Below are 72,089 nucleotides of genomic sequence, written 5' to 3' on the forward strand. Positions count from 1 at the left end.
ACTACCTTATAGCGTCATTATACAACCTCCAGTTCTATTTAATGCTACAAAGGTTGTGCTATATCAGTGGCCACACGCAGTCTTTGACTGTCTTTTTTTTTTAATTGTTCCTTCACATTCACATCACTTGGAGTGAAGGCCATTCGAATACATTCATCAAGTCCTCCACCGTCGCGCCTTCGGCAAAGAAATCGGCCGACAGCAGTTTTTGTCAACTTCCTCACCCTCTTTCAATGTTTCTGCATTATACGGCTTTTTTGGTTGAATTTGTAATAGTGCACGTGGCTCTGGCTTTTTGATAGGCCATTCAAAACTGTCTATCTTGGCTTTGCATTCCTCTGGGTAATCAAAGAACAATTCAAGGTAGAAAAATCTTTCCCAGTTGTTGAACTGATGGGTACGATCAGGATGTGCGGCAGGTAGTCAAGACTCATTTGAAGCTGAAAAAGTTTTGCTTACACCAGGGCCTGACCATAAGCGTCTAGGCTGCTTACCAAGACTGTTTCGATGTCATTGGTAACCTTCCATTCCACAATAACATACCTTACTTCTTCTCCTGATTTAATTTAGGATCTTGGTACCAGCGAATTACGTCAGCCTGTCCTTCCCAGAGATCAACTTTTGGCTTGACTGCGTCTCCCTTTTAGGGGTAAAGGTAGTCAAATAGTTGGAATTCACCATCTAAACAGTATATATTGAACTCGTTGAAAATTACTTCCAACAGCCGAAGTTCAGGCCGCTCTGTTGGCGCCTGGATCCCCATTGCCCCTTGTTCAAAGAACAGCTTTCCCTCCTTCCTCTCTTCCAATTCTACGGAGTTCTTGGTGCCACTCATGGCCCAGAGTTTTGCCACTTCCACGTTTACCTGGCTTACTCAACTCGGGTGATTGTTCCGGTATTTTCACCTTGCCATCCTTACGAAACTCGTCCTTTATGCTGTTGTTCATCTAGGAGAAAACAACTTTACTTCAGCTACGAAAATGTTCCACTGGTTTGTCAGCGCAAGCTGTTATGTGTCTACCCTCTTTAAATAAAGTCGATTATTATTATTATTTTATTATTATTCCAGCTGCGTATTGTTTATTACAATATGGTCTGCAAGATCTACTCTCCAGAGGACAGGACAAGAAAATTTTGCTTCCGTACAACCCACGACTTGGGAAAGGTTTCATAATCGACGTTGGTAGGGTATTATTTGTTGATTCAAGTCAGATAGTTACTTATAGCACAGCCTATAGAGCAAGTCTTGTTGTGAATTGTTAGAACTTTTTGTTGTCAAATGAAGTCATTTGTTTTTTTTTTTTTGGCTGTAGGAAAAGTGTCAACATTCAGCATGCAAATTTCAAATAAGCATGCAACAGACCCAATTCATCCTGGGGAGAGGCAGTGAACCACATCGACCGAGGATAGCGCCACTCTTTATTGAATAATACTACAATACCTATCAACATTCTATTCCTATAAGTTAACTTTATTTACAACGGTCGCAACTAGAAGCTTACACTTTCCTTACGGAGCCTCAAACTATATATAACCTAATAAAAGCTTCACCGACAGTACATAAAAACGGCTCAATGCCGTAAATAATCAGGCCAACCGAAACTTTAAACAAATCCTAATCCGACCTTTACTTTAACTGGTCCATTGAGAGTGTGCAATCTTTAATCAATCGTACTGCTGATTTAGCTTTGGATGCGAACTCATCCCATGGATCGAAAATGTTTGTGTCTCAAAGTTTGGAACCATGGCTCGCGAAGTGAAACAGAACCCCCATTGCCAAGGAATGTCGTCTCCAGTTTGCACATCTTTCTTATACATTTCTCGATGAACTCCGCTGTTGCAATTTTTGTGCTGCCATAATTGATTGAAATAGGGAAAATCATTACGGTTTGCGGATTTTCCTTTTTTTTTCCCTCAGTTTTCCCATTTTTCCGATTTGATATCCTATCCGGTTTTCGATTTTTCCTATTTTTTTTTTTTTCAATCTGAGAGGTTGATCTAAGGTCGATATCAGCCTGATATTAGACTACGAGCAATCTCTCCTTTTCGGCGAGGTCCGTCCCGCGAGTCAAAAAAGAAAAAAAAATCAGCGAAAAAACATTTCTGTTAGCGCGCATGTGTTTTACAATCCTAACCCCGTTCTTGTGAGTCATCATATCGTCTGCAGCTGCAGTTTGACAAGTTCGTATGGTAATGAAATCACGAAGGAATCCAATTTAGTTGAATGGTGAAGCGCACATGTTTTCTACCCTCGAGAAGAAGCGGATATTTTGCTAGTATTTGTTATCTAACAGATTCATAATATCTTCTACATTGATTTCAAAGGCTTTTCCGTTCTTGATTTTTTCCTTGCATTGTACAATTTCGTCAAAGGGTGGTGACGACTTCGATGTTGCCATTTCGAAATTCCCTTGGTACGGAATAGCCCACTTGCGAGTTTTTGTATGAGAATGAACTGGTGCCGAAGTAAAGCACTAAAATGGGGTGCCGTGCTTAAAAAGCTTCAGGTCGTGGTGGGAAAGGGTGCAAGCAATAAAATAACAAGTAGCCTACGTGCCTTCCTTTTCTCCTCGAGGGAAGGTGCGGCTACACGTAGGATAAATAACAAGACCCCTAATGGTGATCCGTGGGATGCGATGGGTACTAAGCCTGGCATTCAGAGGAATTGTGCAGTTACAGTAAACTATAATGACAAGTCCAGGGTTATAACGAAGTATGTGGATTACATACTGATCCGACTTTTCCTCCATATTTTGTGATACATGATCCAAAATTTCGGATAATTTTGATCCTTACTCCCATATCTGCTGCTTATACAAGTTCACTACTTGCTCTTACACCGTGGCCTTAAGTTTCAGGATCTGTTTACTTGATTGATTTTGTGTTTACTTCATTTGTGTGATGACTTCATAAAGCTTTTTCTGTGTCATTGTTTGGGGATAGTGTTAGCTTCGTCTTAGTCTCGGCTTTCTCCTTGGTTCTCCTTTCATTTACTTCAAGAATATCTCAGTCTTATAGTTTAGTTTGTTTATAACTCAGTCGAAGGAGGATTATTCAAGTTGATAAAACGATCGCTCGCAGGTTATCTCGAAGAACTTCAAACGACTTCTTATAATCCCTCTCCATCCTCCTCCATTCCCATAAAAGATTCTCGGATATTTTCAGGGAAAAGTTATGATCGTCACCATCAACAAATAGCGCAACCATAAGAGGGAGTTAAGGTTGGAGCAGGGGCTCTTTGAGCTCTGAAAATAGCTCCCACTCCAAATTATGACATTTCTTCAGCCATTTTCGTACAGTGGAACCTCGATTTAACGAAGTGACAAGGGACTGGGGATATTGGTTCGTTATGTCGAGGGTTCGCTACATCGAGGTTCTGTGGCGTACAATTTACTGTAACTTTAACCAGGCTGAAACTGAAGTATCGTTCGTTATACCGAGGTTCCACTGCAGTGCAGTGATCGATAACATGCCAGATTATCAACTGTTGATTACAGCCACAGGTGACTGCACTTCGTAAATACAGTTATCCTGTTCGTTGTTCATTCGTGGCGACCATTCCCAATTAACAAGACTTGACAAGACTAGACTCGGTACACGCCCGAATTTTAAACCTAGGATTTTCAATCCTTCAAGTTTACAACTTTTTGTTCTTTAATTCGGACACAAAATCACCCAATAATTGTTCACATGAGACATAAACGAAGGACTAATTTTAAGGAAATTCATATTTTAGTCATTATCGAATGCTATTCCGAAGCTATAGTTCTTATTACAATAATTTACCGTGATGTGGTTGACGGGTGAAAACTATGTACAACAGAGAATATTACAATAGGCTGATTGTGATGATGTGTACTTCCTGCCTATGCTACCGATGATGGTTGCACTCTGCCAAAAGGGGATTAACTATACTCCTGAAATTCAACATCCCTCTGCACCTAAGTTCTCGAACCCTTTGACTAAGCCCAACTTGTGTACCGTAGAGTTTGAATTGGGAACATGGATTAAAAGCCTAACATTCTGTACTCTTGGTGTAAAAGCTGTATCCCGCTTGAATGTTTGCCTTTTCCTGTGGATAACTAAGACGTCTCGGCATCCTCAAGTTATCGATAAACACCGGCTTGGAATTAACCCAACAAGAATAACTTTGTAAAAAGAAAATAGGAAGATATATTCAAAGGCACTTGCTCTAAGAGAGAAGAAATTCTATTTTTCTTTTTTCCTCGGTATATTTGTTTCTGTTTGCCGATAACATGTTGATAGATGTGACATGCTTGGCCGTGTAAAATAGTTAAAAGTACATAAATATTAGAAACCAACACTTTGGTTAGGCTGAACAGATTTTTCACGAAAATAAAGCGAGAGCAATAGCTAACAGATGCTATCATTGCTTTGTGTGAGGGGGGAAGGGTGTTGTAAGACTGCCTCAAAGTTACCTAATTATTAGATTAGGAGTTTCCTAGCCAGAGTGTTACAGCCCTTCTACACGAGCCTGTTTGTTTTTTGTTTCTATCTGAGAGGTTGATTTAAGGTCGATATCGGTCTGAAATTAGACTAGGAGCAGTCTCTCCTTTTCGGCGAGGTCCATCGCGTGAGTCACAAAAAAAAAAATCAACGAAAAAAGTTTTGTGTTAGCGCGTCATGAGGAACCCTTGAAGTGACACCGATGTACTGCAGGAGCTCCATTTCCACGGCGCGATAACATTAACTTTTTTTTACTGATATTCTTTACTGATATTTTCCTTTTCACAATAAACTGGGGCGGATCCAGGGGTGGTTCGGGTGGTTCGGTTGAACACCCTAAATTATCCCTCAAACTGCTGGAAATCATGTTTCCGAAGGCCTAATTTTCAAAATCTCCCGGGAGAGCATGCCCTCGGGCAATTCTCCGAACCCCCTTTGACTAAATCCTGGATCCAACCCAGATACAAATTATGGAAGTTGGATTGCAGAAGCTTTTGAAAGAGAAAGTAAACGCAATGTGAGTGCCAACCGAGATAGATTAGCTTTTTTAAAAAAATCTTTCTGTTCTAAATCCACGTATATAGTGTGTATAGAGGCTATTAAAAAAATTTGTCCGACTTCCTACATCTTTCATTTAATGGTCTTAATGGCCTCGAGATTTAATTTCATTTCATTTCAATGTATTTATCTATGTATGTATTTACGAATATTTATACAGGGGTAGCCCAGTTTAACAGATAGCTAGTTTAAATGGGGCCCTGTGAACACCCACCCATCCCACCCCAGGCGAGGACATCCACCACACTAATCTCGTGCGTGGGAAGTTAACGTCTCCTACCTCTAACCCTGCAGAAGACGGGGTCAACGGTTTATTCGTCGTTATCTGAGAAGACTAGAATATCTATCCATTTCTTGATATTATAGAAAGGTAGCAAATTCTCCTCAGTTTCAAAGTTATAACTTGATCCTAAGTTGTTATTCGCGTTATTACAAATTTTTGTTGTCAAATGAAGTCGTTCGTCTTTTTAGGCTGTGGGAATACTTGTCAACATGCAGTTAGTCTCCCTCGCAGCCGTTTTTAGTCTCGTCACGCAACGCTTCTCCCCACATTGGTGCAAAGACAACAAAGGGAAAGGAATGTTGTTCGAATGTGAGCAGCCGTTTGTGGGGAGAAGCGTTGCGTGACGAGACTAAAAACGGCTGCGAGGAAGACTAACATGCAGTATGCAAATTTCAAATACGCATGCAAGAGACTCAATTTATCCAGGGGAGAGGCAGTGAACCACATCGACAGAGGGTAACGCCACTGTTTATTGAATAATACTAAAATACCTATTTATATTTTATTCCTACAACTTAACCTACAACTTAACCCACAACTTAACCTAACAACAATCTCACCTAGAAGCTTATATATAACCTAATAATACCTTTGACGACAGTACTGACATAAATGTCGTCTCCTGTTTGCTTTTTTGTCCATGTCCTTTTACTTATTTACATATATGTCACATCTATCAATATATTACTAACGAGCAGAAGCAAATAAACCATGGAAAAAAGGCAGATAAAATTTCTTCCTTTTTTGCTGACAGGTGCCTTGAATATATGTTCCTGTATTTTTCTTTGCTCTTTATTCTTGTTAACTTAATTCCAAGCAGCTGTCTATCAATAGATTGGAGATGTCGAAAAGTGAATTATTAAAACTATTCTGTCAACTATAGCACACATGAGTAAATTGTATGTCTGCTATCAGGATTACTTTTCACCATTAATTATCTGCAGGAAAGTCAACCATTCTTGCGGGGAACAGCTTTAACGTCAAGTGTACTTTAGACTTTTCAAAACGAAACCTTCGGCAGTGTACATAAAATGTGGAACACTTTTGAACGCAAAGAAAGAAGACGGTAAAGAGTATTGCCAGCAGTTTTCGCTGACTGAATATTTCCAGGTAACGTAAAATTGTTAATAGCTGGCATGTCTTGCATTTCTTTAATACTGAATTCTAAATATTGCACACCAACAAGATGTGTGCGCAAAAGTTGTAGCTTTGTTTTTTCTTGAAATGTAAGAAAATGATTTTATTCAAATTTTCTACCGACGTAGTTTTATTGTGGAAAGGGTAAGACATCTTACCAACAATTAAAGAGTCGCACGATATACCTACCATGCTCTCGTTTTAGTGGAGACCTTCAATGAAACTCTCGCATATGAGCACATCACTTTGCTCTCTTAACTTTGCCATCGCAGTTCAGTGAAATGTGAAGTTTAAAATCAATTTGAGAAGCATTCGGAGGCGAAAGCTGGGATATGGCAATTGAAAGAGAAAGTTAACAGGGGGCTCGCATCGTAACAGACGACGTAACGTAACTGTTTAGAGACTTCTGTTGTTTCTTGAAACTTCCCTCTATATCATAATACGAGAGGCGACAACAGGGGACGTTTCTTTGAAATACATTTCAATTGTTATTCCTTAGTCTGTCCACGACTGTGTTCTTTTTTTGTAGGTCAACGAAGCAAGGTATCCCGAGGGTAGCGTGTAATGGCCTCCAAGAAAACAAAAGTCGTGAACTGATCAGATGCGAGCTTCAGATAAATTCGTACCCATGAGAGTCGCACAAAACTATGAAACATATTTCTAAACCCAGCGACGTGCAATATACATCGCTTTGAATTCTATAATTCTGTTATATCTCATTGACCATAAAGAATAGTAAGCCAATCCAGAGTGAATTTTCGCGTTCTCACTGGCGCTAAAGGGCATCCGCTGCAAGCGAAAGTTAACAACTCCTCAACCACTACCAGCGGCGCTTGCACTGCCATCTTTTTCGTCTTCTTTGGATACTTTATTGACACGTTTCGTCACAGACCATCTCTGTAGTTTTAAAAAACGTCTCACAAAATCGAAATTGGAAAACAATTAAAATAAGAAAATAATTTACACTTAGTAAGCAAAATTAAATTAAAGCCTAGATTTATCATTATTGGAGCCGAGAGGAAATACCGATATAGAAACAGTGAGGTTCTTGAGCTAGCCCATGTAACTTATCATTTCTATTACTCTTGTCATAATCATTACTATTATCTTCACTATTCTTATCATAAATATTATTATTTTCTACAATGCAATTATTGGTTGAGTGTCAATAAGTCACTTTAGTATAATTTCAGAGCTGAGCAAAGAGTTTCCAGCGATCTGATTGGTCGAGCGGTTCCTTATATGACGCTATATGAATCGCTCCACGCGATTTATATAAAATGTTAAAATGAAATGTTAATAAATGTTACTAAAATGTTATGATTTTAGAAATTTCTCTGTTGTTCAGCTCTGAAGTTATACTAAAACAATTATTCGCTTCTGGTTCGGTGAATATTGTCGAATAATCCAATCGACTTCGTCTCGGAGATTATTGGACGATATTCACCTCACCTTCGGCGAATAATTGTTAAATATTCTTGAATCATCTTTTTCATGTGGAAAAGCGTACTCATAAATATGTGATAGGAGGCAGCAGCCGTCATATACAGTCTTCACTGCTTATTTTTATTTCGCAAAAAGGTTTTCCGACTCGACCCAAGCCTCTCTCGCTTTTTCTCTCCTCTGTTACCATCGCACCGCTCACTATTTCGCTCCGTCTTACTATATGACAACTGGAACAGGCTAGAATCGTCGAAGTGCCCGAGATACCAATGTAACGTTCATCCTTAATTGTTTACTGATTGACATATTTCTCTCTAATAAACGTCAAACGGTAAAGGCCCTGAATTTTTAACTGTCAACCGTCAAAATCGAAACTAAATTAACTATCACCCGTCAAAGCTATTCCCCATGAAGACCCTTATGCAAAGGTAACGGAGCAGTATCAGTTCTAGCCAACAGAGTACAAAAGGGGACTATAGAAAATTGACTGCCAATTTCGTGGGGGATCTTAGGAATAATACAGAACCTAAGGGGATCAAATAAGTTCTCTCGTGACACCACTAAAATCCTCCAAACCTACCCCACCGCTCCGATCCACCCGGCGATAAATAATCATCGGTTCTTAAAGTAAATAGCATTAATTTCTTCATTCTGTAGTTGTATGCGATGATGTAAAGGCCAAAAGGATAGATCAAAACAACGGCTGCAAACAATTCATAGTATTCACATAATTGGTGCATACTTGATTTTAAGGTGTAGGAAATACGCCTTATTTTGTACCATTAATTTTTCGTGAAAATTTAATTTGTGGAAAATTAATTTGTAACATTCTCGGCTTTGTTTCAGGTTTAAACCACAGTAAAAAGACGGTTAAAATTTTTTTATCACTCGGTGGCAATAAGTAGCATGATGGTGACAGATAATTCATCTATTGCAGGTACGTTTTTATTTGCTATTATCTTGAAGATATTTGTTTTGGCCATTTTAGGTGAATAAAGGTTCGTAATGTAACCATAGCAGCCTCTGCAAGAGACAAAGTCAACAGAAGCGAAGTGATTTTTTGCGATACGTGGGGAAAGGCGTCAGGTGCAAATCGCATGGTGTTAGTAGGCCATTCAAGCAGATAAGCAAGCGCAAGTTATATGAAGCGCCTTACTCGACCAAAGTTATTTATCAAAAATGCCTCTCTCTCCTCACGTTATTGGGAAACTCGACAACATCAGACACGAGGGATTTTCTGTACAGCCGTGACAAAAGTTATCCAGGCTTGGCTATGCTAAGTTAGGTTCTCAAAAAATTATTGTAAGAAAGTTATAGAAATCGAAGCTGATTTACTCCACATTTTTTTCTTAGATGTGGCAAACTCGAATTCATCGGTTGTTAACCGTTACTTTCCTGTCAGGAGTACCGTATGGCTAACTTTAGCATATGTGGTTATATTCGTCCTCAGCTTCTTTGGTAACATCTGTATCATTTACATTGTGGTTTCTCGTAAAAGGATGAGGACTAACTTCAATTTCTTAGTCCTAAATATGGCGGTTGGAGATCTCCTGCTTTCTCTTTACCTCATGCCGTTTGAGTTGAGTAACAGTTGGCCAATTTTCAAATGTTACCTCCTCGTTTAGTTTCGTTACGAAAATCGCGCTCAATCACTCCCAGGAATTTAACACATCATGTATTCCCACGCTATGAGCTCCGGTTGTTATTAAAAAACCTATTTTATGTACTTCCCTGTCCTCCTAGGTAAAATTCTTGTATACTGGCTTGTCCTGGATCCCAGGGGCAGTAGGAAAAGTCACGTGTAAGTTTGTTAACTTCTTGGGGAGCCAGTCCATTGCTACGAGTATCATAACACTTGTCTTTATTACAGTGGATCGTTACTTCGCCGTTTTGCATCCACTTCGAGACATTTGTTTCATTCGAAACACAAAACTAGTCACCTCTGTGATATGGATCTCGTCTTCCTTGTGTTTTTTGCCGTATCTCTTGCTCCTGGATGTTGTAAAGAGTGCTGATGGTTTTCACTGGGAATGTAGATTGGTTTGGAATTTCTTTTCCCTAGACGGAAGTGTCCAGCTTTCCATCGCCAAAGCCTATTACATGATCATGTTCTTGAAACTATATTTGGTTCCTCTTATTGTCATCGCATGGGTTCATTTTCTCATTGGTCGACATCTTTGGTCACACCAGATCCCAGGGGAGCCAACAGCTCATCAGAGACATCAGAATGAACTGTCAAAGCGCAAGGTACTGCGCATGATCATTATCGTGTCGGTGACGTTTGCACTGTGTTGGTTGCCAGCTCACATTCTACATCTATTGATATACTATTTTACTCACACTTTGAAAGCTTTGCTCGAGGTTGAACGCCTTACTTCCGGTTTATTTTTCATATCACAGGCCAATAGTGCCATAAATCCTTGTCTGTTTATTGGTTTAAACCAAAGATTCAACAATGAATTCAGGGGAATTCTCAGATGTCTTTTCTGCCGAAATCGCTTTCCCCTGAGAAGAAGCTTTGGGACAGAACCACCAATTTTTCTAACTCGCATACCAAAGACTGTACGTCAGTGTAGTGCAACTGTCATCCCTCTTCACGCGCAACAGCGTGCACGGTCTCAGAGCTGTACGCTTTGAAATTTTTCTTTAGTTAGACAAGACGATAAAATCCGATCGTATTCAATCTTTTCTGGCTATTGGTTAGACAAGACGATTAAAACCTACCAAAACCATTAAAGCTTGATATTTTAGAAATTTTATCATTGCCAATCTGTTCTCAGTAGTGTTAGTATTATTCAACAAATGAAAAAATGGTTCATACATGATAAGCCAATTCAGGGGAAAAGCTTTGCATGGAAATAATCATGGTATATACGAAAGGCTATACTTACTTTGTAGGACGTTAGAGGATCACGCTAAACTAGTGTGTTTTGCGTGTCGTTGTTCTTATCATCATCCGGACACTCATTAATGTTTCTTAGAAACCACATATAGCATGTCAATATTTTCATGGCAAAAATTAAAACAAAGTATTGTTAACCAGAGCACAATTAAACCGCCAGTTTGAAAGAGGTATATGAAAGACGTTATCTATCTGTTGCATATAGCCAATAAAGAATTTTTAAGACGGTTAAACAGCTACCACGATACAATCAATTCACGGCTGAGATATCAGACTCAGAAACTATTTGTTCTTAGACAAATAAATTGACCAATTAATGTTTCTAAAAAAAACCTATGAAGTCCTTGAAGACCCATATATTATTTGGTCTCGGTACTAATTGTATCACTTTGAATTTGTATAATGTAGCTCAGGCAGACAAAAGTATAGTTTAGGTACCATTATTGATAAATTTTTCAGAGAAAAATGTGAGCTCTTTTGTATTGTTGTCTTAGAGTAATTTTGCTCAGGAAATGTAAGTACTGTAGCTAATTGTTTAAAAATATCTGTGCCGTTGGAGATACAAGTGCTGTCAAATTGAAACAGTTAGTGGTTTAGCTCTTCTAGCGTTTGTGAACAAATAGTAGAGCAACTATGCAATACTGTACTCCCCAAGTAAGCAAAGTTTCAGCAAAGTTTCCCCATGTTATCTACATTGTATAATATGACAAGGAACTACCTTAAGCGGTTGAGTAAATTAAAAATTCCTTAGAAAGAAGTGCAGATCTTGAATGAACCATCGAGAGGACCACGATTTTTCATCTCTTCAAATTCTTAATGGTTTTCAGCAGATCACTGTTATATTGAGGTTTTGAGCACATTTCAATCACAAAAAAAGTCAGTGATCTCATTGAAAATTTCAATTTATGCAAACTTCGAGAATGTTTACCAAGCTCTTGAACAATTAACCTGTCATTTGACAACGTTTCACAGGCCTTTACGGTCCTTATTTAATATTACAAAGGATAATCGTCTTCAATGACGTCCTTTCTTTGTTTGGTTAACTCTTTGTTTCAAGCACAAAGGGACTCCTAGAGGAGGCCAAGTCGCTTTCTGCCAAATTTTGCCGTGTTTGCACGCACTATTAATTTTGAATCATAAAAGCTAAAAGATAAATAAACTTCAAGATGTAACCTTTCGTATGATTCGTTAGATTTAATTGCGAATTGCGATCATAAGAACGAGACTCGTGTTACAGCTCACCTCGATATTCTTTGCGCTTTTATAACACTTAACAATATGCTTGCCGAGAGAACCCAAAAAGATTTAGGGCTACAATTACAAAGGGTTTACAAGCAAAAAACAAAGGACCTCAAAGTCTGTTTGAGTAAACTTCGCTGTATTTGTAAGCGCTGTTAATTTCGCATTATACTTCTACTTCTTAGCACTTATATGGTGTAAATTTCATACAACATTATTCATATCGGCAGAAATCACTCAGTGAAAATCACTCGGCAAATACTTGACTCTGGTTTTGCTGTTCGCAAACTGATCATAATCTTCGTGACATCAGCATGTTTTATTTCGTTTAACGTTCCATTATTGAGACACTACCCCTAACTTCTTGAGTCCCTTTCCCTTTTCGCGGTGTACTACTACATATTAGATTTCATTTGATGTAAGTGCCACACGAGAGACTACACTTAACGTTTAAGTTAAATCGCCAACGGTGGCGATGTGACTTCGAGTGGTGGCGAGTTTGTTGTGGTGGAGAAGTGACCGTAAACCTTCAAAAACAATCATGCACTTATTTTTCCCTTTCCAATTGACAGGCGTCAGATCGTGACAGATACTTTTAATGAAAAATGTTTAAAAATTTACTTGGAAGCCTTGTGAGTCACCTTTACCATTATGTTAATAAAAATGTTTCGGTAAAGCCTTTCTATTTAATTTTGATAACATCTGTTTTCTTTAACCTATCTACTCGCGGAGAAAAAAATATAACTTTATGGAGGATAGTTTCATAATCAAACTCGTAATTGTAGCCCTAAATCTTTTTGGGTTCTTTCGGCAAGCATATTGTTAAGTGTTATAAAAAAACAAAAATGTTATTTACCAGCCAAGGTCGGTCCGTATTGGGAAAAAACTGTGCTCTCTGTCTTGAGTACCACACTCGGCGTACGGCGGTATCCAAGACCTCGGGCACAGTTTTTCCTAATACGGACCTCCCGGTTGGTGAATAACATGTCTGCATTTTATTAGCGACTGGGGAGCAGAAGCAAATATACCGTGGAAAAAGAAAGATAAAATTTATTCCTTTTTAGCTGACAGGTGCCTTTGCATATATTTCCTTGTATTTTTTACGCCGTTATTTTCGTTGGCTTAAACCCAGCAGATGTCCATCAATAGATTGTTACGCCGAAACATGAATTATTCAAATTCTTCTTTCCATGATGAAATCCATTAGCAATCTATTTGTCCGCCATCAGGCTTGCTTTGAACAATTACTTATCTGCAGGAAAAGTCAGCCGTTTAAGCGCGATACAGCTTTGATGACAAGTGTACTTTAGATTTTCAAGAAGAAACTTCAACAGTGTACAGTGAAATGTCGGACCCTTTTAAACGCTCAGAAAGAAGACGATAAAGAGTATTGCCAAACTTGTCCAGTTTTCTCCAACGGCATCTTTCTAGGTAACGTGAGATAGTTAATAGCTGGCATATTCTGCGTTGCTGCAACACTGAATTTCAAATACCACACACCCATAAAATGTTTACACAAATGTTGCAGCTTTGTATGATCTTTAACTGTTAGAAAAATGATTTGATTCAAATTTTGTACCGACGCAGTTTTATAGTGGAAAGGGTAAGACATCTCACCAACAATTAAAGAGTCGTATGTCATACATGCTCTCGTTTTAATAGAGACCTTCAATCAAAACTCTCAAATATGAAGATATCACTTTGCTCTCTTAACTTTGCCATCACATTTCAGTGAAGTGTGAGGCTTTAAAGGCCAACTGAGAAGCATTCGGTGGCGAAAGCTGGGAAGTGGCAAGAAAGAGACAAAGGTAACAGAGGGCTCGCATTGTAATAGATGACGTAAAATAACTGTTAAGAGACTTCAGTTGTTTCTTGAAACTTCGCTCTATTTCATAATATGAGAGGAGACAACAAGGGACGTTTCTTTGAAATAGATTTTGAATGTGTCGTTCCTTAGTCTGTTCACGGCGGTATGTTTTTTTTTTTAAGTCAACCAAGCGAGGAATCCCAAAGTGAACGTGTAATGGTTTCTAAGAAAACAGAAGTCCGTGAACTGATTATTCAAGCTTCAGATAATTCCGTACCGATGAGAGTCGCACAAAACATATGAAACATGTCATACACCGCTTTCAATTTTATATTTCTATTCATATCTAATTTACTACAAAGAAAAGTAAGGAAATTCAAGGTGGATTTTCGCATCCTCACGGCCTTAAAGGCAGTCCTCTGCAAAAGAAAATTATCAGCCTTGAGGCACAACTTTACCACTACCAGTGGCGCTTGCACTACCATCTTTTTCGTATTCCTTTGAACCTTTATGGACACTAGTTACACTCAGGGTGACGTTTTGTTATAGACCATCTCTGCACTTGTGACAATATTTACCCTCATGCGAGCAGTTTCCACGCAAGTAGAGCAGAACATATTTAACTTCGAAATGGAAACAATATGGTTTTCTAACAATCGTGGATCGGTCCGGATTAGGTCCAAATTTTATGTATGCACGTCAAATCATATTTTGTGTTTGCAGCGGCTTTTTTTTCTTTTATGCGTAGCAACTTCATCATTGCAGCAAATGTTTATGATTTTAAAGGTTTCTTATTTTGGAGAAAGGTTTTTAATCAAATGAGTTTATTAATTTGCAGCACCTAAAAAACTGCCACAAGTTTCTTCATTATGCAACACAGTTCATTTGTTTGTGAACAATAACTAAAAATAGCAGCAGCTGTCATGTTTGGAGCATGTCCCAGTGGCCCGCCGATAATTTTTTTTGAGATTAGAACGCTTACTTTGAGGATCTTAATGGGGGGTAGCTTTGACGGTTGGAGGTTAATTTTTTTCGATTTTGACGATTGACGGATTTTTAACGACTAGAACAGTTGACGGTGATATTTCAGAACCTTAAATGGCTGATGAATGTTACGTTAGTATCTTGTGCACTTTTAGAAATTTCTTTCATTGAATTGTTAAGTTTGTATCTCGCGGACTTTTAGAATTTCTCTTTCAAAGGATTGTTACTTTTATCTTGCGCATTTTAGAATTGACTTACAGAATCGATTGTTGCTTTTGTATCTCGCGTACTTTCAGGATTCTCTTTCATCATCATTGTTACTTCAGTATATCGCACGCCTTTTGGATATACTCATTAAATCTTTACGTTAGTATTTCGCGACTTTTAAGATTCTCTTTCACTGGGTTGTTTCGTAAGTCTCTTGCACACTTTTAGGATTCTCTCTCATTTCACTGTCACGTTAGTATCTCGCGCACTTTTGGGATTCTCTTTCATTCGATTGTTACGTTAGTATCTAGCTCACTTTTTGAAATATCTTTCATCCGATTGTTAGATATGTATCTCGCGCACTTTTAGGTTTTCTCTAACGCACTTTAGGATACTCCTTCATTCGTAAGTTACTTTAGCAACTTGCGCATACGAATGATTGTCCAGCCCACATTCGATTGTTACATTAGTATCTCGTGCACTTTTAGGATTCTCAATTATTCGATTGGAACGTTAACTTCAGTGTTTTCCTTACTATTGGCAATTTAATTATCGATAAAAGACAAAGACGTTGTTGATCTTGAAGGAATGATTAATATGCTGGTGAAAACTCGATTGAGGAGTTTTACGATGAAAGCTCTCGACAGATTTTAGGAGACTCGACATGCTCTAAGTATGATCTTCGTAGCGTGGCGTATTGGCGAGTACGAAGACAAGTTATCAATACAGTCAGTTATCTTTCAATATTCAAGTACTGAATTGAACATTCAAAAATCAAACTGCCGGATTTGTATTTGAAAATGACGGTAAACGGAGCGTTATTTTGGAGATCTGGAGACTAGTTTACCAGTCTAAAGATTCTTCCAGATCTTAAACTGTTGTTAGCAAGCAGCTAAGATAGAGAGATTTTGGACCGTTTGACGGTAATATTGATTTGTATTTTTGACAGTTGAGTGTAAAAATCTATCCTTTTTGACGGGTGACGGTTAAATTTTAAGCCGTATAAAGGTGGACAGTTAAACACCATTGAGACCCTATCTCATTGCAGCAGCTGTTTATAATTACAACAACTTTTCTCCCTGCCGCAACTCATAATGTTGTCCTGTTGAGTGACTGATTGAGTGAAAAATATAATATGAACGACCTCTTAACCCACAAAAAATTCCGCCGAGTCTTACGCGATATTCCTCGCTGTTGGCTTCTGTTTGTTTCGGAACATCTTTGCTCCTTCAACGCTTGGTAACGATTTTTCGGATCACTTCGAATGTTACTCGTAATTAGCACGTGATCACAATGTTTCCCGGTACTACTTATTGTATTATTTTGAAAACTGGGATGAAATTTTTTTTCTTTGAAGGGAAAGCATTTTACCGTTTGAATCAGCGAATTATGCCCAGTAGATAATTTTTGTGGCTATTGCCTCCGAGGCAAAGCCACATGTGTGATCGAGATGAGTGAGTGTGTGAGTGGGTGAATGTTACAATAGAATTCCGATTTTGATTCAATTTTGACCCGATGTTTCCTAGTGCTACTTATTGTTTTTTTCAGAGTATCTTAGTAGCTCAATATTCGTAATGATACATAGTTGATTTATCTCCTTTTACGATTTATGGCTTATTGCTTTGAAGAGAGAGCAATTTACTGTTTAAATCAGCTAATCATGTAGAACCGAAAATATGATCTTCTCAGTTCTTCCCGTGACACTGGTGGAAGACAATAAACATCTCATAATGAACTGCAGTGGGGTCGACGCAGTGGGGTCGACGCATTGGCACAAGACTGGAGCGCCGAAAACAACTGGATATGTCCCCCGGTTAGTCTGATCGTCGATTCTGTTCTTCATCTCGTGTCTTGCTTTGGCCGCGGGACATCGATCATCCCCGAATGGCCCTCCGCTCATTTTTGGCCTTTCTTGCATGAAGGGTCTTCTCGATTTAGCTCGTATGTCGCGGAAGTGTTCGTTCTTCCTGCAGTCGAGGATCTACTATTGGAGGGTCCTGGTCAGAAGCAGATCTAGAAGTCTCGACCTTCTATTTTTCGTCGTTGTCCGAAGTTCAGAATGTTGGCTTTGCGTTTAGATTTTAGGTGAGTTGTCTAGCCTTCGTGGCATACTTTTTGAACCCGGCGGTGCACTTTTTCCGTTATCTTTTTTGGTTACGCATATTTGGATTTTTTGGCGCATTTTAGAGCCTGATTTGGCGTATGTTTTTAGTCTTATGTGGCGTATCTTGAGGCCTAAGTTAGCTAATGTTCGGCGCGATGGGGCGTTTGTTTGGCCTGTAATGGCACCTGGCCTGTAATGGCACCTGGCCTGTAGTGGCACCTGGATTCACTTTGCAATTTAGTAGGTATGGGTAAGTTTATGCTGCGCAGCCGACCATCGCGTTTGGAATATCCTCTTATACCTATATTGCCATTCTGTATGAGCTTGCTTTTTTCAGTTTTCCGTTGTCGTTTCGTTCACCTTGTGTTTTTGTTTTTCAGATGTTTTAATTTCCGGGATTTGGAGCGACGCGGCAGCCTTGAAGGACCCATTACTACGCAGCTTGGTTCCAGATCTTCTTCATTTGCAGTTGGGATCCGTCTACCTTAACCAAGTACAAGTCAGGCTGGTTGAGATGGCGCGGATGTCCTCGAAGATTGACGTCCCTGTCATTCCGGCGAAGCCCTTGTACATTGCACTTTTTATTACAGAAATTACGAACGTTTGCCTTGCGAACAATACGGGTGTCTCCCCAATAGAAGCTGTTGCTTATGGCATTAAGTGGGCCCACTCTATGGCTGGGCTAGAAATATGTCCTGCCAACCATCCCCTTGTGAAATCTTCTCTTGAGGGCGCGAAAAGAAAATTGGCGCGTCCTGTTAACCCGAAGGAGCCTTTATCCGTAGACACGCTGCGGGCAATTGCCGAATGTTATGTTGCGAGTAATTCTCTTGCCACTCTTCGTTTTTTGTTCATATTGTTAGTTGGTTTCTATGGGTTTTTTCGTATTGATGAAATTAACAGTTTTTGCCTTAAGGATGTGACCATTAATGCTGACCATATGTCTATTTATGTCTCCAAGCGAAAAATGACCAGTATCGGGAAGGTCACACCTCTTATCTTGCCAGGTCTGGGAAATCTACGTGCCCAGTTGCTATTACTGAGCGAATTATTCAGGTTTTGTCGCAGTCTAATTCATCGCTTCCGCTTGTTCGTCGTATTGTGAAGTCCAAATCTGGCGAGTACTTCCACGCTAGCAAGGACGTGTCTAATTCTACTCTTACAGAGGAATTCAAGAAGTACATCCGGCCTTTTGTTGACGACGTTTCAAAGTACGGCACGCATAGTATGAGGTCAGGTGCAGCGTCGAACGCCGCTTGTAGGCGCATACCGGGCGATTTATTGGATATGCATGCTGGGTGGAGGTGTCCTTCCTCGAAGGACAGATACATTAAACATACAATTAAAGATCGTTTAAGTGTTTCAAAATCGCTTTTGTTGCGAGGGTATACTTTACACTAGTTTACAGTTTATTCTTGTCATTAGTTTGCGATTATTTTGTGCTTTTTTGCTAGTTTATAACTATTGTAGTTCTAGTTTACTATTTACTGCAATCAATTTATTTATCGTATTTATTATGTCCATCTATTTGCTGTTGCCTAGAAGTCCTGGCGGGGGACGTAAAAGGTACCTGGCCCGTCCCAGATTTCCTGTCCTGTGTTTTCCCTACAGGGTTTTTTGAGGCAGGTTTTTTCTGGCCCCCCTGGCTCGCTTACTCGCAGTTGACAGATCCGGTTACGATTATAATCATATATCTCAATTGTAGTTCAATAAACTGATTGATGGCGTTGCTCAACAACAAACCATTTATAGATACATGATCTGGTTTTCATTTGTACAGCGCACTCAAGATATACTTAGCACCTTCATCCACCGCAAACTGTGCAGTCATGACAGATCTGTAATTTTGCTAATTCGATTTTCTTGACTTCCCCGTAAATTAGAACCCATACCCAGCTGTGAATTTCAAAGTCGCATAAAGCTCGTCATGCTTTCACCAACAGGAAATCTTGATGCGCTCGAAAGTTCATCTTCTTCTTACGACAGAAGCTCACGGCGGCTTTCTACATACCGCTCCACACTCGACATGATGTAAACTTGTCTCTGTCGAAGGAGGAGAAAATCGCTGGGTGGTGTGGTCAACCGCCAAAATTAATGAGTTATGAAAGAAGTCAGCCCTTTTTTAATATAAGCAATTAAAATTGAAATTGAATCTTTTCAAACTGTCAGTTTAGGCGAAAAGCAATAAACACCACCACTAAGTGAGCATGTATAGAAACCTGGAGACTGGTTTACCAGGTTAAAGATCCTTTAAGGCCTTCAACTTTTCGCGGTAAGCAGCGAAAATTGGGAAAATACGGCGAGATCCGAAACATCTTCAAAGCCTCTGACGGTTAATATTGACCTGCTTTTTTGACGGTTGACGGTAAAAATCTATCCCTATTGACGACTGACGGTTACATTTTTAGGCCCTTTGACGGCTGACAATTAATCCTCATTGAGACTCTTACAACACACCTACGCAGAACAACGATATCATCTGATAATCCTTGCACTCGGCTTATTTTCATAAAAATTTTTGTTTTACCTTATCCAAAGTATTGGTCTCTAATGTTCATATCGTTTTGGTTATTTTACACGGCCAAATACGTCACATCAATCAATATTTTACTAGCGGGCAGAAAAGATTATATCATGGGAAAAAGAAAACGAAAATTTCTTTCTTTTTAGCCGACAGGTGCCTTTGAATATATGATCCTGTCTTTTTATTACACCTTTATTCTTGTTGACCTAATTCCGATCAGATGTCCATCGATAGATTGAAGATGTCGAAACGTGAATTATTCGAGCTCTTCTGTCTACGATAAAATCTATCAGCAATCTGTTTGTCCGCCATCAAACTTAATTATCTGCAGGAAAAGTCAACCATTCAAGCGGGAAACAGCTTTAACGTCAAGTGGACTTTAGCCCTTTCAAGACGAAACTTCATCAGCGCACATAATATGTCGAACACTTTTGAACGCCGCAAAGAAAGAAGACGGTGAGGAGTATCCCTAACCTTGCACAGTTTTCACCAACAGCATTTTTCCAGGCAACGTAAAATTGCTAATAGCCGGCATATCTTGCGTTGCTTCAATACTAAATTCGCTTTCCTCTTTAAACACCTATAAATTTTACGCAAAAAGTTTTAGCTTTGAAAAGCCTCGAGATATAGTATAAATAATTCAGATTTTGTACTGACGCAATTTTATCGTGGAATGGACAGGACATCTCTAATAAAATACGTGGTTATTTTTTCAGTATTCGGCATACCAGGCTCTCTCCTTTTAACCTTGATATACCTTCAATCAAATTTGTACGAAGGTATTACTTTGCTCTCTTTACGTTGCTAAAGCACGTATTCATTTTTACAGACCATCTCAGTACTTATGACAATATTTACCCTCATGTGAACAAAACATCTTTAGCTTCGAAAGGGTAACAACATGGCTTCCCAGCAATCGTGGATCGGTCCAGTTTCCGAAGCAGTGATGTGTGCGCATTTAATTCATGTTTTATTTTTAATTATCCTGGGAGAATTTTCGCATTCTCACCAGAGCTTAAGAGAATCCTCTGTAAGCGAAAGTTTACAAACCTCAGGCTCCTCTACCCGGTAGAGGAGCCTGAGCCCGCAACAGTGGCGCTTGCACTGTCATCTTTTCCATCTTCTTTTAGACCTTTATTGACTCCAATTGCACTCATCAAGCGCAGATCTTCTCTACACATGTGACAATATTTGGCCTCAAGGGCTCGGTTTTCCCGCAACATGGCTTCCTAACAATCGTGGATCGGTCCAGATTCCGCAGCAAATGTAATGTGTGCGCATTAAATCGTGTTATTTTTTTTGCAGCAATTTTTTCTTTTATGTGTAACAACTATATCGGCATTGCGGCAAATGTTTATAATTGCAACAACTTTTATTTTTGCGGCAAACTTTTATAATTTGCAGAAAGGTTTTCTTTAATCAGTATGCAGCACCAAAAAAAATAAAACTGCCACAGGTTTCTTTATTATGCCACCCACTTGTGGAAAATGACTGGTTAATTTGACAGTTAATTCTTTTCGATTTTGGTGATTGACGGATAATTTTTAACGCCTATGATGCTCGACGATTAAATTTCAGAGTCTTTAATGATGGATGTTTCTTAGAAAGATGTATTTCTATGAGTAAACGATGTATAATAAATGGTACGATAGTATCTCGCACACTTTTCGAATTCCCCATCAGTGCATTATTATGTTGGTATCTCGCGCACTCTGTGAATTCTCTCTCTTTGCGTTGTGACAACTCTATCTCGCAACTTATTTGAATTCTCTCTCACTGGATTGTTACGTTGCGATTATTGTCTCGCTTACATTTTACGATTGTTGTGTTAGTGTTTCGCGTACTTTCCGAATTCTCTTTCATTCTATTGTGACATTATCTCGCACACCTTTTGAATTCTCTTTTATTCGATTGTGACGTTAGTTTCTCGCACAATTTTAGAATTCCCTTTCATTCGATTGTGATGTTAGTATCTTGCACACTTTTAGAATTCCCTTTCATTAGATGGTGACGTTAGTATCTCGCGCACTTTTAGAATTCTCTTTCATTCGATTGTGACGTTAGTATCTCGCGCACGTTTAGAATTCTCTTTCATTCGATTTTGACGTTAGTATCTCGCACACTTTTAGAATTCCCTTTCATTCGATTGTAACGTTAGTATCTCGCGCACTTTTTGAATTCTCTTTCATTCGATTGTGACGTTAGTATCTCGCACACTTTTAGAATTCTCTTTTCATTTGATTGTGACGTTAGTTTCTCGCGCACTTTTGGAATTCTCTTTTAATTTGATTGTGACGTTAGTATCTCGTGCACTTTTAAAATTCTCCTTCATTCGATTGTAACGTTATTATCTCACACACTTTTTGAATTCTCTTTCTTTCGATTGTTACGTTAGCATGTCACGGCACTGTTAAGATTCTCTTCCATTGGATTGTTACGTTAGTAAGGTATCATTGAAGTCAGATATCATTCAGTATTCAAGGACAAGAGATTGTAATATAATTTTCATATCAAAACGCTTTCAAACTGCCGGCTTTATAGGTGACTAGACGCATAGCTGCGTGAATGACACGGGCTTCCAACTGATCGCACATCTGAAGTTATCTCTAGGGGAATGCCATATTTCCATTGTTACTGTCGTCACGCAATTTCGTCATTGCCGGTAATGAATAAGTCTACTTATGTTTAGTTTTCTCTGCTGGAGTGTTAGGAATGTTGTTATGGTACTAGACAACAATCAAACCCCATACCTAATTATCCATTCCACTTCTTTGTCTTTCACGACAAAACTTTAAAAACAAAGTCTACCAGTCTGAATGCATAATAATGTATGTGGTTATATGGTACTCTTGCCTATTTTCCTTTAACTACATGGAGAAGGGAATTTTTTATCGATTATTAGTACCGAGTCATGGTTTGTTGCTAAATGTTCACCCAAGGGAAGTTGTCAAAAATCAGTATATTGAAGCAATATTACTGTTCAAGTATCCATATTGTTTTTAATAGAAAAATCTCTGAAACCACTGCAACTATATCTGAACTCAATTGAAATTTACAATAGTTTGATACGTGTGTCTGACTCTTATGAAGACTCATTGGTCTATTACAAGAAAACATTGATAAATACCGACTTGCTCTATGCTTCAAAAAAATCATCCTTCGATATACCCTCACAGAACAATTCAACTTCTATGCTTCAATACTTCAATACTTCTTCTCATATTGTGTAACTTTATTTAATCTTACCCTCTTCGTATTAAGCTTACAAATATTCTTTGTAACTCTTCTAACTTTCACATAACGACGTAGCCAAGAAGACTTCTGTATGCTTGGACGAATACGCTCATAAACAAATTCCTTCAGTTTTCTACCCTTTCTTCTTGGCGGTTCAGCGTTGCTTCTGGTATTCTACTGGATTCTCGATCACTTCTAAATGCGCGGTTGTGTTTACATGTAAACATAATATGAGATATTTCTCGATAGAAGGTTCACTCGTAACGGATCGCTCGTAAAGTTCGCGGGCCGACCCGTTCCCAAAACGCTCCACAAGTTTTAATGTGGGTTCATCGCGAACGATGTGTGACTTGGTATGTATATTGAGCGTCATAGCCATCGAATTTCTTCCGCGTGCATTAAGCAAGGAATTGTCCACGAAGGTGTAATGTTCAGGGGTTCCCTTATACGGTTCGCTTACAGTTCGCCAGGTTTGTTCGTTATACTAATTTCTCACCCCACCGTTCTCACTTACAGCGCATAATAAATACTACGTCTCCTGGGGCCTTGGCGTGGGCTTGGAGGCCTGCACACTACAGAAGGCAGCCATTTCTTTAAAACATGCACTCTTAGGTTCATTCAACGCATGCGCTCTCACACTTCACGCATGCGCTGTAGTGGAACTACGTTTTGTGACTGAACTCGAAAAAAAAAAAACGAATTTATACCTTGGGCATTTCCTTCGGAAAGCCCGAGAAAAAATGACGGTAAACTGAGCACTTTTGGAAATTTGGAGATTTGTTTGTTTTTCTAGATCCTTACCGATCTAAAGCTGTTGCTCAGGGTAAAAATCCACCCTTTTTGACGGCTGAATTTTAAGCTCTATAATGGCTGATAGTTTAACTCTGTTGAGACCCTCTCTCATTGAAGGAGCTGTTTATAACTACAACAACTTTTGTTCTTACGGCAACTTTTTTTTATTTGTACAAAACAGAGTTAATAGAGTTAACAGAGTTAACAGAATTAACTCTGTACAAAAGTTTTCCGACTCGACCCAGCCTCTCTCTCTTTATCAATCCTCTCTTTTACCATAGCACCACTTACTATTTCGCTACGTTTTACAGAATGACAACTGGAACAGAATACAAAAGTAAAAGTGCCCGAGATACCAACGTAACGTTCATTAATCATTGTTTACTCCTAGAAATGTTTCTTCGTAATAAACGTCAACCGGTAAATGCCTTGAAGTTTAACCATCAACTGTGGAAATCGAAAAAATAATTACCATCAACCGTGAAGCTTTTCTCCATGAAGACCCTCTTTAAAGTACAACGGAGCGGTATCACTCGTCGCCAATAGGGCATAAAGGGGGACTATAGTAAATTGACTGCCAATTCAGGGGAGGGGAGTCATATGAATATTAGAGACCCAAAGGGGGAATCAGATAAATTCGATCTCTACCCCGGCGATAATCGATTCTAAAACAAATCGAGACTTTTTTCTTCATTCTACGGTTGTATGAAACTGAGATGTAAATTAAAGGCCAAAAGTGGTAATTGATAAATGGTAAAAACAGTTGGAAACAGTTCAAGATATTTTCATGGTGCAAAGTATCAGAACCACTTTAAATCGCTCCAGAACTGATTTTGAGGTGAAGCAAATACGCCTTAATTTGTACCATCAGTTTTGGTGAAATTTTTATTTGTAGAAGATCAATTTTTAACATTCGCTGCTTTGTTTCAGTTTCAAACCACAGTAAAAAGACGTTAAAATTTTTGATCAGTGAGTGGTAATGAGTAGCACGATGGCAGCAAATAATTCTTCTATTGCAGGTAAGTCTTTATGCTATAATTTTGAAGAAATTTGTTTTGGCAGATTTTGGATGAATACGAACTCGTAATGCTACCGTGGCAGCCTCTGCATAAGACTAAATCAACAGAAGTGAAGTGATTTTCGCGATACGTTAGGAGTTACCTTCAGTTAGACGAACAGCTAACATACTCGAGCCATATAAGCAAGGTTTGCAAGAGAGCGTCCTATTAAACAAGTGTCCTTTTGACATTACCTAATCTTATTCCGACATCTGCCAAACTACACATAGTCAAATTCGCAATAATACCTCACTTCATATATTGTCAGACCGTCTGGCATTTTTGTCGTGCTTCCGATGCAAGAAAATTAGAAAGAATTCAAGAACGAGAGTTACGCGCTGTCTACTGTGATAATGTATCATCGTATGAAGAACTCCTGCATAGAGCAAGCCTGCCTACGCTATACACGCGAAAACTACAGGACATAGCAATTATGATGTTTAAAGTCAAAAACGGTTTGGCGCCCCCGTATATCACGGACTTATTCGCTGTCTCAAGTACTCATTATAATTTAAGAAATTCAGACTTCATAATACCAAGATTCAGGACAGTTGCATACGGTAAACACAGCCTGTCGTGCCCAGAGCCTGTACTATGGTCAAAACTCGAAAAATTTATTTGGCTGTCTGACTCACTGGAAACTTTTAAAAAACGCATAAAACAAGTTAATTTTAATAGCCTACTGGACATCGAATGTAAAGACTACTTCTTATGTAATAATTAACCACATCATTTTAAACATTTAAATACACAAACATACATATAAATTTCATATCTTGTAATTTTTAAAGTGATTTTAGTACTAGGTAATTAGGTGTCCCCAATTAGCGTACGTGGTACGCTAGAGATTTTGACACAGAAATAAAGTTCTTACCTTACCTTACGTGGGGAAAGACGTCGGGTACAAATCACACGGTATTGGTAGGCCACTCAGATAAGCAGGCGCTAGTTATATGAAGCACCTTGCTCGAGCGATGATTAATTCATGTAAGAAATCACAGATGCCTCTCTCCTCTCACAAGTCGTTATTGAGAAACTCGATAACATCGGACGAAAGGTTTCCTCGTACAATCGTGGCAAACTGAAGAGAGATCTATAAAAAGGTTTTTCGTCTTTAAGGCAGCGTCGCTAAGCAGGCAAGGCTAAGCTAAGTTAGGTTCTTAACAAATTATCTGTAAGAAAATTGTAGAAATCTCAAAATCGAAGCTGATTTATTCCCCATTTTTCTTTTCTTAGATGTGGCAAACATGAATTCATCAGTTGTTAACGGTTACTTTCGTGTCAGCAGTACTGTATGCATGACTTTAGCATATGTGGTTATATTCGTCCTTGGCTTCTTTGGTAACATCTGTATCATTTACATTGTGGTTTCTCGTAAAAGGATGAGGACTAACTTCAATTTCTTAATTGTAAATATGGCAGTTGGAGATCTCCTGGTTTCTCTCTTCATGATGCCGGTCGAGGTGAGTAACAGTTGGCCAATTATTAAATGTTACTCCATCGTTTAGTTTAGTTACGAAAAACCTCTCACTCACTCCTAAAAATTTAACACATTTTGTTATCCAACGCTATTAGCTCGGGTTGTTATTGAAAACCTCTTTTGTGTACTTCCCTGTCCCCGTAGGTGAAATTCTTGTATACTGGTTCATCCTGGATCCCAGGGGTACTGGGAAAAGTCACGTGTAAGTTTGTCAACTTCGTGGGGAGACAGTCCATTGCTGCGAGTATCATAACACTTGTCTTCATTACAGTGGATCGTTACTTCGCTGTTTTACATCCACTTCGAGACATTTGCTTCATTCGAAGCACAAAACTAGTCACCTCTGTGATATGGATCTCATCTTCCCTGTATTTTATGCCGTATCTCTTGCTCCTTGATGTTGTAAAGAGTGCTGATGGTTCTCACTGGGAATGCAGATTAGTTTGGAATTTCTTTACCTCAGATATAAGTGTCCAGGTTTCTATCGCCAAAGCCTATTACATAGCTATGTTCTTGATACTGTATTTGGTTCCTCTTGTTATCATCGCACGGGTTCATGTTCTTATTGGTCGACATCTTTGGTCACGCCAGATCCCAGGGGAGCCAACAGCTCTTCAGAGACATCAGAATGAACTGTCAAAGCGCAAAGTACTGCGCATGATCATCATCGTAGCGGTAACCTTTGCGTTGTGTTGGTTGCCAGCTCATATTCAGCATTTATTGATTTTCTGGTTTAACAACACTTATAAAGCTTTGCTCAAAGTTGAACACCTAGGATCCGGTTTATTTTTCATATCACACGCCAATAGTGCCATAAATCCATGTCTGTTTATCGGTTTAAACCAAAGATTCAACGATGACTTCAGAGGAATTCTCAGTTGTCTTTTCTGCCGAAATTCCTTTCCCACGAGGAGAAGCATTGGGACAGAAACACCTGTTGTTCTAACTCGCATAAGAAAGACTGTACGTCAATGTAGTGCCACTGTAATCTCTCCTCATTCTCAACAACGTGCACGGTCTCAGAGTTGTACGTTTTGAAACTTTTCTTTGGTTAGACAAGAAGATGAAAACCGACCGTATTGAACCTTTTTTTTTTTGCCATTGGTTAGACAGGACGATAAAACCCTACCAAAACCATTTAAAATTGATATTGTAAAAATTTTATCATCGCTGATCTGTTCTCAGTCGTATAAGTATTATTCAACAAATTAAAAAAAGGGTCATCAATGATAAGCCAACCCAGGGGAAGAAGTTGCATGGAAATAGTCATGGTCTATCTGAAAAGCTACACTTACTTTGTAGGACATTAGAGGACCACGTTCAACAAGTGTGTTTTGCGCGTCGTTGTTCTTATTATCATCCGGGAACTCATTAATGTTTCTTAGAAACCACACATAGCTTGTAAATATTTTCATGGCAAAAGTAGAACAAGGTATTATCAACCACTGCACAATTAAACCGCCAGGGTGAAATAGGTATATGGCAGACGTTATCTGCCTGTTGCATATAGCCAAACACAAAGTAGAAGAAGTTTTAAGACAGACAAACAGTTACCGGCTGTTACAAACAGTTACAAACAGTTTACGGCTGAAATATCAGACTCAGAAACTACATATTCCCAGGCAAATAAATTGACCAATTAATGTTTTTAAAAAACCTGTGAAGTCCTTGAAGACCCATACACTATTTGGTCTCCGTTATAATTGTATCACTTGATTGTGTGTAATGAAGCTCAGGCAGACAAAAGTATAGTTTAAGAACCATTATTGATAAAGTTTTCAGCGAAAGATGTGACCTGATGTGTATGGTCGTCTTCATTTAATTTTGCTCAGGAAATGTAAGCATTGTAACGAATTGTTTAAAAATATCTTCTGTACCGTTGGAGATAAAAGCACTGTCAAATTGAAACAGTTAGTGGTTTAGCACTTCTGATGTTTGTCAACAAATAAAAAAATCAAATATACAATACTGTACTCCCTAAATAGGTAAAGGTTTATTAACGTCTCCCCAAGATATCTATATAGTGTAATATAACAAAGAACTACCTTACGGCATTGAATAAATTAAAAATTACTTCGAAAGATGTGCTGTTCTTGAATGCACCATCGACGGAACCACGATTTTTCATCTCTTCAAATTGAAAGTGGTGATTTTTATCAATCTTTTGAACACATAACCTGTCATTTGACAACGTTTCGCAGGCCTATTACATTCCTTATTTAATATTAAAAAGTATAATCGGCTTAAATAACGCCCCAAAAAGTCCATCTTCATTTCTTTTAGTTACTTTTCAGAGTATCCTTAGATTTCGCCCATCTTTGGGAGTTAATTAACGTTTACATAGACAATATCACAAAATTTAAGCGTCAACTTTTTGGCATTTCAGAGAGCAACTTTCCAGCATTTTACGAGCACAATCGGGACAGGCCTTACCTCCGGTAACCGATCACCTACACTTGACATTTCGAATGGTCGCTTATTTGTAGTATTAAAACCAGATTTTTAATATTTACCGTGTATATCTATTGTCCATGTGATTAAAAAGAAAATTACACGTTAGCTTGAAGATATAAACAGTGATATCTTTTTTTCGTTGCTCACATCGTTCGGTAATCGATCTCAACAGAACTTCCGTGTTTGATTTAGTTCGATCGCCGAACACAATTAAATTCAATTTAAGGACTGTTCTATTTAGGAAAACTTTGTACACCTCTAACTCTGTTCTTGTAACACATTATCTCGTCTGCAGCTGCGTTTGGTCAGATTTTTGTCGTAATGAAATAAATCCAATTTAGTTGAATGGTGAAGTGCACATGTTTCTACCTTGTCTTCGGGAAAAGCGGATCTTTTGCCTGTCTTTCTCATTTGACGGAGCCAAAAATTGTACGTTTCCTATTTCTGATATACGATGCTTTCCTTTGGCGAATTTTCATCTGGCACTCTGCAATTTCGCCAAAGGGCGGTGACATAGTCGTCGCCAATTTGGCCTCAGTTTTCGGCTTCAGTTTTCGGTGGAAAAAAGACAGGATTTAAGAACGCCATTGTAGAAAACAATTGTCGTTGAAATTGTACAATACTTTTCCGTAAGATCTCTAGGCTAGGGTTCGTGTTTTTTTTTAAGAGAAGATCGTCGCCATAGTCATTTAACCCGTGTGTGTTTGCCATACCAGTACTGTTGATTATTCAAAAGAATATCCAGTCAATTCGCCACCACAACAAACTCGCCACCACTCGAGGTCAATCAGCACCGGTGGCGACTTGACTTAAGCGTTACGTGTAGCCTCTCGTGTGAATCTTACATCAAATGAAAGCTAATATGCAGTAGTACATTGCGAAAAGGGAAAGGGACTCAGAAGTCAGGTGTAGCGTCTCAATAATGGAACGTTAAACGAAATAAAACATGTGGATATCACGAAGATAATGATCAGTTTGTGAACAGCAAAACTAGAGTGATTTATTCGCCCAGTGATTTTCGCTAAGTGGTTTCCACCGTGTTTTTACCCTTTATTGAATATTTTCATTTGCTAAAAAGATTTCTCGTTCTAGTTTTGGGAGGCCTGTGCCTCCCAGGAGGCATAGCGGTCTTAGAGCGAGCACGAGGAAAATGGGTCGCCATGTTTGCTGTAGTTTACATTGTCTTGACTGCGGATTACTAAAAGCTCCTAAATAATGTGAGTTCTTTAGTAAAAATAGGACAATCCAGTGTTTGAAATTTCCAGGTTTACTTATCGCTCGTATATTTTTCATTTAGCGAATCGTGCAAAAGTTAAGAAGTGTAAGTGGATCTCACGTGATTTCCATCGTTGGATTTTATAAATAAATTGTGGATTTGCGACTACACACCGATATGAATGATATCGTATGAAACTAAAAGATGAATAAATTCAAGATCTAATCTTTCTTATGATATAAGTTTCATTAGATTTAATAGCGAATTACGTTCATAAGAGCGAAACTCGTGTTAAAGCTCACGTCGACATTCTCTTGAACTTTTTTCGCTTGAAACAAAGCACGCTAGTCTGTTTGAGTAAACCTCGTTGTATCTCTACGCGCTTTTAATTTTGCAATAAACTTCGACGTTAGCATTTAGATGATGAAAAAAAATTACGCGAGAGCTGGATACGAACAACGAATCCAGGAGCAGTAGGGGTGGGGTGGAGGACCCGAACATGTAAAACTTGTTTTCAGTCGTTTTTTGAAACTTTGGCTTTCTTAATACAGGGTCTTATGCAAAGACAAATCGTGTTTTCTATTTTGCTACATAGTAGTCCAGAATGCGTCTGCTGCATGAAGAGAAAGTGAAAGGTCCTATGCCGGCTTCTCTTCGAGAGGTAGTTATCCACAAGTGCACTTCATAAAGAAAAGTCCAGCATAAATAATAAGAAAATGTCATTTTGAAAGGTGGCTTATACCCCTATACACCCTAACATCGGTAAGCTACTGCCTGTGAATGTATTAAAATCATACAAATGAACTGCAGATTATGAAATGAATATGGAAGCGATCTTCGCAGTAATGAACACTACTTGAGCAGTACTGAAAATGAGGCCTGTACGGGATTTGAACCCAAGATCTGTGCTCCAAACTGTCCTCCGTGCGTTTCCAAAGGTACCGACAAAGAGAATTTGTTTGACAATCAGGAGTTTGTGTAGTTGATGATCATTTTCTCGATTGTAGTGAACTTATTGGGGGGATATCCTGTAAAAAAAGCTTGATGCTAGTCACTTTTATTGGTTAAAGGGTTAACTGATATATTACTTCGCTCTCACACTGCTTCGCCTGATAAGGGAGGAGTGTCGCTCAAAGGGAATTTTAATTCCAAACAAATTCAACTCAGATTTGATCAGTCAGATTCAGCTAAAAACATCATGAATACGGCACATTGATTTCCAGCCTTTCGAGTGGTTTTTAAATAATCTTCATTTTATTAAGCTGGTAAGGTCGTAATATATGAATTGTAATAATTTTTGTCAAGTGAATTGTGGAATACCCCCTCATAAAGGTAGTTCGTATTTTACTAATAATGTTCATTTTCCCCTGCCAAATTACTAGCACCTTGAGGATACCGTGGAACCTCTCAGACAGCAGATCTCCGTGTTACAGTCCCGCAGACGGATGCTACAGGAAGAACTGGATACTAGAAACCAGTTCTCTTCGTCTTTTAATGTATCATCGGTTCGTGAGCAGGATGAATCATAACAAACACTGAAGGGACTCATCGTTAAACAGGAAAGACCGACAGTTCGTTTCCTTAACCGGGCGAAGTGCATTATATGACAGTGTTATAACTCATCTACACCATGCCCGCCTAAAGCGCTTTCATTTCCTTTGGCCGTGCCTTCATACGTGCAGATCCATCTCACAAAGGCGAATTATAATATTAATATTATAACGAGTGATTATACGATTGTATGAAATGAATTTGATCTGTTTCATAAACCACTGTGCGAATGATGTCGTAGTTCTTCCGTGTTATAATGTTACAAGGTGTCAAACACTAGAAATCAAGCTTGTCTCTTCCGCAGTCAAAGCCGCAGATAGTTGCTCTTTCCTCGTACATTAACAATGAATATATTTGAAAGTAAGTCATTTAAAGGCTTTTAGTATCGCAAACGCGTTTCTTTCGGCAAACTGAATTTTGGATACAATGAAACATATGAAGTTCATATATTTTGAACTGCGGTAATAGATAGTAATAGATACGTATGATGCACGATCCTCGCAGTAGATAGCGCGTATATTTCATTGTATCTGATAGCGCATATATTTCATTGTATCTGATTTATCACTTTCACGGGTTTATTACGAATCAACTTAACGGCCTGCTCCCAGTTGGCTTGTTAGCTCAATTGGTAGAGCGCTGCACTAGTATCGCAGAGGTCAGTGGTTCGAGTCCCGTACAGGCCTGATTTTTTTTTTCAGGTCTGATTTTCGCTATTGCTTAAATAGCGCTATCTACTGCGAGGATCGTGCATCATACGTAAACTGAATTTTGTCGATATTCTCCCGTTTCCGTTTTACTGTTGGGAGCCTTGTACATCAAATCCTTTCCAACCACACGGACAGTTTTTTAGAAAATTGGATAATTTTTCATTCTTATTCAGTTTCACCCATAATAAAGAAATGAACATAAAAGTGGGAGTTTTACTTTACTGTGACTGAGATCAGAAAGTTTATATAATTGGTGCTTACTTTTCAAAGTTAGCAACCCAACAGGCAAGCCCCTTTCATCTTCTGAACCACTCGTATACGCAACCAAACACAAAGTGCAGACTCTGGTAGAAAAAATTTTTGAAACTAAGCTTTAAGTCATTACTTTGCGATGGCGATTTATTAGGTTGTGGCTACAAGTTATTAAGTGGCGATCGCAATAGATACTGTCGTCTACCACACAATTTACTCTAAGTAAACAAGTAATTTACTGTGGATGGGCTAGCGGGAGCCAATACCTTACAGAATTCTCTCGTTTCAAGTACCCTCAAGTAAGCACAGAGGCAAACTGTCACTCAGGGTGGAGAGTTAACTTCATAAATTCATTGGATTTACCGGTAAACCACACTTTGTGATCCGCTTCAGACTTCTTTGAGATGCGAACAAAGTGCATATGATTGCAGGAAGCTGAAGGTTTCATGTTCAAAATGTGAAACGGTGTGGAGGCTTTCTTTCATATAAGTTGGTAGAGCTTGACCTCATAAAAGCCGATTTTAAATTTGTTAGACTAGTCATTGATCCCTTGGTAACCAATGTGTTGCCGTAGACTTCCAATTCTTTTCACCAACAGGAAAATTTGAATCGCTCGAAAGTTATATCTTCTGTATGATAGAAACTCACGGCGGCTTTCTATATACTGGTTCACAATCGACATGATGTAAACTTGTCTTCTTTCTGTCGAAGGGGGAGAAAATCGCTGGGTGGCGTGGTCAACCGCCAAAATTAATGGGTCATGAAAGAAGTCAGCCCATTTTTAATATAAAATATAAAAATTAGATATCAGAATATTCTCAAACAGTCAGTTTAGGCGAAAAGCAATAAACATCACCACAAAGTGAGCATGTACGGTAACCTGGAGTCTGGTTTACCAGTTTAAATGTCCTTTTAAGACCTTCCCCTTTTCGCGTTAAGCAGGAAAAGGGGAAGGGGAAAATAGGGAGATCCGAAACACCTTCAAAGCGTCGACGGTTAATATTGACCTGCTTTTTTGACGAATGACGGTAAAAATTTTACCCTTTTTGACGATTGACGGTAGAAATCTATCCCTATTGACGACTGACGGTTACATTGTAGGCCCTTTGACGGCTGACGGTTAATCTTCATTAGAGACTCTTACAACACACCTCCTACGCAGAACAACGATAACATCTGTTCATCGTTGCACTCGCCTTATTTTTATAAAAAATGTTTTTACCTTATCCAAAGCAGTGGTCTCTAATATTCATATCCTTTTTATTATTTTACACGGTCAAATATGTCACATTTATTAATATTTTACTTGCGGGCAGAAGAAGAGATACCACAGAAAAAGAACGATAGAATTTATTCCTTTTTAGCTGACAGCTGCTTTTGAATATATGATCCTATCTTTTTACTACACCTTTATTCTTGTTGACCTAATTCCAATCAGATGTCCATCGATAGATTGAAGATGTCGAAACGTGAATTATTCGAGCTCTTCTGTTTACAATAAAATCCATCAGCAATTGGTTTGTCGGCCATCAAGCTTGGTTTTCGTAATTAATCATCTGCTGGAAAAGTCAACCATTCAAGCGGGAAAGAGTTTTAACGTCAAGTGTACTTTAGCCTTTTGAAAACGAAACTTCACCAGTGTACATGAAATGTGGAACACTTTTGAACGCAAAGAAAGAAGACGGTGAGGAGTATTCCCAACCCCGAACAGTCTTCGCCAACAGCATTTTTCCAGGTAACGTAAAATTGTTAATAGCTGGCATATCTTGCGTTACTTCAATATTGGATTCACTTTCCTCTTTAAACACCTATAAATTTTTGCGAAAAAAAGTTGTAGGTTTTAAAAGCCTCGAGGTATATTAAAAATAATTCAGATTTTGTACAGACGCAATTTTATCGTGGAATGGACAGGGCATCTCTAACAAAATACGGAGTTATTTTTTCAGTATACATACCAGGCTCTCTCCTTTTAATATATACTTTCAATCAAACGAATATAAAGGTATTACTTTGCTCTTATTACTTTGCTAAAGCACGCGGCTCTAAGAGCATCTGAGAAACACTGAGAGGCGACAATCGGTAGGCAACAAGTGAGAGAGAAAGTAAACCACACAGAAGTTGTCATACCCATGAGAGTCGCACAAAACATATGAAACATGTTTTTTAAGCCCAGCGAGATGACCTACACCGCTTTCAATCCTCTATTTCTGTTATGTCTAATTAACTACAAAGAAAAGTAAGCCAATTCAGATTGAATTCTCCCCCTTGCGCTAAAGGGAATCCTCTGCAAGCGAAAGTTTACAACCCTTGAGGCTCTTCTACCACTACCCGTAGCACTTGCAATGCCATTTGTTTCATCTTCCTTTGAACCTTTATTGGCTCTTATTGCACTCAGCGTGACGTTTTGTCACAGACCATCTCTGCACTTGTGGCAATATTTGTCCTCAAGCGCGCAGTTTCTGCCACGACATGGCTTCCCAACAATTGTGGATCGTTCCAGATTCCTCAGCAAATTTTATGTGTACGCATTAAATTTATTTTATGTTACTTTTGCAGGAATTTTTTTAATGCGCAGCAACTTTATCATTGCAGCAAAAGCTTGTAATTGTGACAACTTTTATTGTTTAGGCATTTTTTCAATATGCAGAAAGGTTTTCTATAATCAGTTTGCAGGACCCAAAAAAAATCTGTCAAAAGCACAAGCGGCCCAAGCGCACTGTGTGTGATTTTGGGGTCTAAATTTCATTAACGACAATACCTAACATATTAAGATCAAATTTTACGCGTAAGTGTGAGCCGTTAAAAAGGAAAAAAATTAAGAAAAAATTAAAAGGATACCAAAAGCGAGAAATAAAACGTGCGAAGTCTTCTTGCCTTTTTTCCGCAGCCGCTTTGTTGCCAACAGCGCACGCTTCTCATAGAAAGTCGCCAAAACAGCGTTAAATTAAAACGACTGTTGGCAACAAAGCAGCTACGGAAAAGGTAAGGAGACTTCACACGTTTTATTCGTCGCTTATGTTATTTACGCTTAGAATTCAATCTAAATACGTAAGCTATTTGCCGTTACTGAACTTTTGACCGCAAAATCACACACAGGACGCTTGGGCCGCCTGTGTCAAAAGTTTCTTCACTATGCAACACGTCATTTTCAATTTCTTTTTCTTTTGTAGACAATGACTGAAAATAGCAGCAACTTTTTATTTTGCAACATTTCCCCTGTGACCAACTGTTAGATATTTTTCTTCAGATTAGCACGCTTACTTTGAGGGTCTTAGTGGGGGATAGCTGACGGTTGACGGTTAGTTTTTTTCCATTTTGACGGTTGACCGATAATTTTTAACGCCTATGGTAGTTGACGGTTGACAACCTCGTTCCCAGGGCCTCTCATCTTCTAGCCCCCTGGAAGATGAAAAATCAAAGATTTACTGTATCCCGTCGGTTAAACGGCCACAACATCTCTGCTCGAATATATCGCTTCTAAACACTGGACTTGTTTGTGTTTTAAACTGAGGTTACAATACCTGCTCGGAGATATAGCGACTTGAAGGCTGCTATAAAACATGCCGACCTAAAAAACGATAAAGACTATTTTGAAGATGACAAAGGAAATGAAGCAAAAATCGAGCAGATAAACGACTCTTCCCTAGGGACATTTTTTACTTTGTAAACACGTGACCAGACCAAACCAGGGTCTCCCTTCTCTCGCTCCACGAGGCTTGAGGATGAAAGACCCTGGGAAAGAGTTTGGACGGTTAAATTTCAAAGCCTTTGGTGGATGACGTTTATTAGGAAGATATATTTCTATGAGTAAACAATGTATAATGACTATAACGATCGTATTTCGCACACTTTTAGGATTCTCTTTCAAACGATTGTTACGTTAATATCTTACACATATAAGGATCGACCTACATTCGATTGCTACGTAAGTATCTTATGTACTCTTTGGATTCTCTCTCATTTGATTGTTACGTTAGTATCTCGCGCACTTTAGGGTTCTCCTTCTCTCAGTGGTGAGAGCACTCACCTCCCATCACTGTGGTCCGGGTTCGATCTCCGGACCTGGTTTCACATGTGGGTTGAGTTTGTTGTTGGTTCTCGTCCTTGCTCCGAGGGTTTTTCTCTGGGTCCTCCGGTTTTCGACCCTCCGCAAAAACCAACATTCCAAATTCCAGTTCGATCTGGAAACAGTGGACAAGAAGAGCCACCCAGTGGAATATCCATTGCCAAATTATTTATTTATTTATATATTTACTATCTCTCACACTTTTAGAATTCTCTTTCATCGGATTCTTACGGTAGTATTAAGCGGTCTTTTAGAAAACTCTCTCATTCGGTTGTTACGTTAGTATTTAGCACACTTTATATAATTCTTTTTTATTTGATTGTTACGTTAGAATCTAAAGCACTTTCGGATACTTCTTTAATCGAATTCGAAAGTTACGTTAGTATTTTGTGCATTCTTAGAATTGTCCTACATTCGATTGTCACTTCAGTATCTCGCACTTTTAGAATTCTCATTGATTTGATTGGAACGTTCGTGTTTTCCTCGCCTTTAGCATTTTAAACATCGATTATAGATAAAAATGTCGTTGATCTCGAAGAAATCATTGATATGCTGGCGATGATAGCTTTCGACAGAGTACAAGACTCTCGACATGATCTAAGCTTGATCTCAGTTATGATCTTGTCGAACGGCAAGAAATGTTTCTTCATAATAAACGTCAACCGGTAAAGGCCTTGACATTTAACCATCAACTGCCAAAATCTAATAAAATTAATTGTCAGCCATCAAAGCTATTCCCCATGACGGCTCTCTTTCAAGGGGTACGGAGCGGTATTAGTGGTCGCCAACAGAGTATAAAGGGGGACTATAGAAAATTGACGGCCAACTGTTTCAGTTCATTTCAAGTTTATTTCCAACTACATTTATAGTTCAAAGTGCTGCTCTAGTATGAAACCCATCACGGAACAATTTACAGCATTTTAACCTCAATTGTTCTTCTCAGGAGTGGTACACCATTCTAATAAATTAATTCTTATTAATTCTTATTAAACATATCCAAAAAAGAAGTAGTGTTATCAGGTGTCCCACAGGGATTGGTCCCAGGACCCTTGCTATTCCTTATTTATATAAAGGATATATCTAACAGCTCTGATAAATTGAACTTCTACTTATTGATGATACCAATTTGTTATACGCTGACAAAAATCTCAAATCGCTTGAATCTACAGTTTTTGCAGAAATTTTTAGGGTTTATAACTGGCTGATCGCAAATAAATTATCACTTAATATAAAGAAATCTAATTTTCTCCTTTTTAGACCAACACAAGAATAGTTAAATCACCAAGTCAACTTGAAAGTACTTGACCATCAAAATTAACAACTCGTACAATTCTTTAGAATGCAAAAATTACGTCATTGGTTTGCTTAATGATGAAAATCTTTCTTGGAAATACCACATCGCCCACACTGCTTCAAAAATAAGTACAACAATTGGAATTACTGCCAGCCTTAGACACTATACCACTGAATACTTTACACCACATATACATATCGGTTATTCAGCCCTTCTTATTGTATGGCATAGTCGATGGGGCCAAGCTGCTAGAACTTACAAAAACGAAATTCTTATTCTTCAAAAATGCGCTCTCCGCCTCATGTTCTTTGGTGACTACAATTCTCATGCAGTACCTTATTTTGTCTCCTCTTGCTTTCTTCCCTTGGATCTACTCTACTTTAAATCCGTTGCTATTCTAATGCATGATAAATCTAACAGCTTAACACCTACTAAAATATCTCACTTATTTGCTTCCAAACCTAATTTTCACTCATATAGTTCAAGATCATCTTCAAGAGGTGACTATTATGTTAAACACTGAAGGTTAGACAAACATACTAAGTCTTTTTCAAGGTACAGTGTAAAAATCTGAAACAGTTTATCGTGTGAAATGCGTCAAATGTCCAAAAATAACTTTAAAACCAATGTCCACGATACTTTACTCCGAATACTTTCAGAAGAAAATGATTATATTAGTTTACCCGACTTAATAACAAAATTTTCCTGAAAACTCGGCTTCGTATATTTGCAATGTAAACTTAATTAGATTGAATTTGTTTTTATTTATTTGTTTATTTACTTAGCATTTTTTCCTTTCTTTCTCTAGTCTTTCTTGTGAGCCAATTGTACTGGCATATACATAAAATACGTGTAACCACTGCTCGCCTCGACTAGCTAATCTACTAACTGCGGGCAGTGGATATTGCTTTCTGTAAATTATGCCACAGTTAATTAATAAAGTAAAGTAATTAAGATAACAGAAAAACAGTGGTGATAAGCCAAGTGATTAACGTTACAGTAAACACTAATAGTTCAGCGTTCCCGGTCTAGCATATCATTCAGTTTGTGATCTTTGTAAATATTTATTTATAAAACCATATAATAGCGGAGCTCGCAGCACGCGCAGTGTAGCCCCATAATTATACAAAATAGTAGTAGTAACCCATCAAGCCCAAAAAATTGGACCCATTACCGTACGGGCGTAGGCACACTGAGGTGCTACTTTCAGTATGCATGGGCACGCCAACGCCACGCAGCTTTAGTTTTGTTGACGAGACGTGCGAGCTCCGCTTTTAGGCTTGGCTGAATTTAAATATTAGTGTAATGCCACGATTCAAGTTTAATTGCGTTTAGCTGATAAAAGCAGAGCACTTAATTCGAGGGAAAGTTCTTAATTTTAACAGGTGAATACAGAAAAAGGTTCTCGTGTAACGTCAATTGACGATAGGGACTATTATTTTGGTGGGATTAAGTTGGATCGTGTTGATGTTGAGAAAGACCAAGGGGTTTTGGTTAGCCAAAATTTAAGCTGGAATAATTACGTTGATCTTATCTCTGTTAAAACTCAAAGAATGCTCAATGTCCTTTATTGAACATGCACGAACATAAATGATATTAGTACAAAGAAATTACTTTATATTACTTGTGTTCGTTCGCGCTTTGAATATGCTAACGTGGTATGGCTACCTTATACCAAAAGAGACATCAACAATTTGGAACAAAATACGCGCGCCTTAAAAAGTTAAATTTATTACCTTAGAAGTATCGAAGAGAAATTAATGATTTAGTCTTCTTTTTCAAGTGTCTTAAGAATATACATAAGTTAAATATTTTCGATTATGTATCGTTTTGCTTTTCTACCAAACCGCTCAGGAATGTTGATCATTTAACGCTTGATGTGCCTTTCAGTAAAACTGACGTCTTAATAAAATCTTCCTTTTGTCACTATATTGCTATTTTCATGTCTCTAACTATGCAAGCTGTTAACTAGTTATGATATCAGTAAAACTAGAAAGTTTTGTGTGAATCTTAATAAAGAATTGGGATTTAGAAGGGAAGGGTAGTTGTCAACAGCCTTGTGGGGCTCAATTTGGGATTAGAGCACAAAATGCAATTAACAGTTTTTAAATTATCAGGTTAGAGTAAAAAGTCTTGGGCTCAGCAAGACCAGTGCCATCTGGATACTTGCCCCGAGGTGCTAGAGGGCAATGAGAATGCTTGTCACTTGACTTGTGGTTGCTTAAACCCTAACCAAACTGTAACCCTAACCCTAAACTGTAACCATAACCCTAAACTGTAACCGTAACATCAAAATACTGGAAAAAGGTCAATAGATTTCTGCAACCCCAAACCTAGCCCTTGGGTTAAGTCGAGACTCGCCATAGCTGTCTCCTGAGAGTGTCAAATACCTTAGTCAGGTGATTTTAATTGTTTTCATTATTTAGCTTAAAGAATTTTTCTTTTTGTTCGGATTTGTCGAATATGGAATGAATTACCTGTTAGCATAAGAGAGTCAAATACCTTGTCAATCTTTCGTAAGAATTTGATGACCTTTTATTATGATAAGTTTAATACAGTTTTTTTCTAATTTTAAATTGCATCAATTTTTAATAATATTATTTTTTAAATATATTACTTAATTACTTCTCTAGATATATGCAGGATGTAATAATAGGTTGCTTGATTTTAAAGTAGTCTTTTACTCCGTTTTAAGCCTACCCCAGATTGAGCAAGTGATTGATGTAATTGTCTTTGTGATTGTAAAAATCTAAAATTTGATTAAATAAAATAAGTATAGGAAATCGAATGGGGCCGAGTAAAATTAAGGATTAATATCACGCGTGTTTTCGGAAGTTGCTGAAATTGTCGAGTCGCGCAGTAAAATTAAGGATTAATATCACGCGTGTTTTCGGAAGTTGCTGAAATTGTCGAGTCGCGCAGTAAAATTAAGGATTAATATCACGCGTGTTTTCGGAAGTTGCTGAAATTTCCCGAGTCGCACAGCGACGAGGGCAATTTCTGCAACTTCCGAAAACACAAGTGATATTAATCCTTAATTTTACAAGGAACCACGGTGATTATTTGTTTATAATATAAGGGGCAAAATGTTTTCTTACTGATCTCGCGCATAACGGGACGCCATTGTTACAAAACTAACAGAAATTTCTTTACCTTGGCAGCCGTTGCTAAGCGATTTTCAGCCAATCACTCTTAAGTAATTTTGCCCGGGGCAATTACAAAAATTAATAAAAAATGCCCTCTGCCTTGACCAAATCACAATTCAGTAATTTTGCCCCTTATATGATAAACGTAGTTATTGTACATACACCATTAAGTTACCATTTCTGTTCCTAACAAATTATCTGAAAATATATAATTTACACTTGGGAATGGGTAAGTCGAACTCCCTCGGATTACTCAAAGTACGTGAATATAACCTAGACCGTGTAAGAACGAAATTGTTTTGCTAAATTACCTTACATTTCTCAACTTCCGGTACACTCGGGCCGTACACGTGACGTATTCGAAAAGTAATATGAAGATGTTACCTCCTGTCGGTCGATGTTACTTCGAAGTGACCACTTAATCGCTACATAACTGACTTTGAGGTGAACGAAATACACCTTACTTTGTACCAATAATTCTTGTTTCGTTTCAGGTTTAAACCACAGTATAAGTATTGAGCTGTAATGAGTAGCACGAAGGCGGCAGATAATTCTTCAATTGCAGGTACGTTTTTATGTGCTACCAATTTCAAGATATTTGTCTACGCACGTTCTAGATGAATACGAATTTTCAATGTTACCGTGGCAGCCTCAGGGGAATTCTTAAATATCTTTTCTGCCGAAATTGCTTTCCCACGAGAAGAAGCATTGGGACAGAACCACCTGTTGTTCTAACTCGCATACGAAAGACTGTACGTCAATGTAGTGCCACTGTTATCCCTCTTCACGCTCTACAGCGCGCACGGTATCAGAGCTGTGCGTTTTGAATTTTTCTTTAGTTAGCCAAGATTATTAAATCTTTTTTTGGCATTGGTTAGACAAGACGATTAAAATCTACCAAAACCATTAAAGATTGATGTTTTTGAAATTTTATCATCGCTGATCCGTTCTCAGTAGTACTAGTATTATTCAACTAATGAAAAAAAATGGTAATAAATGATAAGCAAACTTAAGGAAAAAGTTGCATAGTATATACCAAAAGCTAAGGGTTAGAAGAACACGCTCGACCAGGTATTATCAACCAAAGCATAACTAAACCGTCAGTTTGGAAGAAGTATATTGACGACGTTATCTGTCTGTGAAAATAACTAAAGACAAAGTAGAAGAATTTGTAAGACGGGCAAACAGGTACCGCGATACAATCAATTCACGGCTGAGATTTCAGACTCAGAAATTGTTTATTCTTAGACAAGTACGCTGAGAAATTAAAATTAACATTTCTCAACAGTCCATCAAGGCCCTGAAGACCCATATAACATTTGGTCTCAGTAATAATTGTATCATTTTGAATGTGTGTGATGTAGCTCGGGCAGACAGAAGTATAGTTTACGAACCATAATTGATAAGGTTTTCAGTAAAAGATGTGTTTGGTTGTCCTCATGTAATTTTGTCTAGGAAATGTAAGTACTGTAACCTACAAAAAAGAAAATATACAATAAAGTACTCCCTAAATAAGTTAAGTTTCAACAATGTTTCCCCGTGACCTGTTGCTGGTGAATGTCAGCATAAACAAAACTTACCATTGACGACTGAAGTCTAATTTTTTTTGCTTCTCTTTTCAAGTAAAGTAATGCAAAAAATATTTCCTGTAAAACGCCGAAAATCCGAAAATTCTTAATATGTTCCCTCCGAACACAAATCCCTTCTCTTGAGCTGTGTTGTGTCGGTAAAAAGTTTAAGGAGTCCCCACGATATCTACATAGTATGATATATATTCCAGAAGTTTGGGACAAACGATTTTGGTGGTGTCACAGTAAATTTACTTCATCCTCCTCTAAGGCTCTGCAGTGCTCTTATTATCCTGTTTCATTGGTAGGTATTCTACTTTAGCCTCCCCTTAAATCTTGTTATCGACGACTGAAATACCCTCTGTTCCTCAGAAATCCCCGTGATCCCCCAAATTCTGCAAACCCCTACCCCTCTGGCAATAAATCACCAGTGACTGTCCGAAAAAACGATTTCCTTGAAGACCTTTACCTCAACCCTGTTATTATGTGTTGTGTCAATTTCCTTGCGTGCCCAGTCTTTTGATCACGTGACTTTAATGTGAAGCATTAACTCATCACTGTCGAAAATGCACCCGATCCTTCTTTACAGGTTTAAAAATTAGCAATTTCCTGTCATAGATAGATAGAGTAAAATGTGGAAGACAGCTTTCAAAGGTCGGGCATGCACAAATAAATTTTGGCCGGCCGCGTAAAATATCAAAGGAAACATACAAAACGACCTTTGTTGAGGAAAGTACGAAACATGTAAAAGGAAACGAAGGTGACGAAAACAAAACTTGTGACCCTTCGTACACCACGCAAATTTAATTATGGGTATCTTGTTGATTTATCATTTTGTTTTGAGCTTCATCGACACAACCCATACGGTTTAAAACATCGTAATTAACTAGCCTGCGCAGTTTCTCATAATTCTTACAAGAAAGCTTGGTACCGACAGCCTGATAGTATTCCATCTTATTACTGCAACGTTTGCAAATGCGTAGACGTTTGACTGCCGTGATAAAACGGGCTGGGATCTGATAATATACTCTTGACAGCTAAGCATTAAGGAAGATCCCGATAAAAATCGTTATTTTCACAATTAAGGACCAAAAACATTCTCAAATCTTACTTTGAGTGCTATTAGATATAATAACTTTGGAATTATCGATTTATCTATTTTCAATTCAAAAACCTTTTCCTTTTCCTTTGCAAATTTACTTTTAACTTTCTAACCTTCAACTACAGCGGAAAAAGTACAAGAGAATAGTTTATTTTCCGCTCGTAATTAATTCTAAATCCACGAGTTTGCAGAGTCCCTTACAGTGTGTTATCTGTTCTTTTAATTTTTGTCCAATTTCTGCACCCTTCACAGACAGAACTAAACCACTCCCTAGTCTGGGGACCATTAATTTCTACAATAATAAAGTTGTTGGGATGCCTTTGAAGAAGAAAGTTGACAAGGAATGATAGCTCATCTTAAAGAGAACCATCTTAATATTCTGTTACGAAAACCGAAAAAACTACCTGAAATTGCAGCCTCTAAGTAATTATTTGGCATAACGTGTTATTGTTTTTGTTTAGCTAATGAATGCGAAGGACACGTTTTAGAAATAATATATAAATGAAGAACTGTTTTTAAGGCAATTGTTATTTTGGTCAATATCAAATGCTATTCCGATGCTATAGTTTCTAATTTCCCGTGATGTGGTTGACGGGTGAAAGCTATGTACAACAGAGTATATTACAATAGACTGATGATGATAATGTGTACTTTCTGCCTATGCTACCGATGATGATCACGCCCTACCAAAAAGGGAATAAGTGTACTCCTAAAACTCAAAATCCTCTGCACTTACGTTCTCGAACCCTTTGACTGAGCCGAACTTGTTCACCATAGAGTTTAAAGGAACATCAAGGATTAAGCTGCTGTCTGCAGAAATAGAAGAAAACTGAATTATGAATAAAGGTTTTCGCAGGTTCTTATCGCTTAGTCCCACGCAAAAAAAGATCCAAAAAGGGCAGCTCTGAAACCGTGGACGCTGTTGAACGTGAAGGGGAATAACACTGGTACCATGTTGACGTACAGTCTTTCGTTTGCGACTTAGGACAACACGTGGTTCTGTGCGGATGTTTCTTTCAGTAGGGATTCGATTTCGGCAGAAAAGACATCAGAGAATTTCCCTCACTACATTGTTGAACCTTTGGTTTAAACCAATAAACAGACAAGTATTTATGGCACTGTTGGCGTCTGATATGAAAAATAAGCCGGATACCAGGGGTTCAACTTAATGCAAAGTTATATAAGTTTTAGTAAAATAGTAAATCAATAGATGTAGAATGTGAGCTGGTAACCAACACAGCGCAAACGTCACCGCCACCATGATGGTTGGCTCCCCTGAGATCTGGTGTGACTAAAGATGTCGACTAATAAGAACATGAACCAATGCGATGACAACAAGAGGAACCAAATATAGAAACAAGAAGATGGTCATGTAAGAGGCTCTGGCGATGGAAAGCTGGACACTTCCGTCTGAGGAAAAGGAATTCCAAACTATCACGCAGTAGAAGCTATTAGCACGGCATTACAACATCAAAGACCAAGATATACGGCAATAAAATACAGAGAAGATAAGATCCATATCATAGAGGTGACTAGTTTTGTGTTTCGAATGAAACGAACATTCCGAAATGGACGAAGAATGGCAAAGTAACGATCCACTGTAATGAAGACAAGTGTTATGATGCTGGCAGCAATTGATAAGCCCCCCCATGAAGTTAACGAATTTGCACGTCACTTTTCCCACTGTCCCTGGGATCCATAACAAGCCAGTTTACAAATATTTCACCTACAAAGACAGGGAAGTACAAAAGAGAGGTTTTCCAACAACAACTCGACCTCATAGCGTAGGAATACAAGATGTGTTAAAATGCTGAGAGCGAGTGAGAGCGTTTAGCATAACGTGAAACAACGATTAAGTAGCATTTAATAATCGGTTAACTATTACTCACCATAAAAGGCATAATGAAGAGAGAAACAAGGAGATCAGCAACTGCCATATTTAAAATTAGGAAATTGAAGTTAGTCCTCATTATTTTACGAGAAACCACGATGTAAATGATACAGATGTTACCAAAGAAGCTGAGGACGAATATATATATATCTTATTAAAAGTTTTGTTGTGTAGTATCGCTGAGTATTTCTACGAGTTGTGCCGTATTTTGACGAGCCCGTAGGGCGAGTCAAAATAAAAATAACGAGTAAAAATACTCAGCGATACTACACAACAAAACGTCTAATAAGTTATTTATTATCCAACACGCCAAACTGTTATTTCATTGCGGGCGAATTTTGCGGATATCTATTTACGGGTAGTGCGTGAGAGAAGTATGCGAAGCGGAACGGAATTGGCGAGTTATCGTGTTGCTGTTTCTATTTCCTTCAATAAGTGAAGAAATTTCATGGTCGTCTAGCTGTTTTTCTTCCTTTGATTCATCTTATAAACTTGGATCTATATTTGCCAGCCATTCTGACTCTTTGTTGTCGGAAATATGATTCAAATTGTCCGCCATTTGTTTTTTTCGTAATTACAATCCAATTCTTTGCTTGCGCGATGCGAGAAAATTTGTTGAACCGGCACTCTAGAGTACAAATACCGCGTGATATTTGTACTCGTCTATGGCGTTATTTGTACTCTACGAAGTGTAGTTAGATAATAAAACTACATATGCTAAAGTTAGCCATACGATACTACTGACAGGAAAGTAACGGTTAACAACTGATAAATTCAAAGATTGCCACACCTAAAAAAAGAAAATGGAGAATAAATCAGCTTCGATTTCGAGATTTCTAAGATACTTATGTAACAAACAGTGTGAACCTAACTTAGCCTAGCTAACCTTAAACGACGACGTCGTCTACAAGCACGGAAACGAATTTTATTTTTTCGGGAAATTTTTACACCCTAAGTTCTCGATTAGCACCTTGTCTTGACTGAACTGATTTAAAATACATGCCTGCTCCCCTCAACCCGTTTTTAAAGACGTGATTACGTCATCATCGTTGCTTGCGTGCAGATGTCATGTTACAAACCTCAATAATATCTAGTATTCCAGTTTCAGAGAGGCTCGCTTAGGGTTCTTTATGTAACTCACGCCTGCGCAGCTGAGTAGTTTAACGACACCACACGATTTGTACCGGAGGGTTTTGCAATAATTACCTTACTTCTGTCAATTAATGCTAAGATCGTCTCACGAAAAGGTAACAACACGAATTCTTGTTCATCCAAAACGTGCCAAAACAAATATTTTAAGACTTGTATGCAAACGGAAAACGTCCCCAACGTCCTCTTTCTTATTCTCTCAAGGAAGGAAGCTGGAGAGAGGGCCTTGAAAAGAGGTTGATGAAAACGTACATGCAATGGAAGAATTGTTTGCCGCCATCATAGAACCAAACCTCTCATACCACTCAGTGATCTTGCTGGTATTTTAACTAAACGTCCTGAACGTGTCCGTTTTGCAACAACTAGTTCCATCTTCTTGACGGACTTAACAGGCTTAGTGGGCTCGGATTTAAGTTTTGTAGAACTAGATACAGTATTTGAACTAGAATTTTTGGTTTCCGAGGCACGGACTTTGGTCTTCGCTTTTGGATTTGGGGCAGATTGTGTCTTCTCTGTATTCGGCGGTTTTCCTGCGGGCTTTAGGTGTACGCGGTTTCTTCTGAGGAGTTGTATGAACGAAATGGATTATTCTGAACAATAAGTCCTTTTCTCCATTTTTGTCCTTTGGTTAGTCCTTCAGGCTTGATATTTACTGTATCACCAGGTTTTAAAACACTCAGATCTTTGGCAGTTCGATTGTAATCATTTGAGACTTGGCTGTTTTCTTAGCTTTTTCCTCCAGGACCGTTTCAGTAATTTCTGATTTAAGCAGAGTGGCTTTCATAGGAATGTAAGATTTCAGTCTTCGGTGTAGAAATCCTTGAGCAGGTGATGTCGTCATATCAACTGTAGGTGTATTATGTTCATCGAGTAGGGCTTCGTAAGGATTTCAAGCAGAGTTTTCAGTCTTCCTCAAGATAGATTTGACGATCTTCACAGCTGATTCTGCTTTGCCATTACTCTGATGATGGTGAGGTGAGGATTTCGTGTGTTTTATCTGCTTCCTCTGCGAAAATTCCTTACAATCGAAATTCCTTCCACAGTCAGTGACAATCTCGTCGGGAAGTCCCCATCGTGAGAAGTGTTTGAGTAGCAAGGCAATGGTTTCAGTTGCAGTTTGGTCTCCCATCTTATCAAATTCGATCCAGTCGCTGTAGTAGTCGACCAATACCAGATAATGTTCCCCTTTAAACTCAAAAAGGTCGGCTGCGAGCTGGGACCAAGGTCTGTCAGGAGTAGAATGACTCATCAGACTTTCTTTTGGGTTCTTTCTTTGGAAGGATTGACAAACTTGACATGAAGATACGAACTGTTTCAGTTGAGAGTTCATACCAGGCCACCAAAGAGATGTACGAGCACGTGTTAAAGTTGACTCGACACCCATGTGAGCTTGATGTAACTTTTCAGTTAGGCTTTGTCTTAGTGTAGCTGGAACTACAATGCGATCACCTGTGTAGATGATGCCGTCATTGAATGATAGTTGATCTTTGCAACTCTAGAATGGAAGAACGTCTATTGGAAGACGTCTTTTACTGATGGACCAGTTTTCAGTGATGTAGTAGATTACTGACTGTAAGAATTTGTCCTGGGCAGTTTCCTCTGAAATTTCATTGAGGTGGCTTGTGACACTTTGATCTTGAATAACCAAACCGATGGTTTCAACCTGAGGGGGAGGGGTGGGCTGGAGGATTTTGGTCGAGTCACGATAAATTTTTCTGATCCCCTCTGAGGCTCTGCAATGTTTTTATGATCCTTCCTATATTGGAAGTCAATTTCTTATAGTCCCCCCCATTATATTATATTCAGTTGGCGACAACTGATCACCCCTCCGATCTCCTTGAAAACCATGTGATCCCCTCCCCCCCCCAAGAAATCCTCCACCTTTCCCGGCACAAATCATGATCATGACTAATCCCTTACTGCGGAAGAAACTAAAAGCGAAAAGGAAAAAGGCTAAATGTAAATTAATTAGTTTTTAAATTATGCTGTGGCCATTCAAGGGACTCAATGTGGCTAACAGCAAGCTACAAAACAACCAAAAATAATTTAGTCGTAAGGCGTAAGAATTGACAAATTTTAACCGTTAGACATAAACTTTACCATGGAAAAATGTTATTTGACCTCGTGGGAAAAGATTGACCGTCAATCAAAACTCGGAAAAATTTGTAAACGTTAGCCGCAAAAGCAATTACCCCATTGTGACCCTCCCACATGCCCGGCCATGCAGCGCCAAAGTGGACAAAGTACCTTTTGAAATTTCCCCTCCTACGACACTAATATATCCGAAACTCACGATTTGCATTTTATTCGAAGTTATATACATTGCAATTAAGAAAAAATGCATTGTAACTGGTATGCACATTGTACCAAGTCAAAAACAAAATACGTTTGGATTAGAGAAGTACGTTCTAAATAGCATGCAAATTGTACTCAGTTAGAGAGTTACGTTCTGATCAGTATGGAAATTATTCTCAGTTTAAAAATTTTCATGCTAAGTGCAAAAAAGTGAACTTATCTGAAAGCTGCAAACTTATAAGTTGCTGCTATTTTCAGTAACTTTCTACAAACGAATGAAGTGTGTTGCATGATTAAGAAACTTGGTGAAGTTTTTTTTAAGTGCTACAAATTAAAGAAAGGGTTTCTGCAAATCAGGATAGATATAAACAGTTTCTGCAATGATGAAAATGCTGCACATAAAGGAAAGAAAAGCTGAAAAAATAGAATATAATCTAAAGTGCACGCGTAAAATTTGTTGCGGAATCTGGAACGATTTACGATTGTGGCCGGGGAAGTCACGTTGTCTCCCTTTCTGTTACAGATGTCCTACTCTTCTTGCGGGGAAAACGTTAACTGCTCGCTTGAGGCAAAATATTGTCACAAGTGTAAAGATCTTTAAAACAGAACGTCACCAAGAGTGCAGCCAGTGTCGACAACGGCTAAAAGAAAATCGAAAATACTGGCAGTGTAAGCGCCACTTGCTTGCAGAGAATGATGATTTTTAGCGCAACCGAGAATACTGAGAATTCTCTCTGGATTGGCTTACTTTTCTTTGTAGTTAATCAGCTAAAAAGAAAAAATATAATTGAAAGCGGTGTATGGGCTAAGAAACATGTTTTGTGTTTTGTGCCACTCACAAAGGGTATGATGAAGACGTTCGACTGTTCAGTTCACGGACCTCCGTTAAGGTTACCGAGCACCTTCAGGAGTGTCTCGCGTGCAAGCGCGTCCGGTTTAAACTGTAGATTTGTAAACTCCCCATATCAAATTAAAGCTTACAGGACTGGCTATTAGGCTATACCAAAAATTTTGAAAAAAAATTAATTGTCGAATTTTTCACGACTTCTAAATGCGAGCGCCCGAATCACCTTTTGAACGTTACATGTTAAAGCGAATTTTGTTTTTCGCTTATTGATGTGTTCCTCCGTTTCCGGGGCCAAAGCGCTAAGAAAAACGTGTCTGCGACTTGCCATATTCAATTTCAGTGAAAATTTACAGAACATTTTTGAAATAGGACTAAAAAAATGTGGACTGATCGTAGAAAAATCGCTCTTGAAAAAAAGTATTTAGATATAAAAAATTCGGAGACACGTTTTTGTTGTTTATAAACTAGCTACTGTCAAAATTTGAGAGCAATCGAACAAATCCCTTTGACTTGTAGCTCTTAAAAGGTGATTCGGGCGCTCGTATTTAGAAGCCGTGAAAAATTTGACAATTAATTTTTTTTTAAACATTTTTGGTATAGTCTGATAGCCAGTCCAATAAGCTTTAATATGATATAGGGGTTTAGATATCTACAGTTTAAACCGGACGCGCTACATCGCTTGCACGCGAGACACCCCTGAAGGTGCACGATAACCTTAATCGCGCGTTCACTTTGCGTTTCCTCGCTTAATCGACTAAAAAACATATAGCCTTGGACAGAATAAAGAATGACGCGATCAAGATCTGTTTGAAAGAAACGTTCCTTGTTATCGCCACTCATTTTATGATATGAATGAAAGTAGCTAGACACAACGCAACTCTCTTAGCAGTTTACTTCGTCTTTTATAATGATGGCACTTTATTAACTTTCTCTCCCAATTGTTGCCTACCAGTTATCGCCTCCGAGTGCTTCTCAGATGCTCATAAAACCTCGCCCTTCAATAAAAGAGAGTGAAGTGATACCTTCAATTGAAAGCGTATACTAAAACGAGAGCCTAGTACTTATACAAAAAATGTACTCCGTATTTTTTAGAGATGTCTTACCCTTTCCACAATAGTATAAGTATTCCGTCACTAAAAAATAGGAATAATTCTTGCTATATTTTAAGGTCATTCAAAGCTACAACATTTGCGTAAAAAATTTATATGTGTTTAAAGAAGAAAAAGGAATTCATTATTGAAGCAGAACAAGACATGTATTGCAGTTTTTAATGATCTTACGTTACCTTGAAAGATGCTGTCGGAAAAACTGCAGGAATTTGAAAGTATCAAGATCTTTGCCGGCTTCTTTCTTTACATTTAAAGGCTTTCGACATTCATCTACATGGTTGAAGTTGCTTTTTAAAAGCCTAACGTTCTGCACTCTTGGTGTAAACGCTGTATCCCGCTTGAATTTTTGCCTTTTCCTGCAGATTGTGAAAAGCAATCCTAATGGCAGACATACAAATTGCTTATAAATTAATAGTAGGCCGAAGAGTTTGAATAATTTACGTCTCGGCATCCTCAATCTATTGATAGACATCTGCTTGGAATTAACCCAACAAGAATAACTTGGTAAAAAGAGTATAGGAAGAAATATTCAAAGGCATCTGTTTTAAGAGAGAAGAAATTCTATCTTTCTTTTTTCCCTCGGCATATTGGCTTCTGTTCGACGACAACATGTTGATAGATGTGACATGCTTGGCCGTGTAAAATAGTTAAAAGGACTTAAATATTAGAAACCATTACTTTGGATGGGCTGAACAAATTTTTCATGAAAATAAAGCGAGAACAATAGCTATAAGGTACTATCATTGTTCTGTGTAAGAGCACCTCAGTTATTTAATCGTTGGATTAGGAGTTTCATAGCCATAGTGCTGCAACCCTTCTACACGAGTTTGTTTGTTTTTTGTTTTTGTCTGAGAGGTTTATCTAAGGTCGATATCAGTCTGAAATTAGAGTACGAACAGTCTCTCCTTTTCGGAGAGGTCCGTCGCGCGAGTCAAAAAAAAAAAAAAAAAAAAACAATCAGCGAAAAAAAAAAGAATTTCTCTTATCGCGCCATGGAGAACTTGAAGTGACGCCGATGTACCGCAGAAGCCCCATTCCTGCGGCGCACTAACATCAATTTATTTTTCACTGACATTTTTTTGACACGCTCGACGTATTTGGCCAGACAGGCGGTAAAGCTTGTAGTCTAACCTGAAATGAAAGTCGGAAAAGTGTATCCGCTGCACTTGCAATTGTCAACTGAATATCTTTCCTCTTCACAATGCAAATTGTGGAAGTTGGATTGTAGAAGCTTTTGAAAGACAAAGTAAACGCAATGTCAGTGCCAACCGAGATATATTAGCTTTTTAAAAAACATCTTTCTGTTTTAAATCCATTTATATTCAACAATTATTCACCGAAGGCGAGGTGAATATCGTCGAATAATCCCCGAGACGAAGTCGAGGGGATTATTCGACATTAATATTCACCGAACCCGGGGCGAATAATTGTTTTAGTATAATTTCAGAGCTGAGCAACAGAGAAATTTCTAAAACCATAACAGTTTAGTAACATTTATTAACATTTTATTTTAACATTTTATATAAACCGCGCGGAGCGGTTTATATAGCGTCATATAAGGAACCGCTCGACCAATCAGATTGCTGGAAACTCTTTGCTCAGCTCTGAAATTTTACTAAAGTGTGTATAGAGGCTGTTGGAAAAATTTGTCCGACTTTCTCTATCTTTCATTTAATGGCCTAGATGGCCTCGAGATTTCATTTCCTTTCAATCATTGCAGAATCAATTTTTTAATTTTTTTTTATTATTAATTTGTTATCAGTTACATTATAATAGTGTCCTACCCCTGCTTTGTCGAATAAAGTTTAGACCGCCATTTTGAAATCGACTTCTCAACATGGAAATTTTTCACTCCCATCTCTCCATTCCCAAACTCAGAGCTAATTAAGTCGCACTGAAAGAGAGGAGTGTTTAAAAAGAATGCATGTTGTGTCCCAGTCTGTACACATGTACGGACATGTAAAGCCCAGTTTTAATATAGACATTGGGAATACATATGCGTTTTAAACTAAGCGTGAGGTCAAGATGGCTGGATATTGGTCGAGTTCTTTTTTTGCATTTTTATGGACCGAGACGAAGTCGAGGTCCATAAAAATGCTAAAAAAGAACTAGGCTAATATCCAGTCATCTTGACCGAACAAGCTTGGTTAATATAGGATTTATTATATTGCAAAGAGATTTCGCTTTCTTAAGAATTAAGAATGACTTGTTTACTTCGAGAGCTGGGAAAGAAAGCCAACTGTGTTTGTAGCATAACAATCTCACGAGAGTTTTTGTTTTCTTTGTTTTGACTATCCTCTGCCGCTTTTTGAGTTTCTATCGCCGAAATTGTCCAAGAATTACGAACGTAGCCGTAATTCTGTATTTTTCATGCGCGGGATTAATGAGAGCAATCCAGACAATCTATGGCGATCACTCTTTTCGTGGTCAAGGCTAATTCTGGTATCTCCTTTGTTGAAATTACAATATGCAAATCATTTTCAAGTATGAAAACGAGGCTGATTGAAAATTGAACAGTTTTTGCTTTTGTTTCATCACAAAATGGATGCTTCATGATTCATTGTTAAAGCTGTATTTTTGCTGGCTAAATTTTTTCGGCTAAAACGATTCAATGATACGCGAGTGTTGAAAGATAAAGTTAGACTTAAACCGAAGAGTGAAATGGATAGTCCCAATTAAAAAGTCTGATAATCAACCCTTCTTTCCCAGAAGGGCTACGTGTGGTTTTGTTGCAAAATAAAAGGGTCTGAGATGCCATTTCTAAAGTAACTTTAGGAGCGAATGTTACCAACGGTCAAACATTTGGTGGCAACAGCCAAAAAATCGATTCGGCTCATATTCTCAAGTTAGGTAGGCATACTTCGTTTGGCTGAATATCGATTTATTTTCGAGAAAATCGATAATAACAGAATTTCGACCAAATGCCGCTTTTGAAGCTCAAAATTTCAGACAAATCTCGGAGCGTCGCGCCACGAATTGAAAACACTTGGATCAATAAAAACTACCAAATCTTGAAAAACAGCATCAATACATAATTTGACATCGATTTCATCAATTCTTGATCGTTTATTTACACAATCTAATTGAATTTAACCGACCTTCTTCTAACAAGATTAAAAATAAGTCAAAAGTAACCCGTTATTTAACTATGTGCTATACAAAATAATCGACTGAAAATCGGGCTTTTGGAAGGCAAAGTGTCGTTCTTTGCGTTCACCAAAGCATTTTATGGGGAAATGATTCAGTGCGATTTAATCAAATTTTAAAGTTGGATAAAATGAGCTGATTTGATGGTGCCGTCAGTTGTTCGAAATTGTTCACATTCACACACACACTCAATTGTTTCGCATTTTACATCCAATCTACAGCTTATTTGACATAATATCATCTTACCGTCCATATTGCTGTATCACAAAAGGGGATTGTAGTCCTAAAATTGTTGCATTGCTCCCTCAATAGCAATAAAACTTGGAAGGATAGTCAACACATCCTGATAATTAGGATTGTTTACAAAGCGTATCTCGGGGTTTCTCTATTCCCATTTCGTTGAAATACTTCGCGTAAGAGGTCTTTGTTTAATTATAAGTCTACAACCGAACCGTGAACCAAATGTAAGCGGAATGTTGCTAGTTCAGAAACATGTTTCTCGCGTGCAGAATAACGCTAATTATTTCAAAATGAGGTCTACTGAAATGAATCGGAAAAATAAAACATTGGACTATGAAGCACATGGCTACAGGAACTAAGGTCGTGTGTTACATATACGAAAGAGGAGCAAACAGTTATCTAACTCCGATCATAATTTAATGTATCATAATTGAATGTTTCATGGTACTTCGGGGGATAAAGCTCATTCTAGGACACAAAAAGAGCGAAAGATCTGTAAAGGGCATAGCCCATCATACATCACTGCAGATGTGCGACAAAGAAAAGTGTAGTGTTTGAATATTTGTTTAATCAAAGGAAGTTTTATAAGGGTCAAACCTGGAAAACCTCAACTTTCGCTGAAATGTTTGTAAAAGCCAACGTTCAACAGCTTTATATTTATACTACTTCTTCTCCAGAGGCTACTGCGCCTTGTTAAGTTACCGTCATGCCGGTAGTACGACTACGACCCAGGTAGCACGTTCACATTATTCACACCCACCTTTTACCGGCAGCGGTCCGAAAAAAGGTCATCTGGAAATAAAACCATTTCTGCGTATCTCGGAACTCAAGAAACGCTTCGAGTAATCATTGCACCAGCTGACACAGCAGACTCGAGTGCAAGTCGGTATACCTACATCAAATACTTGCATTTTGGAAACAGTGGTTTTGAAAAGTCAACGCAACTAGTTAGTTATTTAGTATTCTTGCCCAGGAAGGTAGCCAAGTTGTGATCTATCCCCCTCAAATATGGTAGGATCCAAAGCCATCAATGCATTATATGGCGAAATATTCTAGAGCGTGGCTGATGCGTAATGAAAAGTTTAACATAAACCTGTTGTCTGGTCAGACCAGAATGTTCACGCCCATCGGGAAAAGATTGACATCTAGATTTAACCAGAAAAAAGAAAGTAAACAAACCCATGTTGTGCCTATCTCCTCAAATCTTTCCTTCCAAGATAATAAATTTAAGAAGTGAATGACTATTTCTTATAGAAGTCCAAAGCCAATCAATGCATCATATGGCGATATGTTATTGAGCATGGTTTGATGTATCAGAAGGAATTGAACTCTGCGCCTCGAACTAGAGCTTCTCGTTCACCCCAAACCAAGCTTTACACTAAGCGAGGGACAAATTGTCATGGACCAGCAGAGGAGAGAATATAGCTGCTCGGCTAAGAACTAGGTCAACTTCGTCTTTTGGCCCGGAAAAACCGAGACTAGCGGAATTGCTCTCAATCCGCCTTGAACAGGCAAGAAGAGGTATAATTACTGTTTCCCGTTTTCTGGATCGTCTGTCGAAGTCACAGTGTACTCTTACTATAGTTTTGAACGACCAGCAGATATCCTTATGAGGATAACGACACGCAATGCTATTGCAGAGTCCACATCTTTTAGTTTCTCTGCAATTCATTTTATTAGTGAAAATGCCAGTTTCAAGATAATTTCTGTAATTAATCAAACAATCAATAGAGATTAAAATAGTAAGGAAGAGGAAACAAATCGTTTCAATCGTTCAGCGTCTTAAAAAATAATCGTGAATTATTTAAAATCCTTACCTCTACTCGAGGCAATTGTCATCTCGACCGGTTCCTTCTTACATAAAGTAAGCACCAAGTGTTTCTATAGATACTCAAAGTGGTTTCAGCGATTAACGATAAAAACACCCCTCTGAATTTCATTTGGTAGGTTTGACTGTAACTCATTTTGAATATTACATGCCGTCAACAGAAGAAAATTTTAGTAAGAGTGCAGGGAAGTTGAAACCTCAGTAAAATACAGTAGTATTGTAGCAAGCAGAGGTTTTAATCACCGAACTAGGTTTATCTTCCGTTCTTTTTGTCCTAAAATGAGCTTTATCAACCTAAACAATAATTTACAAAATAAAAATATGAACTCAATAAGTATCGGAGTTAAATAATTGTTTGCTCCTGTTTCCTCTATGTAACACTCGACCTTAGTTCCTGTAGCCACGAGCATCACAGTCCAAAGTTCTATTTTTGCGGAGTTGTCGATTTCTGTGGACCCTAATTTTGAATGAATTAGCGTTATTCCGCAAACGAGAAACACGTTTATGGACTAGCAACATTTCGCCAACATTTGGCTCGAGGTTTAGCTAAAGACTTATATCTAAACAAAGATCTCTTACGTGAAGTAATTACAGCCTCCTTTTCAACGAAATGGAAAAGAGAAACCCTTAGATACGCTTTGTAAACAATTATTATCAGGTGTTGACTATCCTGCCAAGTTATAACGCTATTATGGAAGCAATGCAACAATTTCAGGACTGCAATCCCCTTTTGTGATACAGCAATATGGACGGAAAGATGATACTATATTAAATAAGCTGTAGATAGGATGTAAAATGCGAAACAATCGAGTTTGCGTGTGAATGTGTACATTTTCGAATAACTGAAGGCATCGTCAAATGAGCTCATTTTATCCAACTTTAAAATTTGATTAAATCGCACTGAATCATTCCCCAAAAAATCATTTGGAGATAAAAAAGAACCCCACTTCACCTTCCAAAAGCCAGATTTTCAGTCGATTATTTAGTGTAGCACATAGTTAAATAACAGGTTGCTTTTGACGTATTTTTAATCTTGTTAGAAGAAGGTCGGATAAATTCAATTACGTTGTGCCCTCGATTAACTATAAAATAAATGATCAAGAATTGCTGAAATCGCTGTCAAATTATGTATTGATGCTGTTTTTCAAGATTTGGTAGCTTTTATCGGTCCAAGTGTTTTCAATTCGTGGCGCGACGCTCCGAGATTCGTCTGAAATTTTGAGCTTCAAAAGCGGCCTTTGGACGAAATTCAGCTTTTGTCGATTTTCTCGAAAATAAATCGACATTCAGCCAAACGAAGTATGCAGTGCTTTGTTTCACCGCAAGGCCTACCTAACTTGAGAATATGAGCCGAATCGATTTTTTGGCTGTTGCCACCATATTTTGAAAATGATTTTTGGCCACATCTCCTCTTCAAAGGAAACCGGTCGTTTTACTCGAAGTGCGTTTCGCTTAATCTCAAAGTCCTATCGCCTAGAAAAAAGTTGCTTCGCCCATACCAAAAGTCATTTCGCGCGGACCAAAAGTTTGTTCGCCCGAAGTTTTTTCACGCGATTTAGAAAACAATGAATGGTTACGTTACGTGTTAACATCAAGCGCCGCATATAGAACAAATCTTGTTATGAAGTCGAAGTTATAACTTGGTCTTAAGTTGTTATTCGCGTTATTAGAACTTTTATTGTTAAAGGAAGTCGTTTGTCTTTTTTGGCTGTGGGAAAAGTGTCGACATGCAGTATGCAAATTTCAAATACGCATGCCGGAGATCCAATTTATCCAGGGGAGAGGTAGTGAACCACATCGACAGAGGGTAACACTACTATTAACTGAATAATACTACAATACCTATTTACGTTTTATTCCTACAACTTAACCTGTCTACAACACTCGCAGCTAGAGGCTTATACTTTCCTAACCGAACCTCAAACTATATATAACCTAAGAAAACCTTTACCGACAGTACTGACATAAATGTCGTCTCTGGTTTGCTCTTTTGTCCATTTCCTTTTGCTTATTTACATATATGTCACATCTATCAATATATTACTAACGAACAGAAGCAAATAAACCATGGAAAAAAGACAGATAAAATTTCTTCATTTTTAGCTGACAGGTGCCTTTGAATATATGTTCCTGTACTTTTCTTTACTCTTTATTCTTGTTAACTTAATTCCAATTAGCAGATGTCTATCAATAGATTGGAGATGTCGAAAAGTGAATGATTCAAACTCTTCTGTCAACTCTAGAACCCATGAGCTAACTGTATGTCCGCTATCAGGATTACTTTACACCATTAATAATCTGCAGGAAAAGTCAACCATTCATGCGGGAAGCAGCTTTAACGTCAAGTGTACTTTAGACTTTTCAAAACGAAACTTCAGCAGTGTACATGAAATTTCGAACCCTAGCTTTTAAACGCAAAGAAGACGATAAAGAGTACTGCCAATCTCGTAAAGTTTTCGCCAACAGCATCTTTCCAGGTAACGTAAAAATTGTTAATAGGTGGCATATCTTGCTTCAATACTGAATTCTAAATACTAAACGCCTGTAAAATGTGTAAGCAAAAGTTGTAGCTTTGTTTGTTCTTGAAATGTAAGAAAATGATTTGATTCAAATTTTCTACCGACGCAGTTTTATTATGGAAACTGTAAGACATCTTGCCAACAATTGAAAAGTTGCACGTTATACATACCATCCTCTCGTATTAGTAGACACTTTCAATCAAACTCTCATATATGAAGATATCACTTTCATCTCTTAACTTTGCCATCACAGTTCAGCGAAGTTTGAGGCTTTAAAAGCAATCTGAGAACCATTCGGAGGCGAAAACTGGGATGTAACAAGTGAGAGAGAAAGTTAACAGAGGGCTCCCTACGTAAAAGATGACGTAAAGTATGTTTAGAGACTTCAGTTGTTTCTCGAAACTTTGCTCCACATCATAATATGAGAGGCGACAATAGGGACGTTTCTTTCAAATAGATTTTGATTGTGTCATTCCTTAGTCTGTCCACGACTATATTTTTTTGTAGGTCAACGAAGCAAGGAAGCCCAAATGGAGCGTGTAGTGGTCTCTAAGAAAACAAAAGCCGCGAACTGATCAGATTCGAGCTTCAGATAAATTCGTACCCATGAGAGTTGCATAAAACTATGAAACATATTTCTAAACCAAGCAACATGCAATACATCGCTTTCAATTCTATATTTCTGTTAAATATAATTAACTACAAATAAAAGTAAGCCAATCCAGATGAATTTTTGCATTCTCACTAGCGCTAAAGGGCCGCATCCGCTGGAGGGAAAGTTAACAACTTCCCTACCACTACCAGTGGCGCTTGCACTGCCATCTTTTTCATCTTCTTTTGAGTTTTATCAACTAGTGTCGATGATCGACACTAGTTGCATTCAGGGTGACGTTTTCTTACAGACCATCTCTGTAGTTGTGACAATATTTCGCCTCGAGCGAGCAGTTTCCCCGTAAGAGGATGTAGATTCGAAGATACAATCTTCTCGGTTCTTGCCTTGACACAACAGGAGACGATAAACATCTCAAACTCATTTCACAGTGGCATCCACCGACACATAATTCAAAGCAAAACTTTTCCTTGCAGACATATCTCAATAGATATGATCTGCATATCATAGAAGCTTTGAAGAATTTTTTATCCTTGAAAATAGAGCATTAATTGTTTGAATCAACGACTTTTGCCAAAAAGGGCCGCTAAATTTGCGAAGCGAGGAGGCTGCGAAATACGATACCTTCAGTTATTCAAGAGAATGATGGAAAAGTGGAATGGCGGAGTGACGGAATATCCTTTAACATAGAAATCCTTGTTGTGTGAACTAAGTCTCACAAAAATGAAATTGGAAACTAAATTGAAACAGGAAAATAATTTACATTTAGCGAGCAAAATTAAAATTAAAGCCCCTATAACTCATCATTTCTTGTCATAATAATTATTATTATCTTTACTATCCTTATCATCAATATGATAATTTTCTACCATGCAATTATTGGTTGAGTGTCCATAAGTCACTATATTCTTAAATTATCTTTTTCTTGTGGAACAGGGTACTTATAAGTATGTGATATGGGGCAGCAGTCGCTATAAGCTTATTTTCATTTCGCAGAAAGGTTTCCGGACTCGACTCAAGCCTCTCTCGCTTTTTCTTTCCTCTGTTACTATCGCACCGCTTACTATTTCTCTCCGTTTTACTAAATGACAACTGGAACAGGCCAGAATCGTCGAAGTGCTCGAGATATCGATGTAACGTTCATCATTAATTGTTTACTGATTGACATATTTCTCCCTAATAAACGTTAAACTGTAAAGGCCCTGAATTTTAACCGTCAACCGCCAAAATCGAAAAAAAATTGGAAATACGCCTTACTTTGTACCATTAATTTTTGGTGAAAATTTAATTTGTTGAAAATCAATTTGTAACATTCTCGGCTTTGTTTCCGGCTTAAACCACAGTAAAAAGATGGTTAAAATTTTTTATCACTGACTGGCGATGAGTAGCGTAATGGTGGCAGATAATTCATCTATTGCAGGTACGTTTTTATTTGCTATTATCGTGAAGATATTTGTTTTGGCACATTCTAGCTGAATAAGAATTCGTAATTTAACCATGGCGGCCTCTGCAAGAGACAAAATCAACAGAAGCGAAGTGATTTTTGTGATACGTGGGGAAAGGCGACAGGTACAAATCGCATGGTATTGGTAGACCACTCATGCAGATAAGCAAGTGCCCTACTCGAGCAAAGTTATTAATCAAAAATGCCTCTCTCCCCTCACGTTATTGGGAAAAGGAATGTTGTTCGAATGTGAGCAGCCGTTTGTGGGGAGAAGCGTTGCGTGACGAGACTAAAAACGGCTGCGAGGAAGACTAACATGCAGTATGCAAATTTCAAATACGCATGCAAGAGACTAAATTTATCCAGGGGAGAGGCAATGAACCACATCGACAGAGGGTAACGCCACTGTTTATTGAATAATACTAAAATACGTATTTATATTTTATTCCTACAACTTAACCTATCTACAACAGTCTCACCTAGAAGCTTATATATAACCTAATAATACCTTTGACGACAGTACTGACATAAATGTCGTCTCCTGTTTGCTTTTTTGTCCATGTCCTTTTACTTATTTACATATATGTCACATCTATCAATATATTACTAACGAGCAGAAGCAAATAAACCGTGGAAAAAAGGCAGATAAAATTTCTTCCTTTTTTGCTGACAGGTGCCTTGAATATATGTTGCTGTATTTTTCTTTGCTCTTTATTCTTGTTAACTTAATTCCAAGCAGCTGTCTATCAATAGATTGGAGATGTCGAAAAGTGAATTATTAAAACTATTCTGTCAACTATAGCACACATGAGTAAATTGTATGTCTGCTATCAGGATTACTTTTCACCATTAATTATCTGCAGGAAAAGTCAACCATTCTTGCGGGAAACAGCTTTAACGTCAAGTGTACTTTAGACTTTTCAAAACGAAACCTTCGGCAGTGTACCTAAAATGTGGAACACTTTTGAACGCAAAGAAAGAAGACGGTAAAAAGTGTTGCCAGCCGCGTACAGTTTTCGCTAACTGCATATTTCCAGGTAACGTTTAGTTGTTAATAGCTGGCATGTCTTGCACTTCTTTAACACTGAATTCTAAATATTGCACACCAACAAGATGTGTGCGCAAAAGTTGTAGCTTTGTTTTTTCTTGAAATGTAAGAAAATGATTTTATTCAAATTTTCTACCGACGTAGTTTTATTGTGGAAAGGGTAAGACATCTTACCAACAATTAAAGAGTCGCACGATATACCTACCATGCTCTCGTTTTAGTGGAGACCTTCAATCAAACTCTCGCATATGAACACATCACTTTGCTCCCTTAACTTTGCCATCGCAGTTCAGTGAAATGTGAAGTTTAAAATCAATTTGAGAAGCATTCGGAGGCGAAAGCTGGGATATGGCAATTGAAAGAGAAAGTTAACAGGGGGCTCGCATCGTAACAGACGACGTAAAGTAACTGTTTAGAGACTTCTGTTGTTTCTTGAAACTTCCCTCTATATCATAATACGAGAGGCGACAACAGGGGACGTTTCTTTGAAATACATTTCAATTGTCATTCCTTAGTCTGTCCACGACTGTGTTCTTTTTTTGTAGGTCAACGAAGCGAGGAATCCCGAAGGTAGCGTGTAATGGTCTCCAAGAAAACAAAAGTCGTAAACTGATCAGATGCGAGCTTCAGATAAATTCGTACCCATGAGAGTCGCACAAAACTATGAAACATATTTCTAAACCCAGCGACGTGCAATATACATCGCTTTCAATTCTATATTTCTGTTATATCTAATTGACTACAAAGAAAAGTAAGCCAATCCAGAGTGAATTTTCGCGTTCTCACTGGCGCTCAAGGGTATCCGCTGCAAGCGAAAGTTAACAACTCCTCAACCACTACTAGCGGCGCTTGCACTGCCATCTTTTTCGTCTTCTTTGGATACTTTATTGACACTAGCTGCACTCAAGGTGACGTTTCGTTACAGACCATCTCTGTAGTTTTAACAAACGTCTCACAAAATCGAAATTGTAAAACAATTAAAATAAGAAAATAATTTACATTTAGTAAGCAAAATTAAATTAAAGCCTAGATTTATCATTATTGGAGCTGAGAGGAAAGACCGATATAGGAACAGTGAGGTTCTTGAGCTAGCCCATGTAACTTATCATTTCTATTACTCTGTCATAATCATTACTTATCAGAAATATGATTATTTTCTACAATGCAATTATTGGTTGAGTGTCAATAAGTCACTTTAGTATAATTTCAGAGCTGAGCAAAGAGTTTCCTGCGATCTGATTGGTCGAGCGGTTCCTTATATGACGCTATATAAATCGCTCCACGCGATTTATATAAAATGTTAAAATAAAATGTTACTAAATGTTACTAAAATGTTATGATTTTAGAAATTTCTCTGTTGTTCAGCTCTGAAGTTATACTAAAACAATTATTCGCCTCTGGTTCGGTGAATATTGTCGAATAATCCAATCGACTTCGTCTCGGAGATTATTGGACAATGTTCACCTCACCTTCGGCGAATAATTGTTAAATATTCTTGAATCATCTTTTTCTTGTGGAACAGGGTACTCATAAATATGAGATAGGAGGCAGCAGCCGTCATATACAGTCTTCACTGCTTATTTTTATTTCGCAGAAAGGTTTTCCTACTCGACCCAAGCCTCTCTCGCTTTTTCTCTCCTCTGTTACCATCGCACCGCTCACTATTTCGCTCCGTCTTACTATATGACAACTGGAACAGGCTAGAATCGTCGAAGTGCCCAAGATACCAATGTAACGTTCATCCTTAATTGTTTAATGATTGACATATTTCTCTCTAATAAAAGTCAAACGGTAAAGGCCCTGAATTTTTAACTGTCAAAGCTATTCCCCATGAAGACCCTTATGCAAAGGTAACGGAGCAGTATCAGTTCTAGCCAACAGAGTACAAAAGAGGACTATAGAAAATTGACTGCCAATTTAGTGGGGGATCTTAGGAATAATACAGAACCTAAGGGGTATCAAATAAGTTCTCTCGTGACACCACTAAAATCCTCCAAACCTACCCCACCGCTCCGGCGATAAATAATCATCGGTTCTTAAAGTAAATAGCATTAATGTCTTCATTCTGTAGTTGTATGCGATGATGTAAAGGCTGAAAGGATAAATCAAAACAACAGCTGCAAACAATTCATAGTATTCACATAATTGGTGCATACCGTTGATTTTAAGGTGTAGGAAATACGCCTTATTTTGTACCATTAATTTTTCGTGAAAATTTAATTTGTGGAAAATTAATTTGTAACATTCTCGGCTTTGTTTCAGGTTTAAACCACAGTAAAAAGACGGTTAAAATTTTTTTATCACTCGGTGGCAATAAGTGGCATGATGGTGACAGATAATTCATCTATTGCAGGTACGTTTTTATTTGCTATTATCTTGAAGATATTTGTTTTGGCCATTTTAGGTGAATAAAGGTTCGTAATGTAACCATAGCAGCCTCTGCAAGAGACAAAGTCAACAGAAGCGAAGTGATTTTTGCGATACGTGGGGAAAGGCGTCAGGTGCAAATCGCATGGTGTTAGTAGGCCATTCAAGCAGATAAGCAAGCGCAAGTTATATGAAGCGCCTTACTCGACCAAAGTTATTTATCAAAAATGCCTCTCTCTCCTCACGTTATTGGGAAACTCGACAACATCAGACACGAGGGATTCGCTGTACAGCCGTGACAAAAGTTATCCAGGCTTGGCTATGCTAAGTTAGGTTTTTAAAAAATTATTGTAAGAAAGTTATAGAGATCGAAGCTGATTTACTCCACATTTTTTTCTTAGATGTGGCAAACTCGAATTCATCGGTTGTTAACCGTTACTTTCCTGTCAGGAGTACCGTATGGCTAACTTTAGCATATGTGGTTATATTCGTCCTCAGCTTCTTTGGTAACATCTGTATCATTTACATTGTGGTTTCTCGTAAAAGGATGAGGACTAACTTCAATTTCTTAGTCCTAAATATGGCATTTGCAGATCTCCTGCTTTCTCTTTTCCTCATGCCGGTTGAGGTGAGTAACAGTTGGCCAATTTTCAAATGTTACCTCCTCGTTTAGTTTCGTTACGAAAATCGCGCTCAATCACTCCCAGGAATTTAACACATCATGTATTCTCACGCTGTGAGCTCCGGTTGTTATTAAAAAAACCTATTTTATGTACTTCCCTGTCCTCCTAGGTAAAATTCTTCTATACTGGCTTGTCCTGGATCCCAGGGGCAGTAGGAAAAGTCACGTGTAAGTTTGTTAACTTCTTGGGGAGCCAGTCCATTGCTACGAGTATCATAACACTTGTCTTTATTACAGTGGATCGTTACTTCGCCGTTTTGCATCCACTTCGAGACATTTGTTTCATTCGAAACACAAAACTAGTCACCTCTGTGATATGGATCTCGTCTTCCTTGTGTTTTTTGCCGTATCTCTTGCTCCTGGATGTTGTAAAGAGTGCTGATGGTTTTCACTGGGAATGTAGATTGGTTTGGAATTTCTTTTCCCTAGACGGAAGTGTCCAGCTTTCCATCGCCAAAGCCTATTACATGATCATGTTCTTGATACTATATTTGGTTCCTCTTATTGTCATCGCATGGGTTCATGTTCTTATTGGTCGACATCTTTGGTCACACCAGATCCCAGGGGAGCCAACAGCTCATCAGAGACATCGGAATGAACTGTCAAAGCGCAAGGTACTGCGCATGATCATTATCGTGTCGGTGACGTTTGCACTGTGTTGGTTGCCAGCTCACATTCTACATATATTGATTTACTATTTTACTCACACTTTTAAAGCTTTGCTCAAGGTTGAACGCCTTACTTCCGGTTTATTTTTCATATCACATGCCAATAGTGCCATAAATCCTTGTCTGTTTATTGGTTTAAACCAAAGATTCAACGATGAATTCAGAGGAATTCTCAGATGTCTTTTCTGCCGAAATCGCTTTCCTATGAGAAGAAGCTTTGGGACAGAACCACCAATTTTTCTAACTCGCATACCAAAGACTGTACGTCAGTGTAGTGCAACTGTCATCCCTCTTCACGCTCAACAGCGCGCACGGTCTCAGAGCTGTACGTTTTGAAATTTTTCTTTAGTTAGACAAGACGATAAAATCCGATCGTATTCAATCTTTTCTGGCTATTGGTTAGACAAGACGATTAAAACCTACCAAAACCATTAAAGCTTGATATTTTAGAAATTTTATCATTGCCAATCTGTTCTCAGTAGTGTTAGTATTATTCAACAAATGAAAAAATGGTTCATACATGATAAGCCAATTCAGGGAAAAAGCTTTGCATGGAAATAATCATGGTATATACGAAAGGCTATACTTACTTTGTAGGACGTTAGAGGATCACGCTCAACTAGTGTGTTTTGCGTGTCGTTGTTCTTATCATCATCCGGACACTCATTAATGTTTCTTAGAAACCACATATAGCATGTCAATATTTTCATGGCAAAAATTAAAACAAAGTATTGTTAACCAGAGCACAATTAAACCGCCAGTTTGAAAGAGGTATATGGAAGACGTTATCTATCTGTTGCATATAGCCAATAAAGAATTTTTAAGACGGTTAAACAGCTACCACGATACAATCAATTCACGGCTGAGATATCAGACTCAGAAACTATTTGTTCTTAGACAAATAAATTGACCAATTAATGTTTCTAAAAAAAACCTATGAAGTCCTTGAAGACCCATATATTATTTGGTCTCGGTACTAATTGTATCACTTTGAATTTGTATAATGTAGCTCAGGCAGACAAAAGTATAGTTTAGAAACCATTATTGATAAATTTTTCAGAGAAAAATGTGAGCTTTTTTGTATTGTTGTCTTAGAGTAATTTTGCTCAGGAAATGTAAGTACTGTAGCTAATTGTTTAAAAATATCTGTGCCGTTGGAGATGCAAGTGCTGTCAAATTGAAACAGTTAGTGGTTTACCTCTTCTAGCGTTTGTGAATAAATAGAAGAGCAAATATGCAATACTGTACTCCCCAAGTAAGCAAAGTTTCAGCAAAGTTTCCCCATGTTATCTACATTGGATAATGTGACAAGGAACTACCTTAAGCGGTTGAGTAAATTAAAAATTCCTTAGAAAGAAGTGCAGATCTTGAATGAACCATCGAGAGGACCACGATTTTTCATCTCTTCAAATTCTTAATGGTTTTCAGCAGATCACTGTTATATTGAGGTTTTGAGCACATTTCAATCACAAAAAAAGTCAGTGATCTCATTGAAAATTTCAATTTATGCAAACTTCGAGAATGTTTACCAAGCTCTTGAACAATTAACCTGTCATTTGACAACGTTTCACAGGCCTTTACGGTCCTTATTTAATATTACAAAGGATAATCGTCTTCAATGACGTCCTTTCTTTGTTTGGTTAACTCTTTGTTTCAAGCACAAAGGGACTCCTAGAGGAGGCCAAGTCGCTTTCTGCCAAATTTTGCCGTGTTTGCACGTACTATTAATTTTGAATCATAAAAGCTAAAAGATAAATAAACTTCAAGATGTAACCTTTCGTATGATTCATTAGATTTATTTGCTAATTGCGTTCATAAGAACGAGACTCGTGTTACAGCTCACCTCGATATTCTTTGCGCTTTTATAACACTTAACAATATGCTTGCCGAGAGAACCCAAAACGATTTAGAGCTACAATTACAAAGGGTTTACAAGCAAAAAACAAAGGACCTCAAAGTCTGTTTGAGTAAACTTCGCTGTATTTGTAAGCGCTGTTAATTTCGCATTATACTTCTACTTCTTAGCACTTATATGGTGTAAATTTCATACAACATTATTCATATCGGCAGAAATCACTCAGTGAAAATCACTCGGCAAATACTTGACTCTGGTTTTGCTGTTCGCAAACTGATCATAATCTTCGTGACATCAGCATGTTTTATTTCGTTTAACGTTCCATTATTGAGACACTACCCCTAACTTCTGAGTCCCTTTCCCTTTTCGCGGTTTACTACTACATATTAGCTTTCATTTGATGTAAGTGCCACACGAGAGACTACACTTAACGTTTAAGTTAAATCGCCAACGGTGGCGATGTGACTTCGAGTGGTGGCGAGTTTGTTGTGGTGGAGAAGTGACCGTAAACCTTCAAAAACAATCATGCACTTATTTTTCCCTTTCCAATTGACAGGCGTCAGATCGTGACAGATACTTTTAATGAAAAATGTTTAAAAATTTACTTGGAAGCCTTGTGAGTCACCTTTACCATTATGTTAATAAAAATGTTTCGGTAAAGCCTTTCTATTTAATTTTGATAACATCTGTTTTCTTTAACCTATCTACTCGCGGAGAAAAAAATATAACTTTATGGAGGATAGTTTCATAATCAAACTCGTAATTGTAGCCCTAAATCTTTTTGGGTTCTTTCGGCAAGCATATTGTTAAGTGTTATAAAAAAACAAAAATGTTATTTACCAGCCAAGGTCGGTCCGTATTGGGAAAAAACTGTGCTCTCTGTCTTGAGTACCACACTCGGCGTACGGCGGTATCCAAGACCTCGGGCACAGTTTTTCCTAATACGGACCTCCCGGTTGGTGAATAACATGTCTGCATTTTATTAGCGACTGGGGAGCAGAAGCAAATATACCGTGGAAAAAGAAAGATAAAATTTATTCCTTTTTAGCTGACAGGTGCCTTTGCATATATTTCCTTGTATTTTTTACGCCGTTATTTTCGTTGGCTTAAACCCAGCAGATGTCCATCAATAGATTGTTACGCCGAAACATGAATTATTCAAATTCTTCTTTCCATGATGAAATCCATTAGCAATCTATTTGTCCGCCATCAGGCTTGCTTTGAACAATTACTTATCTGCAGGAAAAGTCAGCCGTTTAAGCGCGATACAGCTTTGATGACAAGTGTACTTTAGATTTTCAAGAAGAAACTTCAACAGTGTACAGTGAAATGTCGGACCCTTTTAAACGCTCAGAAAGAAGACGATAAAGAGTATTGCCAAACTTGTCCAGTTTTCTCCAACGGCATCTTTCTAGGTAACGTGAGATAGTTAATAGCTGGCATATTCTGCGTTGCTGCAACACTGAATTTCAAATACCATACACCCATAAAATGTTTACACAAATGTTGCAGCTTTGTATGATCTTTAACTGTTAGAAAAATGATTTGATTCAAATTTTGTACCGACGCAGTTTTATAGTGGAAAGGGTAAGACATCTCACCAACAATTAAAGAGTCGCATGTCATACATGCTCTCGTTTTAAATGAGACCTTCAATCAAAACTCTCAAATATGAAGATATCACTTTGCTCTCTTAACTTTGCCATCACATTTCAGTGAAGTGTGAGGCTTTAAAGGCCAACTGAGAAGCATTCGGTGGCGAAAGCTGGGAAGTGGCAAGAAAGAGACAAAGGTAACAGAGGGCTCGCATTGTAATAGATGACGTAAAATAACTGTTAAGAGACTTCAGTTGTTTCTTGAAACTTCGCTCTATTTCATAATATGAGAGGAGACAACAAGGGACGTTTCTTTGAAATAGATTTTGAATGTGTCGTTCCTTAGTCTGTTCACGGCGGTATGTTTTTTTTTTAGTCAACCAAGCGAGGAATCCCAAAGTGAACGTGTAATGGTTTCTAAGAAAACAGAAGTCCGTGAACTGATTATTCAAGCTTCAGATAATTCCGTACCGATGAGAGTCGCACAAAACATATGAAACATGTCATACACCGCTTTCAATTTTATATTTCTATTCATATCTAATTTACTACAAAGAAAAGTAAGGAAATTCAGGGTGGATTTTCGCATCCTCACGGCCTTAAAGGCAGTCCTCTGCAAAAGAAAGTTATCAGCCTTGAGGCACAACTTTACCACTACCAGTGGCGCTTGCACTACCATCTTTTTCGTATTCCTTTGAACCTTTATGGACACTAGTTACACTCAGGGTGACGTTTTGTTATAGACCATCTCTGCACTTGTGACAATATTTACCCTCATGCGAGCAGTTTCCACGCAAGTAGAGCAGAACATATTTAACTTCGAAATGGAAACAATATGGTTTTCTAACAATCGTGGATCGGTCCGGATTAGGTCCAAATTTTATGTATGCACGTCAAATCATATTTTGTTTTTGCAGCGGCTTTTTTTTCTTTTATGCGTAGCAACTTCATCATTGCAGCAAATGTTTATGATTTTAAAGGTTTTTTATTTTGGAGAAAGGTTTTTAATCAAATGGGTTTATTAATTTGCAGCACCTAAAAAACTGCCACAAGTTTCTTCATTATGCAACACAGTTCATTTGTTTGTGAACAATAACTAAAAATAGCAGCAGCTGTCATGTTTGGAGCATGTCCCAGTGGCCCGCCGATAATTTTTTTTCAGATTAGAACGCTTACTTTGAGGATCTTAATGGGGGGTAGCTTTGACGGTTGGAGGTTAATTTTTTTCGATTTTGACGATTGATGGATTTTTAACGACTAGAACAGTTGACGGTGATATTTCAGAACCTTACATGGCTGATGAATGTTACGTTAGTATCTTGTGCACTTTTAGAAATTTCTTTCATTGGATTGTTAAGTTTGTATCTCGCGGACTTTTAGAATTTCTCTTTCAACGGATTGTTACTTTTATCTTGCGCATTTTAGAATTGACTTACAGAATCGATTGTTGCTTTTGTATCTCGCGTACTTTCAGGATTCTCTTTCATCATCATTGTTACTTCAGTATATCGCACGCCTTTTGGATATCCTCATTAAATCTTTACGTTAGTATTTCGCGACTTTTAAGATTCTCTTTCACTGGGTTGTTTCGTAAGTCTCTTGCACACTTTTAGGATTCTCTCTCATTTCACTGTCACGTTAGTATCTCGCGCACTTTTGGGATTCTCTTTCATTCGATTGTTACGTTAGTATCTAGCTCACTTTTTGAAATATCTTTCATCCGATTGTTAGATATGTATCTCGCGCACTTTTAGGTTTTCTCTAACGCACTTTAGGATACTCCTTCATTCGTAAGTTACTTTAGCAACTTGCGCATACGAATGATTGTCCAGCCCACATTCGATTGTTACATTAGTATCTCGTGCACTTTTAGGATTCTCAATTATTCGATTGGAACGTTAACTTCAGTGTTTTCCTTACTATTGGCAATTTAATTATCGATAAAAGACAAAGACGTTGTTGATCTTGAAGGAATGATTAATATGCTGGTGAAAACTCGATTGAGGAGTTTTACGATGAAAGCTCTCGACAGATTTTAGGAGACTCGACATGCTCTAAGCATGATCTTCGTAGCGTGGCGTATTGGCGAGTGCGAAGACAAGTTATCAATACAGTCAGTTATCTTTCAATATTCAAGTACTGAATTGAACATTCAAAAATCAAACTGCCGGATTTGTATTTGAAAATGACGGTAAACGGAGCGTTATTTTGGAGATCTGGAGACTAGTTTACCAGTCTAAAGATTCTTCCAGATCTTAAACTGTTGTTAGCAAGCAGCTAAGATAGAGAGATTTTGGACCGTTTGACGGTAATATTGATTTGTATTTTTGACAGTTGAGTGTTAAAAATCTATCCTTTTTGACGGGTGACGGTTAAATTTTAAGCCGTATAAAGGTGGACAGTTAAACACCATTGAGACCCATAATCAAATTTAATTAAATTTAATCACTTTCACCAGAGTGTGGTGAGGGTCGCACAACAGAGCGAGGCTCCAAATTAAGTGCGCCCTATATCCCACCCATCCCACCCCAGGGGAGGACATCCATCACACAGTAATCTCGTGTGTGGGAAATTAACGTCTCCTACCCCAACCCTGCAGGAGACGGGACCTCCATTTATTCGTCCCTATCCGAGAAGACTAGAATATCTAACCATTTCTTGATGTTATAGAAAGGTAGCAAATTCTTCTCAATTATTTTTAAGACCCTGAGTGTTGGTCCGGCCGGGGCTCGAACCCTGGACCTCCCGCACAACAGTCCAGCGCTCTATCCATTGAGCTAACCGCTGCTGTTTATGATTACAACAACTTTTCTCCCTGCCGCAACTCATAATGTTGTCCTGTTGAGTGAGTGATTGAGTGAAAAATATAATATGAACGACCTCTTAACCCACAAAAAATTCCGCCGAGTCTTACGCGATATTCCTCGCTGTTGGCTTCTGTTTGTTTCGGAACATCTTTGCTCCTTCAACGCTTGGTAACGATTTTTCGGATCCCTTCGAATGTTACTCGTAATTAGCACGTGATCACAATGTTTCCCGGTACTACTTATTGTATTATTTTGAAAACTGGGATGAAATTGTTTTTCTTTGAAGGGAGAGCATTTTACCGTTTGAATCAGCGAATTATGCCCAGTAGATAATTTTTGTGGCTATTGCCTCCGAGGCGAAGCCACATGTGTGATCGAGATGAGTGATTGTGTGAGTGGGTGAATGTTAC

At 38.1% G+C, this 72,089-nt stretch overlaps 3 protein-coding genes, 1 long non-coding RNA gene and 2 pseudogenes across 5 annotated transcripts; 5 read left to right on the forward strand and 1 right to left on the reverse strand.

The window, feature by feature from the left end:
• The first annotated feature begins 8,791 nt into the window (after positions 1-8,791).
• LOC148721993 (substance-P receptor-like) lies at positions 8,792-10,721 on the forward strand. Its single transcript, XM_088736758.1, has 3 exons — positions 8,792-8,825; positions 9,242-9,466; positions 9,630-10,721. The coding sequence occupies exons 1-3, from the start codon at positions 8,795-8,797 to the stop codon at positions 10,523-10,525; spliced, it is 1,152 nt and encodes a 383-aa protein (XP_088592884.1). The 5' UTR covers positions 8,792-8,794; the 3' UTR covers positions 10,526-10,721.
• Positions 10,722-13,263: 2,542 nt separating this feature from the next.
• LOC148721994 (uncharacterized) lies at positions 13,264-18,864 on the forward strand (annotated as a pseudogene). Its single transcript, XR_015992605.1, has 3 exons — positions 13,264-13,460; positions 13,762-13,837; positions 16,717-18,864. The product of XR_015992605.1 is annotated as an uncharacterized LOC148721994 (transcript).
• Positions 18,865-25,886: 7,022 nt separating this feature from the next.
• LOC148721995 (substance-P receptor-like) lies at positions 25,887-27,257 on the forward strand. The gene is made up of 2 exons (XM_088736762.1): positions 25,887-26,202; positions 26,364-27,257. Exons 1-2 carry the CDS (start codon positions 25,987-25,989, stop codon positions 27,255-27,257), a joined length of 1,110 nt encoding a protein of 369 aa, XP_088592888.1. The 5' UTR covers positions 25,887-25,986.
• Positions 27,258-44,626: 17,369 nt separating this feature from the next.
• On the reverse strand, positions 44,627-48,002 carry LOC148721996 (neuropeptide FF receptor 1-like; annotated as a pseudogene).
• Positions 48,003-58,119: 10,117 nt separating this feature from the next.
• Positions 58,120-59,329, forward strand: LOC111319878 (uncharacterized). Its single transcript, XR_015992836.1, has 2 exons — positions 58,120-58,561; positions 58,857-59,329. It is a non-coding gene; the product is annotated as an uncharacterized LOC111319878 (long non-coding RNA).
• Positions 59,330-64,500: 5,171 nt separating this feature from the next.
• Positions 64,501-66,671, forward strand: LOC148721997 (tachykinin-like peptides receptor 86C). Its single transcript, XM_088736412.1, has 2 exons — positions 64,501-64,700; positions 64,865-66,671. Exons 1-2 carry the CDS (start codon positions 64,620-64,622, stop codon positions 65,756-65,758), a joined length of 975 nt encoding a protein of 324 aa, XP_088592538.1. The 5' UTR covers positions 64,501-64,619; the 3' UTR covers positions 65,759-66,671.
• The last annotated feature ends 5,418 nt before the right edge of the window (positions 66,672-72,089 follow it).

The sequence above is a fragment of the Stylophora pistillata genome, chromosome 10 (genome assembly GCF_964205215.1).
Source record: "Stylophora pistillata chromosome 10, jaStyPist1.2, whole genome shotgun sequence".
Taxonomy (NCBI): Eukaryota; Metazoa; Cnidaria; class Anthozoa; order Scleractinia; family Pocilloporidae; genus Stylophora; species Stylophora pistillata.

Excerpts from the sequence above, each read along its gene's own strand:
- LOC148721993 (XM_088736758.1), top strand. The coding sequence starts at position 8,795 with ATGATGGTGACAGATAATTCATCTATTGCAG. Across the intron at positions 8,826-9,241 it reads AGATAATTCATCTATTGCAG|ATGTGGCAAACTCGAATTCA; the intron begins GTACGTTTTTAT and ends TTTTTTTCTTAG. Across the intron at positions 9,467-9,629 it reads TCTTTACCTCATGCCGTTTG|AGGTAAAATTCTTGTATACT; the intron begins AGTTGAGTAACA and ends CCCTGTCCTCCT.
- LOC148721995 (XM_088736762.1), top strand. The coding sequence starts at position 25,987 with ATGAATTCATCAGTTGTTAACGGTTACTTTCGTGTCAGCAGTACTGTA. Across the intron at positions 26,203-26,363 it reads TCTTCATGATGCCGGTCGAG|GTGAAATTCTTGTATACTGG; the intron begins GTGAGTAACAGT and ends CTGTCCCCGTAG.
- LOC148721997 (XM_088736412.1), top strand. The coding sequence starts at position 64,620 with ATGAGGACTAACTTCAATTTCTTAGTCCTAAATATGGCATTTGCAGAT. Across the intron at positions 64,701-64,864 it reads TTTTCCTCATGCCGGTTGAG|GTAAAATTCTTCTATACTGG; the intron begins GTGAGTAACAGT and ends CTGTCCTCCTAG.